The 72,089-nt window shown below is 48.8% G+C and overlaps 1 protein-coding gene across 1 annotated transcript; it reads right to left on the reverse strand.

The window, feature by feature from the left end:
• Nucleotides 1–6,891: 6,891 nt before the first annotated feature.
• Nucleotides 6,892–54,519, reverse strand: LOC141240621 (beta-2-glycoprotein 1-like; the record flags this gene model as incomplete). The annotated part of the gene is made up of 7 exons (XM_073668687.1): nt 6,892–7,253; nt 7,589–7,786; nt 7,861–8,040; nt 8,150–8,338; nt 8,454–8,530; nt 51,816–51,912; nt 54,246–54,519. Coding segments are annotated over 7 exons (1,098 nt in total), but the record flags the coding sequence as incomplete, so codon positions are not given.
• Between the last annotated feature and the right edge of the window lie 17,570 nt (nt 54,520–72,089).

Below are 72,089 nucleotides of genomic sequence, written 5' to 3' on the forward strand. Positions count from 1 at the left end.
TGTACAGGAGGATTCTGGAGTGACTTATTCACTATCGGTGTACATGAGGACTCTGGAGTGACATATTCACTATCGGTGTACAGGAGGATTCTGGAGTGACTTATTCACTATCGGTGTACAGGAGGATTCTGGAGTGACTTATTCACTATCGGTGTACAGGTGGAATCTGCAGTGACTTATTCACTATCGGTGTACAGGAGGATTCTGGAGTGACTTATTCACTATCGGTGTACAGGAGGATACTGGAGTGACTTATTCACTATCGGTGTACATGAGGATTCTGGAGTGACATATTCACTATCGGTGTACAGGAGGTTTCTGGAGTGACTTATTCACTATCGGTGTACAGGAGGATTCTGGAGTGACTTATTAACTATCGGTGTACAGGTGGATTCTGGAGTGACTTATTCACTGTCGGCGTACAGGTGGATTCAGGAGTGACTTATTCACTATCGGTGTACAGGTGGAATCTGGAGTGACTTATTCACTATCGGTGTACAGGTGGATTCTGGAGTGACTTATTCACTATCGGTGTACAGGGGGATTCTGGAGTGACTTATTCACTATCGGTGTATAGGAGGATTCTGGAGTGACTTATTCACTATCGGTGTACAGGAGGATTCTGAAGTGACTTATTCACTATCGGTGTACAGGAGGATCCTAGAGTTACTTATTCACTATCGGGGTATAGGTGGATTCTGGAGTGACTTATTCACTATCGGTGTACAGGAGGATTCTGGAGTGACTTATTCACTATCGGTGTACAGGAGGATTCTGGAGTGACTTATTCACTATCGGTGTGCAGGAGGATTCTGCAGTGACTTATTCACTATGGGTGTACAGGAGGATTCTGGAGTGACTTATTCACTATCGGGGTACAGGTGGATTCTGGAGTGACTTATTCACTATCGGTGTACAGGAGGATTCTGCAGTGACTTATTCACTATCGGGGTACAGGTGGATTCTGGAGTGACTTATTCACTATCGGTGTACAGGAGGATTCTGAAGTGACTTATTCACTATCGGTGTACAGGAGGATTCTGGAGTGACTTATTCACTATCGGTGTACAGGTGGATTCTGGAGTGACTTATGCACTATTGGTGTACAGGTGGATTCTGGAGTGACTTATTCACTATCGGTGTTCAGGAGGATTCTGGAGTGACTTATTCACTATCGGTGTACAGGAGGATTCTGGAGTGACTTATTCACTATCGGTGTTCAGGAGGATTCTGGAGAGACTTATTCACTATCGGTGTACAGGAGGATTCTGGAGTGACTTATTCACTATCGGTGTACAGGAGGATTCTGGAGTGACTTATTCACTATCGGTGTACAGGTGGATTCTGGAGTGACTTTTTTAGTATCGGTGTACAGGAGGATTCTGGAGTGACTTATTCACTATCGGTGTAAAGGAGGATTCTGGAGTGACTTATTCGCTATCGGTGTACAGGTGGATTCTGGAGTGACTTATTCACTATCGGTGTACAGGTGGATTCTGGAGTGACTTATTCACTATCGGTGTTCAGGAGGATTCTGGAGAGACTTATTCACTATCGGTGTACAGGTAGATTCTGGAGTGACTTATTCACTATTGGTGTACAGGTGGATTCTGGAGTGACTTATTCACTATCGGTGTACAGGAGGATTCTGGAGTGACTTATTCACTATCGGTGTACATGAGGATTCTGGAGTGACATATTCACTATCGGTGTACAGGAGGATTCTGGAGTGACTTATTCACTATCGGTGTACAGGTGGATTCTGCAGTGTCTTATTCACTATCGGTGTACAGGTGGATTCTTCAGTGACTTATTCACTATCGGTGTACAGGAGGATTCTGGAGTGACTTATTCACTATCGGTGTACAGGAGGATTCTGGAGTGACTTATTCGCTATCAGTGTACAGGTCTATTCTGGAGTGACTTATTCACTATCGGTGTACAGGTGAATTCTGGAGTGACTTATTCACTATCGGTGTTCAGGAGGATTCTGGAGAGACTTATTCACTATCGGTGTACAGGTAGATTCTGGAGTGACTTATTCACTATCGGTGTACAGGTGGATTCTGGAGTGACTTATTCACTATCGGTGAACAGGAGGATTCTGGAGTGACTTATTCACTATCGGTGTACATGAGGACTCTGGAGTGACATATTCACTATCGGTGTACAGGAGGATTCTGGAGTGACTTATTCACTATCGGTGTACAGGAGGATTCTGGAGTGACTTATTCACTATCGGTGTACAGGTGAAATCTGCAGTGACTTATTCACTATCGGTGTACAGGAGGATTCTGGAGTGACTTATTCACTATCGGTGTACAGGTGGATTCTGGAGTGACTTATTCACTATCGGCGTACAGGTGGATTCAGGAGTGACTTATTCACTATCGGTGTACAGGTGGATTCTGGAGTGACTTATTCACTATCGGTGTACAGGTGGAATCTGGAGTGACTTATTCACTATCGGTGTACAGGTGGATTCTGGAGTGACTTATTCACTATCGGTGTACAGGGGGATTCTGGAGTGACTTATTCACTATCGGTGTATAGGAGGATTCTGGAGTGACTTATTCACTATCGGTGTGCAGGAGGATTCTGCAGTGACTTATTCACTATCGGTGTACAGGAGGATTCTGAAGTGACTTATTCACTATCGGTGTACAGGAGGATTCTGGAGTGACTTATTCACTATCGGGGTATAGGTGGATTCTGGAGTGACTTATTCACTATCGGTGTACATGAGGATTCTGGAGTGACTTATTCACTATCGGTGTACAGGAGGATTCTGGAGTGACTTATTCACTATCGGTGTGCAGGAGGATTCTGCAGTGACTTATTCACTATCGGTGTACAGGAGGATTCTGGAGTGACTTATTCACTATCGGGGTACAGGTGGATTCTGGAGTGACTTATTCACTATCGGTGTACAGGAGGATTCTGCAGTGACTTATTCACTATCGGGGTACAGGTGGATTCTGGAGTGACTTATTCACTATCGGTGTACAGGAGGATTCTGAAGTGACTTATTCACTATCGGTGTACAGGAGGATTCTGAAGTGACTTATTCACTATCGGTGTACAGGAGGATTCTGGAGTGACTTATTCACTATCGGTGTACAGGTGGATTCTGGAGTGACTTATTCACTATCGGTGTACAGGAGGATTCTGGAGTGACTTATTCACTATCGGTGTTCAGGAGGATTCTGGAGTGACTTATTCACTATCGGTGTACAGGAGGATTCTGGAGTGACTTATTCACTATCGGTGTACAGGAGGATTCTGGAGTGACTTATTCACTATCGGTGTTCAGGAGGATTCTGGAGTGACTTATTCACTATCGGTGTACAGGAGGATTCTGGAGTGACTTATTCACTATCGGTGTACAGGAGGATTCTGGAGTGACTTATTCACTATCGGTGTACAGGTGGATTCTGGAGTGACTTATTTAGTATCGGTGTACAGGAGGATTCTGGAGTGACTTATTCACTATCGGTGTACAGGAGGATTCTGGAGTGACTTATTCGCTATCGGTGTACAGGTGGATTTTGGAGTGACTTATTCACTATCGGTGTACAGGTGGATTCTGGAGTGACTTATTCACTATCGGTGTTCAGGAGGATTCTGGAGAGACTTATTCACTATCGGTGTACAGGTAGATTCTGGAGTGACTTATTCACTATCGGTGTACAGGTGGATTCTGGAGTGACTTATTCACTATCGGTGTACAGGAGGATTCTGGAGTGACTTATTCACTATCGGTGTACATGAGGATTCTGGAGTGACATATTCACTATCGGTGTACAGGAGGATTCTGGAGTGACTTATTCACTATCGGTGTACAGGAGGATTCTGGAGTGACTTATTCACTGTCGGTGTACAGGTGGAATCTGCAGTGACTTATTCACTATCGGTGTACAGGTGGATTCTGGAGTGACTTATTCACTATCGGTGTACAGGAGGATTCTGGAGTGACTTATTCACTATCGGTGTACAGGAGGATTCTGGAGTGACTTATTCACTATCGGTGTACATGAGGATTCTGGAGTGACATATTCACTATCGGTGTACATGAGGATTCTGGAGTGACTTATTCACTATCGGTGTACAGGAGGATTCTGGAGTGACTTATTCACTATCGGTGTACAGGTGGATTCTGGAGTGACTTATTCACTATCGGTGTACAGGTGGATTCTGAAGTGACTTATTCACTATCGGTGTACAGGTGGATTCTGGAGTGGCTTATTCACTATCGGTGTACAGGTGGATTCAGGAGTGACTTATTCACTATCGGTGTACAGGTGGATTCTGGAGTGACTTATTCACTATCGGTGTACAGGTGGATTCTGGAGTGACGTATTCACTATCGGTGTACAGGAGGATTCTGGAGTGACTTATTCACTATCGGTGTACAGGAGGATTCTGGAGTGACTTATTCACTATCGGTGTACAGGTAGATTCTGGAGTGACTTATTCACTATCGGTGTACAGGTGGATTCTGGAGTGACTTATTCACTATTGGTGTACAGGTGGATTCTGGAGTGACTTATTCACTATCGGTGTACAGGAGGATTCTGGAGTGACTTATTCACTATCGGTGTACAGGTGGATTCTGGAGTGACTTATTCACTATTGGTGTACAGGTGGATTCTGGAGTGACTTATTCACTATCGGTGTACAGGAGGATTCTGGAGTGACTTATTCACTATCGGTGTACAGGTGGATTCTGAAGTGACTTATTCACTATCGGTGTACAGGTGGATTCTGGAGTGGCTTATTCATATCGGTGTACAGGTGGATTCTGGAGTGACTTATTCACTATCGGTGTACAGGTGGATTCTGGAGTGACTTATTCACTATCGGTGTACAGGTGGATTCTGGAGTGACTTATTCACTATCGGTGTTCAGGAGGATTCTGGAGTGACTTATTCACTATCGGTGTACAGGAGGATTCTGGAGTGACTTATTCACTATCGGTGTACAGGAGGATTCTGGAGTGACTTATTCACTATCGGTGTACAGGAGGATTCTGGAGTGACTTATTCACTATCGGTGTACAGGAGGATTCTGGAGTGACTTATTCACTATCGGTGTACATGAGGATTCTGGAGTGACATATTCACTATCGGTGTACAGGAGGATTCTGGAGTGACTTATTCACTATCGGTGTACAGGTGGATTCTGGAGTGACTTATTCACTATTGGTGTACAGGTGGATTCTGGAGTGACTTATTCACTATCGGTGTACAGGAGGATTCTGGAGTGACTTATTCACTATCGGTGTACAGGTGGATTCTGAAGTGACTTATTCACTATCGGTGTACAGGTGGATTCTGGAGTGGCTTATTCACTATCGGTGTACAGGTGGATTCTGGAGTGACTTATTCACTATCGGTGTACAGGTGGATTCTGGAGTGACTTATTCACTATCGGTGTTCAGGAGGATTCTGGAGTGACTTATTCACTATCGGTGTACAGGAGGATTCTGGAGTGACTTATTCACTATCGGTGTACAGGAGGATTCTGGAGTGACTTATTCACTATCGGTGTACAGGAGGATTCTGGAGTGACTTATTCACTATCGGTGTACAGGAGGATTCTGGAGTGACTTATTCACTATCGGTGTACAGGAGGATTCTGGAGTGACTTATTCACTATCGGTGTACAGGAGGATTCTGGAGTGACTTATTCACTATCGGTGTACAGGAGGATTCTGGAGTGACTTATTCACTATCGGTGTACAGGAGGATTCTGGAGTGACTTATTCACTATCGGTGTACAGGAGGATTCTGGAGAGACTTATTCACTATCGGTGTACAGGAGGATTCTGGAGTGACTTATTCACTATCGGTGTACAGGAGGATTCTGGAGTGACTTATTCGCTTTCGGTGTACAGGTGGATTCTGGAGTGACTTATTCACTATCGGTGTACAGGTGGATTCTGGAGTGACTTATTCACTATCGGTGTTCAGGAGGATTCTGGAGAGACTTATTCACTATCGGTGTACAGGTGGATTCTGGAGTGACTTATTCACTATCGGTGTACAGGAGGATTCTGGAGTGACTTATTCACTATCGGTGTACATGAGGATTCTGGAGTGACATATTCACTATCGGTGTACAGGAGGATTCTGGAGTGACTTATTCACTATCGGTGTACAGGTGGATTCTGGAGTGACTTATTCACTATCGGTGTACAGGTGGATTCTGGAGTGACTTATTCACTATCGGGGTACAGGTGGATTCTGGAGTGACTTATTCACTATCGGTGTACAGGTGGATTCTGGAGTGACTTATTCACTATCGGTGTACAGGAGGATTCTGGAGTGACATATTCACTATCGGTGTACAGGAGGATTCTGGAGTGACTTATTCACTATCGGTGTACAGGTGGATTCTGGAGTGACTTATTCACTATCGGTGTACAGGAGGATTCTGGAGTGACTTATTCACTATCAGTGTACAGGTGGATTCTGGAGTGACTTATTCACTATCGGTGTACAGGTGGATTCTGGAGTGACTTATTCACTATCGGTGTACAGGTGGATTCTGAAGTGACTTATTCACTATCGGTGTACAGGTGGATTCTGGAGTGGCTTATTCACTATCGGTGTACAGGTGGATTCAGGAGTGACTTATTCACTGTCGGTGTACAGGTGGATTCTGGAGTGACTTATTCACTATCGGTGTACAGGTGGATTCTGGAGTGACTTATTCACTATCGGTGTACAGGAGGATTCTGGAGTGACTTGTTCACTATCGGTGTACAGGAGGATTCTGGAGTGACTTATTCACTATCGGTGTACAGGTGGATTCTGGAGTGACTTATTCACTATCGGTAACACATGAAGCACGGTTGTGATCGATATCTATTAATAAGGAAGCTAATCATTTCCTCCAGAATATTTATTTCCTTTGCTCCTCGTCTTATCTGTGATGTTGGTCAGTGGATCAGTTTTTTATCATTCGAATGTTTCTACTTCAGACTTCTGTGATCCGATTTCTCGCACATAATCGCCTTCATCCATGACGATCCATTCTCCTTTATCATCTGTTTCTTTACTAGATCATTTAGAATTATAGAATTTGGAGCTTTTCTATCCTCTGTTATGATGGAGAGGTGCGGAGCCTTTGGTTTATTACTCCGCTCGGTGGCGCTCCGCCGTCTCGCTATACTCCACGCTGCTGCGTTTCCTGGGGGCACGGCGTCATCGTTGAGGGGTCACTAGAGAGTAAGTGGAGAAGTCCTGGTTCTGGAGAAAAAAAAAACAGAAAAGTGGAGTCTGAGTCCATTATCTGTGCTGCGATATAGCCGTGGACGGCGCTGTAGTGATGGCGTCCATTACCGCCGGATGCAGGAGGATAGGGGTGGTTGTCTTCTACATTCACTATTCATACACCTGCGGTGTCATTGCTTCATACTCTTCCCAAAAGTGAGTGCACCCCAGCCTGGCAGCGGATTGTCTGCCACCGGAGCCAGACAGGAGCCGGGTGACAACCTCTGCGGTAGCTTTACGCTGCCATGTTGGTCGTCACCCAGCTTTTCCAGTAACAGAGGAGTCAGCACGGGAGAACAGGGGGCACTTACTTTTGTAGCAGGCGGGTACGGTGAAGTTGCCGTTGTGGCACCGGCTCGGCACGCTGTGGGCGCACTTCTCCGTCTTGTTCTTGCAGTAATAGGTGATGACGTCTCCATGTTGGATCTGCTGCCGGGAGATCTCGTCCACTCGTGTCTTCCGCCCATTGTGCAGGACGTTGGCCTTCGGTGTGGGCACGTGGCACGGGGCTGTAATAATGGCGACACCGTGAAGTGAGCGCTCCACGATGGCGGAGGTGCCGCAGAGCGACGGCGGATCTTACCCTGGCAGAGAGGCTTCGGGGTCCAGTCTCCATCTTTATCGCAGTAGGAGGAGCGGGAGCCGACCAGGGCGTACGGCGGGTTACACCCGTACGTGACCACCTCTTTGTAGTTGTACTTGCGGTACGGGGCGAAGCTCATGTACCCGTTGGCGATCTCCGCCGGCCGCTGACATTTCACATCTACAAGGAATAATCAGGATGATATCTGTCCCTGGGACGCGCTCCGGGAGCTGCACGGGGCCATAGTGGTTGTCACCCGGCTCCCCAGACTCCTGGCGGCTGATCTTACCCCGACATTCTGGAACGTGGCTCCAGGTGCCGTTGGCGCGGCACGTAGCCGTCTCGTTTCCGATCAGGGCGTAGTTGAGGTTGCAGCCGTAGCGCACCACGTCCCGGTAGGTGGAGACGTTCCCTTCCCGGGGCTGATAAAAGTCCAGTCGCCCCAATCTTGGGATCTCGGGATAAGGGCACGTCACATCTTAAAGGGGAAAGAACCATTTTTACAACCTATGGAACAAGGATCTCAGTGCTGCCGAGCTCCACCATGTACCCCAGTATCTCCAGGTGCCCCTAAATTGACTATGTGGACTTACTCTCACAGACTGGTAAAGGGGCGCTCCAGGCTCCGCTCGCCAAACACTCACTTTCATTGGCGCCATGTAATCGATGCCTGGAAGAGGACACAGCTGAGGGTTTGTTACAATGTATCAGAGATTAGGAAGTTCTTTCCTGTTTATTGTATAGCGGTGGATTTATGTGAGCCCCGTCCTTGCTACCCCCTGCGATGTGGGGGGCTCTAATTACAGCTTCTTACACCATTTACAGTAATGGCTTCTCAGCACACGGAGCGTCCGAAAGAAGTGGAAGACGCCGCTCCCTCATTACCGTAATCTCATGTGACAGCTGAAATCACCGCTCATCATTCAGGGAAAGGGAGGACGACGGTTCTGTGGGGTCTGTCGTCAGGAATGATTGCCGGGGGCAGGACCGGCCTGACCGCTGCTGCTGGTCACACGGGACCAGGGAAATAAACTGTACAAAATTCTGATCCCCCGGAGCGGACGCTCTGCCTCTCCCGGAGGTCTCAGATACTTCCCTGCAACAGTCAATGGTGGATGATTCTGACATGACAGGCAGCAGACCAGCGAGACCAGGGATTGCCTGCAGTGGTCACATGAGTAGAGGAGGGAGCGTAGGAGCGAGAGTTCTTTTGTTTTCTATGCAGTTTACTTTTTACCATATAATTTATTCATAAAAACACAAGTAAGGTCGTCATACATTATAACACTTGTTGGGCAAAAATTATTACTTTGATAACTTTTTATTTTCCCTCCAGACTCCATTGTTCTCCTGCTTCTCCTCTCTCCAGAATTCACTGTCCTGCTCCTCCCTCCAGACTTTTATTTCTTCCTCCTTTGTGCGCCTCCTCTGTCCTCTTTTTTCTCCTACCTTCAGACACTTCTGTCCTCCTCCCCCTCCCTCCATACTCCCCTGTCCTCCTTCTCCTCCCTCCAGACTCCTCTGTCCTCTTCCTCCCTCCAGATTCCTGTGTCCTCCACCTTCCTCCACACATCTCTGTCCTCCTCCCTCCAGACTCCTGTCCACCTCCTCCCTCCAGACCCCTCTGTCCTCCTCTTCCCTCCAGACTCCACTGTCCACCTCCTCCCTCCAAAAACCTCTTTCCTCTTCCTCCCTCCATACATCTCAGTCCTCCTCCTTTAAGACTTCTTTGTCCTCCTCCTCCTTCTTCTGTCCTCCTGTTTCTTCCAGACTCCTCTGTCCTCCTCCATCCAGACTCCTCTGTCCTCCTCCTCCATCCAGACTCCTATGTCCTTCTCCTCCTCCCTCCAGACTTTTATGTCTTCCTCCAGACTCCATTGTTATCCTCCTCCTCCTCCCTCCAGGAATTCACTGTCCTCCACTACCCTCCAGACTCCTCTGTCCTCCGTTTTCTCCTACCTTCAGACACCTCTGTCCTTCTCCTCCCTCCAGACTCCTCTGTCTCCACTGTCCTCCTCTCTCCTGTCCTCCTCCCTCCAGACTCCTCTGTCCTCCTCCTCCCTCCAGACTCCTCTGTCCTCCTCCTCCCTCCAGACTCCTCTGTCCTCTTCTACCTCCCCTCCAGACTCCACTGTCCATCTACTTCTCCTTCCTCCAGACGCCCCTGTCTTCCTCCATTGTTTTCCTCCTTCTTCTCTGTCCAGAATTCACTGTCCTCCTCTACCCTCCAGACTCCTCTGTCCTCCGTTTTCTCCTACCTTCAGACACCTCTGTCCTTCTCCTCCCTCCAGACTCCTCTGTCTCCACTGTCCTCCTCTCTCCTGTCCTCCTCCTCCCTCCAGACTCCTCTGTCCTCCTCCTCCCTCCAGACTCCTCTGTCCTCCTCCTCCCTCCAGACTCCTCTGTCCTCTTCTACCTCCCCTCCAGACTCCACTGTCCATCTACTTCTCCTTCCTCCAGACGCCCCTGTCTTCCTCCATTGTTTTCCTCCTTCTTCTCTGTCCAGAATTCACTGTCCTCCTCTACCCTCCAGACTCCTCTGTCCTCCGTTTTCTCCTACCTTCAGACACCTCTGTCCTTCTCCTCCCTCCAGACTCCTCTGTCTCCACTGTCCTCCTCTCTCCTGTCCTCCTCCTCCCTCCAGACTCCTCTGTCCTCCTCCTCCCTCCAGACTCCTCTGTCCTCTTCTACCTCCCCTCCAGACTCCACTGTCCATCTACTTCTCCTTCCTCCAGACGCCCCTGTCTTTCTCCATTGTTTTCCTCCTTCTTCTCTGTCCAGAATTCACTGTCCTCCTCCTCCCTCCAGACTCCTCTGTCCTCCTCCTCCCTACAGACTTCCATGTCTTCCTCCTTCCTCCAGACTCCATTGTTCTCCTCTCTCCAGAATGGGCAGCACGGTGGTTCAGTGGTTAGCACTGTAGCCTTGCAGCACTGGGGTCCTGGGTTCAAATCCCACCAAGGACATCTGCAAGGTGTTTGTATGTTTTTCCAGTATTTGCAGGGGTTTCTTCCAGGGTCTCTGGTTTCCTTCCACACTCCAAAGACTGATAGGGAGCGTAGATTGTGAGCCCCAATGGGGACAGCGCCGATATTGTCTGAATTGTAAAGCGCTGCAGAATATGTTGGTGCTATATAAATAAAAATATTATTATTAATTCACTGTCCTACTCCCCCTCCTGACTCATCTGTCCTATTTTTACTCCTACCTCCAGACTCCTCCGTCCTCCTCCTCCTCCCTCCAGACTCCTGTGTCCTCCTCCTTCTTCCACACATGTCAGTCCTCCTCCCTCCAGACTCCTCTGTCCACCTCCTCCCTCCAGACCCCTCTGTCCTCCTCTTCCCTCCAGACTCCACTGTCCACCTCCTCCGTCCAGACACCTCTTTCCTCTTCCTCCCTCCATACATCTCAGTCCTGCTCCTTTCAGACTCCTCTGTCCTCCTCCCTCCAGACTCCTCTGTCCTCCTCCCTCCAGACTCCTATGTCCTTCTCCTCCTCTCTCCACACTCCTATGTCCTTCTCCTCCTCCCTCCCGACTTTTATGTCTTCCTCCAGACTCCATTGTTCTCCTCTTCCTCCTCCCTCCAGGAATTCACTGTCCTCCTCCACCCTCCAGACTCCTCTGTCCTCCTTTTTCTCCTACCTTCAGACACCTCTGTCCTTCTCCTCCCTCCAGACTCCTCTGTCTCCACTGTCCTCCTCCTCTCTCCGAACTCCTCTGTCCTCCTCTTCCCTCCAGACTCCTCTGTCCTCCTCTACCTCCCCTCCAGACTCCACTGTCCTTCTACTTCTCCTCCCTCCAGACTCCTCTGTTCTCCTCCTCCTCCCAGACTCCTCCATGCTCCTCCCACTAGACTCATTAGACTCCTCTATCCTCCTTCTCTTTCCTCCAGACTCCTCTGTCCTCCTCTTCTTACTTTCAAACTCCTCTTTCCTTCTCATCCTTCCTCCAGACTCCTCTGTCATCCTCCTCCATCCAGACTCTTCTGTCCTCCTCCTCCCTCCAGACTCCTCTGTCCTCCTCCCTCCAAACTCATTTGTCCTCCTCGCTCCAAACTCCTTTGTCCTCCTCCTCCCTCCATACATCTGTCCTCTTCTTCTTCCTCTGTCCTCCTCCTCCCTCCAGACTCCTCTGTCCTCCTCCTCCTCCCTCCAGACTCTGTCCTCCTGCTCCTCCCTCCAGACTCTGTCCTCCTGCTCCTCCCATCACACTTCTCTGTCCTTTTCCTCCCTCCAGACTCCTGTGTCCTCCTTCTTCCACACATGTCAGTCCTCCTCCCTCCAGACTCCTCTGTCCACCTCCTCCCACCAGACCCCTCTGTCCTCCTCTTCCCTCCAGACTCCACTGTCCACCTCCTCCTTCCACACACCTCTTTCCTCTTCCTCCCTCCATACATCTCAGTCCTCCTCCCTCCAGACTCCTCTGTCCTCCTCCCTCCACACTCCTATGTCCTTCTCCTCCTCCCTCCCGACTTTTATGTCTTCCTCCAGACTCCATTGTTCTCCTCTTCCTCCTCCCTCCAGGAATTCACTGTCCTCCTCCACCCTCCAGACTCCTCTGTCCTCCTTTTTCTCCTACCTTCAGACACCTCTGTCCTTCTCCTCCCTCCAGACTCCTCTGTCTCCACTGTCCTCCTCCTCTCTCCGAACTCCTCTGTCCTCCTCTTCCCTCCAGACTCCTCTGTCCTCCTCTACCTCCCCTCCAGACTCCACTGTCCTTCTACTTCTCCTCCCTCCAGACTCCTCTGTTCTCCTCCTCCTCCCAGACTCCTCCATGCTCCTCCCACTAGACTCATTAGACTCCTCTATCCTCCTTCTCTTTCCTCCAGACTCCTCTGTCCTCCTCTTCTTACTTTCAAACTCCTCTTTCCTTCTCATCCTTCCTCCAGACTCCTCTGTCATCCTCCTCCATCCAGACTCTTCTGTCCTCCTCCTCCCTCCAGACTCCTCTGTCCTCCTCCCTCCAAACTCATTTGTCCTCCTCGCTCCAAACTCCTTTGTCCTCCTCCTCCCTCCATACATCTGTCCTCTTCTTCTTCCTCTGTCCTCCTCCTCCTCCCTCCAGACTCTGTCCTCCTGCTCCTCCCTCCAGACTCTGTCCTCCTGCTCCTCCCATCACACTTCTCTGTCCTTTTCCTCCCTCCAGACTCCTGTGTCCTCCTTCTTCCACACATGTCAGTCCTCCTCCCTCCAGACTCCTCTGTCCACCTCCTCCCACCAGACCCCTCTGTCCTCCTCTTCCCTCCAGACTCCACTGTCCACCTCCTCCTTCCACACACCTCTTTCCTCTTCCTCCCTCCATACATCTCAGTCCTCCTCCCTCCAGACTCCTCTGTCCTCCTCCCTCCACACTCCTATGTACTTCTCCTCCTCCCTCCCGACTTTTATGTCTTCCTCCAGACTCCATTGTTCTCCTCTTCCTTCTCCCTCCAGGAATTCACTGTCCTCCTCCACCCTCCAGACTCCTCTGTCCTCCTTTTTCTCCTACCTTCAGACACCTGTCCTTCTCCTCCCTCCAGACTCCTCTGTCTCCACTGTCCTCCTCCTCTCTCCGAACTCCTCTGTCCTCCTCTTCCCTCCAGACTCCTCTACCTCCCCTCCAGACTCCACTGTCCTTCTACTTCTCCTCCCTCCAGACTCCTCTGTCCTCCTCCTCCTCCCAGACTCCTCCATGCTCCTCCCACTAGACTCCTCTATCCTCCTCCTCTTTCCTCCAGACTCCTCTGTCATCCTCTTCTTACTTTCAAACTGCTCTTTCCTTCTCATCCTTCCTCCAGACTCCTCTGTCATCCTCCTCCATCCAGACTCTTCTGTCCTCCTCCTCACTCCAAACTCCTTTGTCCTCCTCCTCCCTCCATACATCTGTCCTCTTCTTCTTCCTGTCCTTCCCATCCTCCCTCCAGACTCCATAGTCACTCTCCTCCACCCAGACTTTTCTGTCCTCCTCCTCCATGCTCCTCCCACTAGACTCCTCTATCCTCCTCCTCCCTCCACACTCCTCTTTCCTCCTCTTCTTTCCTCCAGACTCATGTGTCTTCCTCCCTCCATACCCCTCTGTTCTCTTCTTCCTTTCAAACTCCTCTTTCCTTCTCATCCTTCCTCCAGACTCCTCTGTAATCCTCCTCCATCCAGACTGTAATCCTCCTCCCTCCAAATTCCTTTGTCTTCCTCCTCCCTCCATACATCTGTCCTCCTCTTCTTCCTTTCAAATGCCTCTGTCCTTCTCCTCCTCCATCCAGACACCTCTGTCCTCCTCCTCCCCCCTCCAAACTCCTCTGCTCCTCCTCCTCCCTCCAGACTCCTCTGTCCTCTTCCTCCCTCCAGACTCCACTGTCCTCCTCCTTCTCCTCACTCCAGATTCCTCCATCCTCTAGACTCCTCTGACCTCCTCATCCTTCCAGACTCCTCTGTTCCTCCTCCACCTTCCAGACTTCTCTGTCCTCCTCCTCCTTCCAGACCCCACTGTCCTCCTCCTTCTCTTCCCTCCCAACTCCTTTGTTCTCCTCTTCCCTCCAGACTCCTCTGTCCTCCTCCTTCCTCCAGACTCCTCTGTCCTCCTCTTTCCTCCAGACTCCTCTGTCCTCCTCTTCCCTCCAGACTCCTCTGTCCTTCTCTTCCCTCCAGACTCCTCTATCCTCCTCTTCCCTCCAGTGTCAGGACTCAAACCCAGAAGCTCTCGTGCGCCAGGCGGCAGCTCTTGTGCACCAGGCGGCCAGCTCTCGTGCACCAGGCGGCCAGCTCTTGTGCACCAGGCGGCCAGCTCTTGTGCACCAGGCGGCAGCTCTCGTGCACCAGGCAGCAGCTCTTCCCTCTGAGCTATTCAGCTCGCTGGACAGTTCCTGGCTAACCCAGATTCTAGTACCTGTGTTGTTCCTGAGCGGCTCCACCCTGTGATTTCCTGATTGAACACCCTATATAAACCTGGCCGGGCACCTCTTTCCTTGCAAGATTATTGAGCTCCCAGCCTCCAGTCTAGTCTAGTCTCCCTTCACCAGCTGCCTCATACAAGACTATACCGCTGTTCCTGAGTACCGATTCCTGACTTTTCCTGACTACGCTACCTACAGGAGAAGTCCCAGAAGACTGGAGAAGAGCAAATGTTGTTCCTATCTTCAAAAAGGGGAAGAAGGTGGACCCAGGGAACTATAGGCCGGTGAGTCTGACTTCTATACCAGGAAAGATCTTTGAACAAATTATTAAACAACATGTATGTAAGTACCTGGATAAGAATGAAGTGATTAACCAGAGTCAGCATGGGTTTTTAACTAACAAGTCATGTCAGACTAACTTAATTTCCTTCTATGACAGAATCACTGACTGGGTGGATCAGGGAAATGCTGTAGATATAGTATATCTTGACTTCAGCAAAGCATTTGACAAAGTACCTCACACCATCCTTATTGAAAAAATGACCAAGTATGCAATGGACCAGGCAACTGTTAGGTGGATTCATAACTGGCTTAGTGATCGGACTCAAAGGGTGGTTGTAAATGGCTTCACATCCAGCTGGATGAATGTCTCAAGTGGGGTACCACAGGGCTCCGTCCTGGGACCTGTATTGTTCAACATCTTTATCAATGATTTAGATGAAGGAATTGAGGGTAAACTGATTAAATTTGCTGATGACACAAAGCTAGGAGGGATAGCTAATACTAGAGAAGAGAGAGAGGATTCAAAAAGACCTAAATAAACTGGAGCAGTGGGCAGCAACCAACAGAATGGTTTTTAACAGGGAAAAATGCAAAGTACTACATCTGGGCAATAAAAATGAAAAAAGCATATACAGAATGGGAGGAATAGAGCTAAGCAACAGTACATGTGAAAAAGACTTAGGTATACTAATAGATCATAGACTGAACATGAGTCAACAGGGTGATGCAGCAGCAAAAAAGGCAAATACAATTCTGGGATGTATTAACAGAAGCATACAGTCTAGATCACGTGAAGTCATTATCGGTCTTTACTCCTCTTTGGTCAGACCTCATCTGGAATACTGTGTACAGTTTTGGGCACCACATTTTAAAAAAGACATAGACAAACTGGAGCAAGTTCAGAGAAGAGCGACCAGAATGGTGACTGGTCTGCAAACCATGTCCTATGAGGAACGGTTGCAGGATTTGGGAATGTTTAGCTTGCAAAAAAGAAGACTGAGAGGAGACTTAATAGCTGTCTACAAATATGTCAAGGGCTGTCACATTGTAGAAGGATCATCTTTATTCTCATTTGCACAAGGAAAGACTAGAAGCAATGGGATGAAACTAAATGGGAGGAGACACAGATTAGATATTAGAAAAAACTTTTTGACAGTTAGGGTGATTAATGAGTGGAACAGGCGGCCACGAGAGGTGGTGAGTTCCCCTTCAATGGACGTCTTCAAACAGAGGCCGGACAAACATCTGTCTGAGATGATCTAGTGAATCCTGCTTTGAGCAGGGGGTTGGACCAGATGACCCAGGAGGTCCCTTCCAACTCTACCATTCTATGATTCTATGATTCTATGACCTGCCGATGCTGCCCCTAGTGGTTGTAATATCACTACTCCAACCCAGGTCAGTTCCTATCAGAATAATCTCCTGCACAATATGGAGTCTGTGCAGCCACCGTGAGACAACAAGTTGCTGATCTTCAGGATTTTGGTGCCACAAACCAAGAAAACTTTTCTAAGTTGCAAACTCAGAAATTATTGAGTTGCAGAAGCAACTTCTGGATTAGTGCAACTCAGGCCCAGAATCCAACGCATGCATGCCGCTGCCCGCAAAGCTCAGTGGGGATCGCCATCATTACCGTGGATTCCTTAACCAATGTCACATCTACCTCCAGATGCAACCTTCTCCGTTTACCAGCGACAGGAAGAAGGTTCATCACTAATCTCCTGACCGTCGCCTGGGCCTCACCTTACGTGGAAAAGAATTGTGACCTCCTAAATGACCTCGTTTCCTTCATCACAGCTATGGATCAAGGGTCTGATGACCTGAATCGTTGTGCTACCGCTGAAATCAAGTTGCATAGTCTACCTCAAGGGCGGCGCTCTGGAGCTGAATACACCTCACAATGCCGCCGCTGGGTGGCAGACACCACATGGTATTTAGCTGCCCAGAGGAGTCAATATCGACGAGGATTATCAGAGCTAATAAAGGATGAACTAGTAAGGGTCAATGTGGCACCCTGCTGTTCACAGGTACCACAGGACCCAGGGTGCATGGATGGACTTCTCCACAAGAGGCCCTCACTATATACAAACACCTCCACCCTTCCACCTCATACCAGCAGAGGGAGCCCGTTAGGGATATATATATATATATATAGAGGGTGGAGCTAGGCAGGTCAGTTCAGACAGAGAGTTGAGTCTGAGAGCGTGCTGACGCTGAGAGCAGCGAAGACGCAGCGCGTCTGCTGCAGTTCTGAGGGCCCTGAGTGAGGCCGAAGGCAAGAGGAGAAAGGAGAGAGGAGTTTAGGGGGCAGAGGAGCATCATAGGCTAACCCCGAATATACAAACCGGACCCCGGGTCCGCGCCTACAGGGTCCTTTATACCAAGTAGGGACCACCGGCATTCCAGGAGGACTACAAGTCCCCGGCAGACCTGAAGCTAGACCCATTACAGGACCAGGAACCACGAAGGCCCCGGCGACCAGGGAGAGTGGTTACCAGCAGAAGGTCCTACTACCGAGCGACAGGTGAAGGAACAGCACGACACAGAAGCTAGGCCCAGTTGCAGGCTGGCCAGGAGCATACAGAGAGGGAGACATGGACCAGGAGGCCTTATACCCGCTCACTGGGGAGAAGTCCTGAAGTGCACCCATCCTACTAAGTACCCTGGACCGTACCTGCCGTCTACACCAGTAAAGGTATTGAAGTGAATCCCCTGTCTCTGTCAGTTACTCCTGCTGCGCCATCCCGCCAGCATCACCACCCAGCAAACTCCACACTGCCCCGGGGGCCTGCTCCACCTGTGGGGAGCAAAAACACCTCAGCTGCCATCCCATCACCCCCCGGAGGTCTGCAGCAGCGCTGGTAATCCTTACCAGGTACCACAGGTGGCGTCACAAACTATTTACTTTGTTTTTATCTCTATCCAAGTTACAATCCCCTTTTTGGTTGACCGCCCTGGGCCACGGACCAGGCCAGCCACTGTGACATATCCCCCCAGCATGCATAGGCCCGGGCACCGAGTACCCCACTGCCCTGGGGGCGCGTCATCAAGACCCCTGATAATTTAGGGGACTTTATTCAATTGTGCATCGGAATTGATCAGAGACTCACTGAACGAAGAAAGGAAAGACGGCGAGTATTTGGAAACAACTCTAACTACTCCTTTACTCAATCAGCATTAAAAAAACACTGTCCTAATAAAAGGACTATGGCGTTCACCAGTGCCAAAACTGCACCAATCTGGACCTTTCTGAACGGCTAGATCCGGTTATGCCGACCATCTCACCTGTAATGCAGGATAAAGGCAAAGAGCAATCACCATCGTCTCATTTTGTCGTTCCCATACAGGTCATAATCGGGAGCCAAGAAGCACAATATTCTGCCATTTTAGATTCTCGAGCAGGAGGGAATTTCATGGACTTACAAGTAGGACTAAATCCAGGCCAAGCGATATGGAAACTGTGGATGGATCACCTTTATCTTCTGGACCTTTTACTCACGAGACAATTGAACTTGAAATCAGTTGTGACAAAAGTCACTGGTAAAGTACTAGAGGGGAGATATGTAGCACTGAGATTATTAGCTCCAGTAATTCTACATAGGAAAAATGTTCCGGCACATAAAGGAATGAGGGGTTAATCAGCCATCTTTAGTGCTTGGATTATTAAACACCTGTAGAGAGGGAGGAATTCAGAGGATAAATGTCAAGGGTGTGTCAGGTGTAATAGACAGTCGCTCTGAATCTGGCTGTAGAAGGTCACTGAGCTTGACATTACAGATGCCTTCTTAATCCTTCTTCCTTTAGGACCCAGTGGTGACACACCCTTGCCTGGGAGTTAAAAACACTCAGTTTGCTCCAGGGAATCGCTGGTGATACTTCTATGTACCTTTGTGCAGGCTTGGAGCACTAGCAGTCAGCTAGCTTCTTCTCTGGTGCCCTTGGAGGACAGTTGGTGTTACTCCTCTGGTATCTGCTCAAGCTAAGTTTATCCCCTTTGTTTGTCTACCTTGTTGTCTTTAGTTTGTAGTGGGGCCTGACCAGTGCTTACCCCTCCCCCCCCTATCTAGGGCCAAGCTCTAGAGACATCCAGGGCTTAGGGTCCTGCTCGGCGATAGGTGTGGAAATTATATAGGGACGGTAGGGAAGACAGGGTGATATTAGATCTGCTTAGGGGTCTCCACTCCCTCTTTTCCTAATGTTTGGGCTTCCTCCCCCTCTTCCCTTCGTGTTGCACTTAGTCTTTCCCACACCTTGCGTGACAATAAATTCCCAGCCTTTTAGAGCAATTGGTGTGGGGAGAGCCTGGAGTGAAAGCTCTGAGCTGTATTGCCATGTGAACATAAGCTAAACCTTGTGTTGTTTGTTCCTGAAGCGGGCGGTTACCTGTAGAAACAAGGACTGTGACATGCGTTATGTTTTGTTTTTCCTGTTAGGCCAGGAAGGCCGTGTTTGTTTTGCTAACATTACCATGGTTTATGCAGTGCTCTTAATAAACCGCAGAAGATTTAAAGAGACAGTACTCCTGTGTCTACCTCTATGTGCAACCAAGTGAGCCGATCTACCACAGTTGGTGGAGAATGCGGGCAAGATCCCCAGGAAGCAAGTGTGATGGCTGGGAACAAACTGCATGTCCTGGGTGAAGGCGGCTGTGAGGATAGAACAGCGGTCAGACAAAATGGAGGAGCTGATCAAGCACCTGGTCCAAAGCCAGCACCAGCAACAGCTGCAGCAGCACCAGGAGCAGCACCAGCAGCAGCTACAGCATCGGGAGCAGCTTCTACAACAGCAGCAGCAGATTGAATTACTCAGGCGATTTATGGCACGGCAGCAGCTCTGACCCCAATGTCAGCTCATTATTTCTCTCTCCGGAAGGCAGTGAGGAGAGTCTTGCAGAAGATCACCCCAGGTGATGACATAGAGGCCTTTTTAACCATTTTTGAAAGGGTCGCCAATAGAGAAACTCCCGCCAGAGCAGTGGGCAGAAGTCCTGGCACCATGCTTAATGAGGAATCCACAAAAGGCCTACTATGATTTGGCTTTACAGGACACCAAAGAATATGAAAAATTGGAAACAGAACTTTTAGCGCTCTCGGGGGTGACAATGTCTGTCAGGGCACAACGGGTCCACCGCTGGGCATATCACCGTGACAAACCCACTCACTACCAAGTGTTTGATCTGCTGCACCTCATCCAAAAGTGGTTACAACCAGAGTCCTCTACCCCAGAGCAGATGGTGGAGTGAGTAGTATTGGACTGGTTCGGGTACTCCCTTTCGAGCCCGATTTAGACTTGGGTTTCTCAGGGAGATCCCCGGAACGCTGATGACTTGGTTGGACTGGTTGAAAGGTATCAGGGGGTCAACGGTTCTTGGGGAGGCAACCCACTCCATACTGGGGGGTGTAGGTTAAAAAGCGGGCGGGGTGTCTAAAGTCCAAGGGAGCATCAAAGATCACGCCAAGGCCCTCATTGGGGGATGTAATTTGCTGGAGATGTCACGGCCCAGGTCATATAGCTACCCATTATCCCCTCACCACCGAGCAAATGGACTGTAGCATGGGACGCTGATGTTCATTCTACACATATCCAGCTTGCAGGGTGGGCTGTCCACCCAGAAAAGGGCCCCAAGCTTGTCCTGTAAAGGTGAATGGCCTGCAAAAGACTGGACTACTAGACTCAGTAAGTTTGGTAACCCTCGTGAGGGCCACACTCCCTCTCCAATTAATCCCTGGGAAGAAAGTTGGTGTCCACTGCATTCACGGGGATGCTAAAGACTATCCGGTGGCCAGAGTGGTAATTGAGATGGCCCGAGGTACCGAGTCTCATGAGGTCGGTGTGGTCCCATATTTGTTGCACCCAATGATCATAGGCCAGGACTTTGTGTTCTTTTGGGACTTCTGGGGGAGGGGCAGAGACATAGATTACTCAGGTAAGAAACGTGGGTTGACCCTAAAAAAGTCTCATCAACCTCAGAGTCTGACGGGTTTTCCTTCTGTGTATTGGGAGAAGGTAGTATTTCCTGAGGCAGACATTCCTAAGATAGGGGTGACCAGAGAAAATTTGGGATTCACCCAACATAGGGACCTATCACTAAAAGAAGCGTTCAATAATGTAACTGTCATAAACGGCATAGCACGGGAGTCGGGGGCTGACATCAGGTTTCCCTATTTTATGTTGAGTGGGTTCTTATTGCACCAAGTTAATAAGGTGAGGGAGGAGATAGTGGAGCAGCTGGTCGTACGAAGACAAAGACCTATAGACAAAGGGTGTTGGACAGAGCCCATTCACATGTCTTGGGTGGCCATCTAGGGGTGGACAAAACTCAAGAACGGGTCATGCAGAGGTTCTATTGGCCCAGAAGTCACCAGGTAATCCTAAGATATTGAAAGTCCACCTGCCAATTAACTGCTACCACCTCTCTCTTCCAAAATCCTCTCATGCCAATATCCATCAAGGCAGCGCAACAGAGGGATCCCGTTGAACCTCTATGCGGGCTGGACAAGGCAGAAGGGGACACTGAGGATGGCAGAGACACTGTCACCGGCCCAGAAACAACAGGGCCGAGGACAGCTTCAGCGGAACCAGGACCTGTTCTCAGAGTTGCTAGAACGTACGTAGGTGGTTAAACATGAAATCCTGATGGAATCACATGTGCGGATGACTGCGGGAGAGTCGTGTTTCTGCAACAACCACAGGAAACTAAATGTGATGTCGAAATGTGATGCGTATCCGATGACCTGCATTGATGATCTTGTAGAGAAGCTAAGGTCAGCCAGATACATCACCACCCTGGACGTAACGAAAGGTTACTCCCAAATCCTTCTTTCTCAAAGTGCCAAGAAGAAAGACGGCCTCTTCTACACCTGACGGTTGCTTCCAGCATACCAGAATTCTGTTCGGTCTGCCTGGAGCCCCAGCTACCTTCTGGAGGGCCATGGACCAGACCTTAGTCCCTCACAAAAAGTATGCCTCAGCTTACCTCGACCATATTGTGATATTCAGCCCGGATTGGGGAATCATCTGCAGAAGGTCCAAGCCGTGCTGGATGTGCTGAGGAAAGTGAGGTTTACCATAAACCCCAAAAAGTGTGCCATCGGGAAAATACCTGGGCTACATCATCGGAAGAAACAAAGTAAAGCTGCAAGTGTATAAGGTGGAGGCAAACTTTGCTGAAACAGCTCTCCAAGGAACAGTTCCAGGCATTTCTGGGAATGGTGGGATACAATGAGCGGTGTAGCCCGAATTTTGACATGATTGCCGCATCCCTGACCAACCTTCTTAAGGGTACGAAGACAGTGTTGACCAAATGGCGTCTTGAAGCAGAGATGGCGTTCCAAGAGTTTAACTCAGGGCTACAGGACTTCAACTTTCATGTGGAATACAGGCCTGGGAAGCTACTTGGTAACTCAGGTGCCCTGTTTAGACTTCCCTGTTTGGTGACTGAAGGTACCAAAACCTACAGCTTTGGGCAGAGGGGGGGGATATGTGACAAAGTCACTGGCAAAGGACCGGAGGGGAGATATGTAGCACTGATATTGTTAGCTGCAGTAATTTAAACATAGAAAAAGTGTTCCAGCACACAAAGTATAAAGGGGTTAATCAGCCATTTTTAGAGTTAGTGTGATTAAACACCTGTAGAGAGGGAGGAGGTCAGAGGATAAATTCCCAGCCTTTTAGAGCATTTGTCATGTGAAGGCAAGCTAAACATTGAGTTGTTTGTTCCTGAAGTGGGCGGTTAGCCATAGCAACAAGAACTGAGCAATACGTTATGTTTTATTTTTCCTGTTAGACCGGGAAGTCCGTGTTTGTTTGGCTAACATTGCCGTGATGTCAGGGAAATATTGAGGAATATTGAAAGTCTGTCATATATATTGACCATTTCTCCCAAGCCTCTCTTCACCCCCTCCCTTATCCCCCTCACCACTGGTCAGTACAAAGCTGTCTCCATAAAAAATCTCAGCACAAAGCCCCAATTAACACAGTCATGAGTAAGGCCTTAAACAAACTGCCGGCAGCCAAGACGTGGTATAACTTAGTTAAGATGTGAGCATCTTGTCCCTGGAAGATGCAGGGGGTGATTAAAACACAGGATTGCAATAATTTGCGTGTAACTGTTGGAGCTTGCTTCCCGAGCTTCAAAAAGAAATCTCCAGACGCTTCAACTCCGAAATGAAATATGAGATATTGTAAGTTTCATGCGTCCGACAATAACGGGACCTATATTTTTAGTGGCAGAATCAGCCAAGGAGCAATATGCATATTCCCTGTCACTGTAAGTGTCTGCGTAGAGCTGTAGCGCAAAAACACCAGGATAGCAGACTGCAACTATACGATGTGTGGTCTCTACATGAAGGTAAAATCATAATAGAAAATATGGTATCACTTTTGGGAGTATATGTCTATCACAGCGGAAGACCCTGTTTGATAACAGTTTAAACGGAACGTCTCCCTCCATCTATATTGATTCATCACAGCGGTCTTTATAGTGTAAGTTTCTCTTTTTTTATCTTGTTTTATTTGTGTAACTGCTTATGTATTTTAATGTCTCCTTTGTAACATCCTTGTATATATTGTTCCTAAACACTGCCTCCATTTTGGATTAAATATAAAATGTAATAGTTATACTTCTTTTGTCCTGTAATCGTTCCCTCCCCCAAAGCCATACATGCTACCAAAACGCAGGTGTCCAGCAAGGCCTGTATTATATTTCAAACTCGGCCGGTGGTGGCAGCGAATAATATTAATAATCGGGCTATTGTGAAGCTGACAGAGACCGTACAGAGGGCATAAACACATATTCCATGCGTTGGAATCCCGAGTTGTGACGCCATACGCTCACAGGTCGCTTGCCGATACCTAAGGAGTGAGTAGTCTGGATCGCGTGCTCGCGATTCCAGACGAAATACTGACAGCGTGACGGTACGGTAAGATATTGCGTGATCTCCTGGGTGTCGTCGCTGTGGGAATTCCATAAACACGTGGTTTATGCAGTACTCTTAATAAACCACATTAGATTTATAGAGACAGTGTCCCTGTGTCTACCTCTGTGTGCAACCAAGTGAGCCGATTTACAACAGTGTATTGAACCAAATCATCATGAAGCTGTTAGTTTTCATCTTATTTCCTTGCCAAAATTTCCAGTTATTCTAGGAATTCCCTGGTTTTCAACCCATAACCCTTCCATCAACTGGGCATCGATGACCATTACCTTTCCTTCTGAGTACTGTAAGAACAATTGCCTTGCTAATTTATCTGTTCTCAAACAAATTCAAGTATCTGAGATTTCCCATCAGAATTATGATAAACTACCACCTGAGTACCAGCAGTTCAGTGAGGTCTGCCGTAAGAAGAAAGCCGGTCAGCTGCCTCCTCATCGTTCTTATGACTGTTCCATTGAATTGCTTCCTGGGCATCCATTCCGTTTGGGCGAATTTACAATCTCTCTTAACCAGAATTGAAATATCACCCTGTCTCCCCTACCATCCCTATATTGGTTCCTCACCAATCGCCAAACAGGAAACCTAAGCCCTATATATCCCTAGAGCTAAGCCCTGGATAGGGAATGGGGGAGGATGAGCACTGATCAGTCCCCACTATAAACTAAAGATAACAAGGGAGACAAACACAGGGGGGAGAAACTTAGCTTGAGCAGACTTCAGAGAGATTACACCAAACGTTCTCCAGAACACCAGAGAGGAAGTAAGCAGACTGCAATAGCTCCAAGCCTTCACAAGGGAACATGTGAATATCACCGGCACCTCCCTGCAGCAAACTGAAAGTATTTAATCACCCAGGCAAGGGTGTCAATCAAAGCAGGAGGGAGGTAGCTGCTGGGTCCTAAAGTAGGAAGATTTAAGAAGGCGTCTGTAATGCCAAACTAGGTGACCTTCTGCAACCAGCTGCAGAACAACTGTCTGCTACATCTGACACACCAGTGACAGTTCTGCCAAGATTTTCACCAAACTCGATCTAAAAGGGGCTTATAATCTCATATGAATTCGCTGGGAAGATGAGTGGAAAACCGCCTTTAGAACTAAATATGGACATTGTGAATACCTGATTATGGCTTTCGACCTTAGTAACGCCCCTGCCACCGGTCAGCACTTCATTAATGATGTTTTTTGAGATTTCTTGGATTGATTTGTTGTTGTTTATCTCGATGACATTCTTATATTTTCAGACACCTCGGAGGACCATCGCAGGAATGTCCAGTTAGTCCTGGAACGTCTACAGGAGAATCATCTCTATATCAAACTCGAAAAATGTGAATTTGAACAAGCCAGTACTCAATTTCTGGGATATATCATCTCTCCAGAAGGTCTGAGCATGGATCCCAGTAATATCAGAGCGGTAGATGACCGGCCTACCCCAAGAAATTTAAAAGACATCCAGCGCTTTACAGGAATTTGCAAATTTCTATAGAAAATTCATTAGAAACTTTTTAAAAGTCATTTTGCCAATTACTTCACTCATAAAGAAAACTAAAGTGTATTTCTGGTCTCCAGAGGCACAAGAGGCTTTTGACAAACTAAAGACTAATTTTACTTCGGCACCATTGCTAGTTCACCCAAATCCTGAACTTCTGTTTGTTATTGAAGTAGACGCCTCGGACTCTGCGGTGGGAGCCGTTTTGTCACAGCGTGTTGGAGACAATATACATCTTCATCCATGTGCATTCCTTTCTCATACCTTGTCATCTTCAGGAAAGAACTATGATATTGGAAATAAAGTACTGTTAGCTATTAAAGTCGTCTTCCCCGAATGGAGACATCTTTTGGAAGGGGCTGATCATCTGGTGACTGTCCTTACTGACCCCAAAAATATAGAATTCATCCGTACAGCTAAAGAGGTTGTCTGCAAGACCAAGACAAGAACGCTGGGCCTTATTTTACTCCAAGGTTTAATTTTGTAATTTCAAGAAACGGCAAGGCTGACGCTCCGTCCAGGACACCCCAGGAGAGGTCTAACACTGACTATACTATTCTTCATCCAAAAATTTTTGGGGAATACTGGACACTAAAGAATTTTTTACGAAGATTAAAGATGGACTTTTTTCTTAACCATCCTTCTAAAGTCATTGATTTTTCTTCAAGGAGGAGTTTTGGATGCAGAAGCACCAGATATATGTTCCTGAATCTGCTCGACTTGAAGTCCTCAGACTTGGTAGGACACCCTGGAGTCATGAAAACTGAAGAGCTACTGCTCCATTTTGTTGGTGGCCTAATTGTAGGAGGGATGTGAGAAAATCTGTTTCCTCCTGAGAAACATGTGCACGGTACAAGGCACCACGATCTTCTCCTTTAGGACTTCTTCAGCCTCTTCCAGTTCCATCCAAGCCTTGGGGATCAATCTCAATGGATTTTATGGTGGACCTACCTCCATCTGACTGTTCTCCTTGTTGTGGTGGATGGGCTCACAGCGATGGCCCATTTTATTCCACCTAAAGGGATTCCTACCGTTGAATTAATGGTCGGAGAGATAGTCAGGCTGCGTGGAATTCCTGACAAGGTCATTCCTGATAGACGTCTTCAGTTTACATCACAGTTTTGGAAAAGCTTCTCTACAGAAATTCATAGGAACGTTTCAAATTTCTGCACAAATTAACCAAGTTGCTTTCCTCTTAAAACTTCCTAACAGCCTGAAAATTCACCCTGCGCTCCATGTATCCTGGCTGAAAGCTTTCAGTGAGAACCTGTTTCCAGGAAGAACTCGGCCACCTCCTCCACCAGAAATAGTCCATGGTGGATAAAATTCTGGACTCCAGAAGATTTGGTGAATGGAAGGGTTACGGACCGGAAGATAATTCTTGGGAGTCGGAGTGCAATGTCCATGCACCCAAGCTTATGAGTAGAGATGAGCGTTGTTCGACTCGAACTGTTCGCCAATCTCAAATTCGAGCTGTTTTGGGCGGTGTTCGAGCCGTTCGACGAACCCGAACGATTTGCAAAAAATTCGGCTGTTCGAGGTTATGTTCGATAACTGTTCGTGCACCAAAATCATAACCGGATTTTTTTCTCAGTAATGATGAAAATTAATGTTAATCCGCAGTTTGAGTGTACAGCGGGGCGGGGGGAGGGGCAGGGGATGGATCTCTGCAGGAACAATGAAGATCTCCATTTTTTTTTCTCTTTCCCGCATTTGCAGTGGGGAGGTGCAATCTGTCAGCCTATCAGCAGCGCACACACGGAGCGAAGTGCTTTTTTCACACAAGCAAGGGCATGTGTCATTGGCTGTGTATGTCACATGTCCTTGCCCTATAAGACCAAGCCATTTTCCCCGTCGCCACCATTTTCTCACTGCTGCAGCTGCGTGTTAGACGGCACCGCTGCTGCTGTGGGCGCTATACTTTGTAACTGTGTGAATTGCAAGCGAATTTGCTCTTAATTAGACAGATAGGTTTAGGGAGTAGGGATTAATTGTAATTGCAGTCCTTTTCAGGACTAGGTTACATCAGTTCCTATCAGTTTTTGCCAGGCAGGTCTGTGCCAGTGCTGTGCAAGTTTTTTTCACAGCATTTGGCTGAATCTAGCTAAGCCAATCCTTTTTGGCCTATTGCAGTGTGTGTTAGTCAATGGAGTAGCCTATCTGTGTTGCAAGCTATACCACCTGTGTATCTAATACCAATTTTTTACTGCATCTAGCCAAGTAAAACCATTTGGGCCTGTAGCAGTGTCTGTTACTCATTGTAGTAGCCCATCTGTACCAAGCTACACCACCTGTGTATCTAATAAAATTGTTTTACTGCAGCTAACCCAGCCAATCCTTTTGGGCTAGTACCACAGTTTGGCCACTCAGCTCTGCTCGGTTCCCATCCATTGTTTTTTTGTGCAAACAACTCCAGAGTTGTGAATTAGTTAACCACCAAAATGAGTGGAAAAAGGCCTGCTGCTGGTGGAAAGGGGAAAAAAGGTTGTGTCCGTGGGGTAGGTGTTAAAGCAACAGTAACATCTGCAGAAGAAAGACCATCTTCCAGCCAAACTAAGATGTCTACTTCTTTTCGTGGACAATGTGATAAGATCCCTTTCTTACGGCCACGCCAATCGCTACAAATTCCAGATGAGGCTCAAAAACAGCAGGTGCTTCAACGGATATCAAGTGCTCCTTCAAGTGGGCTCTCCTCCACATCAACTTCAACATCACAAATACTCCAGTCCTCAGAGGTGTCACCCCAATCGCACTTGGTTCCTCACAGCTCCCAAGTCTCCAGCTGCCCGTCTGAGTATGGGGTAGAACAGATGGTTGAGTCTGCAGAGCTGTTTACTCATACTATAGCCTGGGAATCAGAGGTCTGCTCCAAAGCTTCAGTGTCTGCTAGTCAGCGGAGTAGCCACCGCCTGTAGATCTAATTACAAATTTTTAACTGCATCTAGCCCAGGCAATACTTTGGGCCTAGTAGCAGTGTCTGCTAGTCAGTGGAGTATCCCAGCTGTTAAGCAAGCTACACCACCTGTTGTTTGGACACTTAATTTTTTTCAAAGGAAACGCTTCGGACCCCCGGGACACTCAGTGAAGAGCATCGGGGAGGCGCCCCAAGGCAAAGGGCCTGGGACTGGTGGAAGCACGCCTTGCGGTGGACCGCCAAGCTCGATCCTTATAAAAGCTTTTTAACTGCAGCAGCTTTAGTGGACGCTACTGGAGCTGGAAGTGTATTCATTCAAATTACAGAGCCAATTTAAATTACAGAGCTTAGACCTGCCTCCACCGCGGGGGGGCTCGACCCACCAGCGGACAGGCACCACTATTGGGAGAGGGGGGGCTGGCCGTCAGGGTCCACCGCTGCTCTGGCACAAACCCGGCGGAGGTCGCACAGGCAGGAACGGACTGGCGTGTAGGCTTCGCACTCCAGCGTAGTCCCTTTGCCCGCTCGCGCTCGTAACCTCAAAGGGATGCGCAAGCGGCTTCTCTTCCCAGGGCTGTTCCCCGCCCAGCAGGAACATGGGGGAGCTCAGGTCGGCCTTCCACTGTACTCCCTTACCTCCCTCGCCCTCTTTCCTTCTTCCGTTCTCCATCAAACCCCTCGGCTCTGTGGTGTCCGCTCTCCCTCCAGCTCTCTCCTTCTCACAGGTGGACTACCGCGTGTATTCACACTGTGGCGAATCTTTTGGGCCCAGGCATAAGAAATTGGCGAGGTAATGGATAATATGTGCCCCCTTAGAAACGTCCATTACAACCCATTCGAGGAAGCAACTAAACGCCTCAAATAGTGAGCAGGATCTGGAGCACCCCATGGGCAAACAGCGATCTATATAGTATGCTCCTTCCCAGAAGCAGCCCAATAGGTGGACACTATTCGGAGGCACAGGTAGTAAGTAACCGGAACGCCGCATCAATGTCTGTTTTGGCCATTAGGGTGACCCTTCCCAACTTCTTGATCCGCCTGATTGCCTGATGTACAGTATATACTACTGTACTTGGTTCCGCGTCGATGTTGTCGTTTACTGACCTGCTCCTTGGATATGACAAATGGCGGATTAGTCCGAATGTATTGGGTTCCGTTTTTGGCACAACTCACAACGGGGATACCACTACGTTTTCTAAGGAAAGTGTTCTGAATGGAACCGCCATTCTACCTAAAGATATTTCTTTTTTTAATTTTCTTGTCACGACGTCTGGGTGTTGGTAGGCTGATTTTAGATTTTTACTCCAGCCTTTCTTGATTTTAGAAGGGCATGACATGCCTATATCTGTGTCTCCCCCTCCTTTTACTCCTCCACCTCTTTTCTTTTCGCATGACTATATGTACTTGTCACTTTTCCATGTGTTAGTTGTGTCTTCTGAGCAGTTTGTCAGCTTTTGGACACCTTTGAAGGTGTTTTCTATGTGTTTCTATGTGTTTTTATTTGCCCTGCCATTGGTTTTAACGGTGTTCACCGAACCGAACCCAAACACTACGGGGGTGGCTCAACTCTACTTATGAGAGACATTCATCAGAGACATCCAGAGAGGCCAGCACCTGAGATGTCCAGAGGCCATCCTTGAAGGAGGGGACTACCGTCAAGACTCAAACCCAGCAGCGCTTGTGCGCCAGGCGGCAACTCTTCCCGCTGAGCTATTCAGCTCACTGGACAGTTGCTGCCAACCTAGATTCTAGTACCTGTGTTGTTCCTGAGAGGCTCCACCCTGTGTTGTTCCTGAGTGGCTCCACCCTGTGTTACTCCTGAATGGCTCCACCCTGTGTTACTCCTGAATGGCTCCACCCTGTGTTACTCCTAAGCGGCTCCACCCTGTGTTATTCCTGAGCGGCTCCACCCTGTGTTACTCCAGAGCGGCTCCACCCTGTGTTACTCCTGAGCGGCTCCACCCTGTGTTGTTCCTGAGTGGCTCCACCCTGTGTTACTCCTGAGTGGCTCCACCCTGTGTTGTTCCTGAGAGGCTCCACCCTGTGTTGTTCCTGAGTGGCTCTGTGGCACCCCAGGGGTCTGGTTTCCACAGTAATAGCAGTATTACGTCTGTGAGCAGGTGGGAGGTCTCCTGGTCAGGAATCCTAAGCATGCCACACCTCCTGCTCAGTCCTGGGAGGGGAAGAACTTCCCCTACATAAACTGGGGCTGAGGCAGGGTTAGAGAGAGGAGTTCCAGACAGAGACGGAGTCTGGTCTGGACATGCAGAAACAGGGACAGAGAGATATCAGGAGCTCTGTAGGAGCCTAGGAGAAGCGCCAGGGGCTGGAGCTGTGCAGAGCTCGCCCTGGGAGAAGGTACTAAAACCGGACACAGGAGTCCGAGGCTGTGGGGACTAAGATATACCCAGCAGCAGAATCCATCCGGCAGGGGATTCCAGGTCCTCTGGCCATAAAAGCCCGGAGGCTCAGTCACAACGAAGGGACCAGCACCGCCATCCCGGAGCGGAGGCTAACAGGAGGCCCCAGGTCACCAGCCATACGGATGAGCACCACACGGTATACCCAGGGACGTGGGCTACTTGTAACCGCCGAAAGCAGGGTAGCCAGGAAGGGTACAGACTAACGGGAAGGCCTACAACTCCACCTGGCCAGGGGAACTCCGGCTTACTCGCAGACTAACCAGGCCCCAACTACTAGCCAGTACTCCCGGGGGAATTTGCCTTGTACCATCAGTAAAGGCCCTGAACTGTACCCAAATCCGCTGCCCTGAGGCCATACCTCTCCCGTTGGGGGTTATATTAACATTGCTGCACACCTATACCACCGGCCTCAGCGGTCTGCCCTGCAGCGGCGGTTTCATAACCGCATTCAACGGGTGGCGTAGTCGGACACTAATACCATCATACCAATAACTGCCACTTAGTTTGACCACCCTGGGCGCGGACCGGGTCACCGCCACACGAAGACTACTACCCCCATCGGATCCGGCTCCGGGTATCCCCCGCGCGCACGCGCGCCGTACTACAGCACTGGCCCAGGGGGTGAGTCAACTTTGGCGTAGTTGGCAGGATTACGTGCCCGCAACCACCGGGTACCGCGTGCCTGAAAAAAAGAGACTTTTATACTTACCTGTGGTGAAGATTCCCGCCATCCGACGCCATCTTCTGCCTTCTTGCCGCCATCCGTGGAGTTTTCCCGCCATTGGACGCCATCCTGAGGGCATCGCGCGGGAAGAAGAGGGGCGTGGACTCCGAAAGCGCGCGAGAACTGAAGCCCCGCCTCACGTCCGGACGTTGCGTAAGGTCCTGGAAGGGGCCCAGCGGACGCCGACGTCACAGGAGCACGACGGAAGGTCCTCAACCCTGACGATCGACTGCGGAGCCGCGGCCTACGGAAGAGGATCATCGCAAGGTAGGCCACGGTCCACTAGGGGGGAGGAGGATGTCGGATACGGAGGAGAGTTTCACCGCCACAGCCGCCGCCAGCGCCACCGCTGCTGCGGTCATGCCTTTCACCATGCCCTATATCCCGGGGGCAGCCTGGCTACCCCAGTACTCAGGGGAGTCACATACCCTAAATGACTTCAGAGAAAGGCTGGATAGCCTCTTCCAGGTGTACCCCCTCACAGAAGAGCAAAAGGTGAGCATCCTGGTGGCCCAATTAATCGGGGCAGCCCAAAGGGAGGTAAAGTCCTGGCCACCTGGGAGGAGGACTGTCAGAGACATACTAACCCGGCTGAGGGACACATTTGACACCCGCACCTCAGCCGAAATAAAACTAAGATTTTATGGGTGCAAACAACGGGCACATAAGAGTATAAGAGACTATGCTCTAAACCTACAAGAGGCCCTGAGAGCCATTAAGCAGGCAGACCCTGACAGCGTGGGAAATGAAGATAAGCTGTTGACTGAACAATTCATTGAGGGTCTACTGTGCAATGCCCACCGAACCCAGTTGCGGGCAATGGCCTTACAGGACCCTGACCTGGACTTTGCACAGTTCAAGGACAGAGCCATCCGGGTGCTCCGAGAACCGGCACCAGGTGGCGCTGTGACCCACAGGCGCCCTGCTATCACTTATCACCAGGAGGCGGCGCCCTTGTCTGCAGGGCCTGTGGGAGCTGATGCGCAGGCTTTAAACAGTGACCCGGCTACAGACCTGCACCATCAGGTCCAAGAGCTAACTAAAAGCGTTGCCGCGCTAACCCGAACTGTGCAGTCTTTACAGGTTTCTACTGCAGGGAAGATCGAGCTGGCATCCGGACCGGAGGACATCCCGTGGCGCCGACCAAGGAGGACCCCACCGGCCAGAGGAAGACCCAGCGACCGATACAACGAGGACGGACGACCTATTTGCCGCCGCTGCAATCAACCCGGACATGTGGCAAGGTACTGTCATTTAAACGGGCACAACCTGGGGTAGAGGGCCAACCCCCAGGCATAAGACCATCAGGCCCATCAAACTGGCGTGATAAATACGTAGGGGGACGTCCAATCTTGCCTGTGGTACTGGATGGCATTCCTATGAGTGCCCTACTAGACACTGGGTCACAGGTCACCACCATCCCGTACGTGCTCTTCAAGCAGTACTGGAATGATTCGGACATAACCCGCTACCCAGACGACGACCTGAGTATCATCGCCAGCAATGGTCAGCCCGTGCCGCAGGTGGGATTCAAGGAGGTGACCATTAAAATCGGTAAAGTCGAACTGGCGGCACAAGGACTGATTATAGTGGACATAGACCGTCATGAGAGTCACCCTAGAATCACCCTGGGAACCAATGTAATTGAAAATTGTCTTGCAGAGGTGATTTTCCTTTTACAGCAGGTTGCCAAGAACGCCAGCTCCGGCCAGCAGCGTGTGCTCCAAAAAGAGATCCGGGCACTGATGAAGCGGCAACAGGTGGAACTATCTGGTGGTGAGATAGGTAGCGTGAGAATGTGTGACCCGTTCCCTATTGCCATGCCCCCAAAAAGTGAGATGATGATTTGGTGCCGGGCAGCTATTGGTCTAAGAGGTAGAGACTACCAAGCAATGGTAGAACCCGTCTACTCAGACAGTAGGCCCACCATTTTGACAGCACGGGGGGTGGTCGATGTACGCCATGGGAGGGTGCCCGTTCGCATCATAAATATCGGTGAGATAGAAGTACACCTGCCCCGGTATGCCACGCTAGCTAAATTGTTCACCATAAACCAGAATTCTGTACAGGCCGTAGAACCCTTGCCTCCATCTCAACCAGAGGAAGGTAACGGCTCTAAGAAACCAGTGGAGGACTGGTGTCAGCAACTACATCTGGGTACTGACTCCACTCCCTCACACCAGAAACAAGGAGTCTATCGGGTGGTTCAAGAGTATGAGAGAGTGTTTAGTAAACACCCGTTAGACTTCGGGCGAGTCAAGGGGGTAGAACACCGCATCCCCACGGGAGATCATCCTCCCATAAAGGAGAGATACCGACCCGTACCCCCTGCACACTACCAACACGCCAAGGGGATGCTTAGAGACATGAAGGAGGCTGGGGTAATCAGGGACAGCTGTAGCCCCTGGGCAGCTCCACTAGTCTTAGTGAAAAAGAAGGACAACACTATGAGAATGTGTGTAGATTACCGGAAAATCAACCGTATCACACACAAAGATGCGTACCCGTTACCAAGGATAGAAGAGTCCTTAGCTGCATTAAAATCTGCTAATTTCTTCTCTACTTTGGATCTCACTAGCGGGTACTGGCAGGTTCCTGTAGCAGAGGCGGACCGAGAGAAGACCGCATTCACCACCCCGATGGGTCTCAGCGAATTTAACTGTATGCCGTTCGGGCTCTGCAACGCACCAGGAACCTTCCAACGGTTGATGGAGTGCTGTCTGGGACACCGGAACTTCGAGACGGTCCTGTTATACCTGGACGATGTCATCGTCTATTCCAAGACCTACGAGGACCACCTGAAACACCTGGCAGAAGTGTTCGAAGCTCTGGCAAACTACGGCCTAAAGGTGAAACCCTCCAAGTGTCACCTCCTGAAACCAAAGGTGCAATACCTGGGACACGTGGTGAGTGCTGACGGAGTGGCTCCTGACCCTGATAAGATCACCGTGATTAAGGACTGGCCAAGACCCTCCAGCATAAAGGAAGTGCGGCAGTTCCTCGGGTTGGTAGGCTACTACCGAAGATTCATTCCCGGTTTCACCAAAATGGCAGCCCCTATGCAGGACCTCCTGATAGGTCAATCTCGAAAAGCCAAAAACCAGAAGCCGCCCTTCAGGTGGGAAAAGCTGGAAGAGGAGTCCTTTTGCCAGCTGAAGATGGCCCTCACGGGGGATGAAATCCTGGCATATCCAGACTACAGCCAGCCCTTTATCCTCCACACGGATGCAAGTAACATCGGGCTAGGAGCCGTGCTGTCCCAGATCCAGCAAGGAAAAGAACGGGTAATCGCTTACGCTAGCCGAAAGCTACGACCCACCGAGAGGAACCCTGAGAATTATAGCTCATTCAAACTGGAGTTCCTGGCAGTAGTGTGGGCAGTGACCGAACGTTTCAAGCATTACCTTGCCTCCTCCAAATTCATCGTGTACACGGATAACAACCCGTTGACACACCTGGACACTGCAAGGCTCGGTGCTCTGGAACAGAGATGGATGGCTCGCCTGTCCAACTTTGAATTCACCATCAAATACCGGGCAGGACGCTCAAATGCCAACGCGGATGCCCTGTCTAGAATGCCGAACTTACCGGACGTAGGGGAAGATCCAGAAGATCTGGAAGAAGTTGAGCTCCCTGCGTTCCACCGTCATGGGATTACCCTGTATTCCCACCGTGTGAAGGACAGGTGCTCCGCGACGTTCAATCCCTTGCCCCACTACAACTGGGCGGAGACGCAAGACAGTGATCCTGCAGTCCGTCTGGTGAAGGAAATGCTGACCCAAGCTGATGCCAGTCTGGACCCAGACGCCCCAGAGGAGACTAAGCAACTGTGGAAGGAGAAAAGTAGGCTGTTCCTCTACAGGGAGAAGTTGTGCCGGAGAATGGTTAACTCTCGAACACATGAGTTGACCTGGCAGGTAGTGGTCCCCAGACGAGACGCGGCTATGATTCTGGAGGCGTACCACAACGGAGCAGGACATTTCGGGTGGAAGAAGCTGGAGTTCTTGTTGCGTGAACGGTTCTACTGGGTAGGCATGAGAGGAGCCATCGAGAGGTGGTGCAGAGACTGTGGACCGTGCCACCTAAGAAGGAAGGACCGTGCCAGCCAGAAGACTCCCTTGCAGCCCATCATCACCCGACAGCCACTGGAACTGGTAGCCCTGGACCATGTGAAACTGGCTCCAAGCAGATCTGGGTATGTCTACGCCCTCACAATCGTAGATCATTTCTCCCGGTTCCTGGTGGTGGTTCCGGTCAAAGACTTAACGGCTCAAACAGCAGCTAGAGCCTTCCAGCAGCACTTCTGCCGTCCACACGGGTACCCGGACCAAGTGCTGACAGACCAAGGGCCAGCCTTCGAAGTGGAAGTCTTCCAGGAGTTCTGCAACCTGTATGGCTGCACGAAGATAAGAACAACGCCCTATCACCCACAAACTAATGGACTCTGCGAGAAGATGAACCAGGTGGTGATAGACCTCCTGAAAACATTGCCCCTGGAAGAACGCAGTCTGTGGCCTGAGAAGCTGCCTGATCTGGTGGACCTATACAACCACATCCCTGTAGGTTCTACCAACTGTACCCCGGCTTACCTAATGAGAGCGAGACCTGGTAAGCTGCCTATCGACCTGGATATGGGAGTCCTGACGCCCGAGGACACCTCGCCAGAGGCAGACTGGGATACAGGACGGCAGCAGCAGTATCGGAAAGTGCAGGAGAGCGTGGAGCGAAGTCTGTCTCAAGCTAGAGAAAGGCAAGAGAGGGCTTATAATCAGTATGCTCCCGCTGTTCCCCTGGTACCTGGAGAGCAGGTCTTGAAGAGGAAAAGACGGCTCCACAAGTTGGACGACCAGTGGGAGAAGGACCCGTACACCGTACTGCCATCAAGCCATGAGAACCCAAAGATTTGCGTGATCAGTAAGGATGGGGGAGAAACCACAGCCGTTGTCTCCAGAGACCACCTGAAGAAGTGTCCCGAGCAGCTGCAAAGCCCTGAAGAAGAAGATCAAGAAAACCCTCGACCCGCAGAGGAAAGGGAAGAAATGATCAGGACTGTACTCGGAGACTTCCCCCGGTCTTGGACACAAGTAAACGGTGCTGTCGTGGTACCCGTCCTCACCTTTCTCCAGCCAGCCCCGCAAGTGCCTACAGAGGAACCAGTAGAGCTGGAAGAGCAGCCGGCCCAAGAGGCAGAAGAGTCCACACCAGCAGTACAGGAGGATCAACCCTCTGCTAGTAGTGAGCCTGCCGTGCCCCTAGTGAGCCAAAGAGTGCGCAGAAAGCTGCCCAGCCTGCCCATAACACCTCCTACACCCTGTAGTGCAGGACCAGTTAGTGAGCTCCGTAGGTCCACTAGGGTTACCAGAGGCCAGTTGCCCGTACGTTGGAGAATCTAAGTTGGCTAGTTGCTTTAACTATTTTATGTTTACCTGTTTTGTTGTAGCCGTTGCTAATTATGTTTTTCAGTTACAGATTTCTTTATATGGACTGACAGGTTATGGACAGTGAGTAACCGGAACTCTGTTGTAAATATGTTTGGAGCGTAACCCAGGAATGGACTAAAGACTGTTGAAGACTCGGGGCAGGACAGACCCCTACCTGGTTACGGCTCCCTGTTCTTTGGTGAAATGGGCACCCTTATTGCCTCCCGGTTACGGACACGCCGTGACCATCTCATGTATTTAATTGTTATTGTTTATACCCTGTTATGTTTTGGAAAAAAAAATTTATGTTTAGTCCGGGAGTACTAAATTTCACTAGGGGGGAATGTGGCACCCCAGGGGTCTGGTTTCCACAGTAATAGCAGTATTACGTCTGAGAGCAGGTGGGAGGTCTCCTGGGCAGGAATCCTAAGCATGCCACACCTCCTGCTCAGTCCTGGGAGGGGAAGAACTTCCCCTACATAAACTGGGGCTGAGGCAGGGTTAGAGAGAGGAGTTCCAGACAGAGACGGAGTCTGGTCTGGACACGCAGAAACAGGGACAGAGAGACATCAGGAGCTCTGTAGGAGCCAAGGAGAAGCGCCAGGGGCTGGAGCTGTGCAGAGCTCGCCCTGGGAGAAGGTACTAAAACCGGACACAGGAGTCTGAGGCTGTGGGGACTAAGATATACCCAGCAGCAGAATCCATCCGGCAGGGGATTCCAGGTCCTCTGGCCATAAAAGCCCGGAGGCTCAGTCACAACGAAGGGACCAGCACCGCCATCCCGGAGCGGAGGCTAACAGGAGGCCCCAGGTCACCAGCCATACGGGTGAGCACCACACGGTATACCCAGGGACGTGGGCTACTTGTAACCGCCGAAAGCAGGGTAGCCAGGAAGGGTACAGACTAACGGGAAGGCCTACAACTCCACCTGGCCAGGGGAACTCCGGCTTACTCGCAGACTAACCAGGCCCCAACTACTAGCCAGTACTCCCGGGGGAATTTGCCTTGTACCATCAGTAAAGGCCCTGAACTGTACCCTCGCGTCTCCGTGCTTCCTTGTCGCACCGTTAGTGCTGGGACATCCACACCATCACTCCCAACATCACCCACATCTGCTGCCCTCAGGCCATACCTCTCCCGTTGGGGGTTATATTAACATTGCTGCACACCTATACCACCGGCCTCAGCGGTCTGCCCTGCAGCGGCGGTTTCATAACCGCATTCAACGGGTGGCGTAGTCGGACACTAATACCATCATACCAATAACTACCACTTAGTTTGACCACCCTGGGCGCGGACCGGGTCACCGCCACACGAAGACTACTACCCCCATCGGATCCGGCTCCGGGTATCCCCCGCGCGCACGCGCGCCGCACTACAGCACTGGCCCAGGGGGTGAGTCAGCTCCACCCTGTGTTACTCCTGAGCGGCTCCACCCTGTGTTGTTCCTGAGAGGCTCCACCCTGTGTTGTTCCTGAGTGGCTCCACCCTGTGTTACTCCTGAGTGGCTCCACCCTGTGTTGTTCCTGAGAGGCTCCACCCTGTGTTGTTCCTGAGTGGCTCCACCCTGTGTTACTCCTGAGCGGCTCCACCCTGTGTTGTTCCTGAGAGGCTCCACCCTGTGTTGTTCCTGAGTGGCTCCACCCTGTGTTACTCCTGAGCGGCTCCACCCTGTGTTACTCCAGAGTGGCTCCACCCTGTGTTGTTCCTGAGTGGCTCCACCCTGTGTTACTCCTGAGCGGCTCCACCCTGTGTTATTCCTGAGCGGCTCCACCCTGTGTTACTCCAGAGTGGCTCCACCCTGTGTTATTCCTGAGCGGCTCCACCCTGTGTTACTCCTGAGCGGCTCCACCCTGTGTTGTTCCTGAGAGGCTCCACCCTGTGTTACTCCTGAGCGGCTCCACCCTGTGTTATTCCTGAGCGGCTCCACCCTGTGATACTCCAGAGCGGCTCCACCCTGTGTTACTCCAGAGCGGCTCCACCCTGTGTTACTCCTGAGCGGCTCCACCCTGTGTTACTCCTGAGTGGCTCCACCCTGTGTTACTCCTGAATGGCTCCACCCTGTGTTACTCCTGAGCGGCTCCACCCTGTGTTACTCCAGAGTGGCTCCACCCTGTGTTACTCCTGAATGGCTCCACCCTGTGTTATTCCTGAGCGGCTCCACCCTGTGTTACTCCTGAGTGGCTCCACCCTGTGTTACTCCTGAATGGCTCCACCCTGTGTTATTCCTGAGCGGCTCCACCCTGTGTTACTCCAGAGCGGCTCCACCCTGTGTTACTCCAGAGTGGCTCCACCCTGTGTTGTTCCTGAGCGGCTCCACCCTGTGTTGTTCCTGAGCGGCTCCACCCTGTGTTATTTCTGAGCGGCTCCACCCTGTGTTACTCCTGAATGGCTCCACCCTGTGTTACTCCAGAGTGGCTCCACTCTGTGTTATTCCTGAGCGGCTCCACCCTGTGTTACTCCAGAGTGGCTCCACCCTGTGTTATTCCTGAGCGGCTCCACCCTGTGTTACTCCTGAGCGGCTCCACCCTGTGTTACTCCTGAGCGGCTCCACCCTGTGTTATTCCAGAGTGGCTCCACCCTGTGTTATTCCTGAGCGGCTCCACCCTGTGTTACTCCAGAGCGGCTCCACCCTGTGTTACTCCTGAGCGGCTCCACCCTGTGTTACTCCTGAGTGGCTCCACCCTGTGTTACTCCTGAATGGCTCCACACTGTGTTACTCCTGAGCGGCTCCACCCTGTGTTACTCCAGAGCGGCTCCACCCTGTGTTACTCCTGAATGGCTCCACCCTGTGTTATTCCTGAGCGGCTCCACCCTGTGTTACTCCTGAGTGGCTCCACCCTGTGTTATTCCTGAGCGGCTCCACCCTGTGTTATTCCTGAGCGGCTCCACCCTGTGTTACTCCAGAGCGGCTCCACCCTGTGTTACTCCTGAGCGGCTCCACCCTGTGTTACTCCTGAGTGGCTCCACCCTGTGTTACTCCTGAATGGCTCCACCCTGTGTTACTCCTGAGCGGCTCCATCCTGTGTTACTCCAGAGTGGCTCCACCCTGTGTTACTCCTGAATGGCTCCACCCTGTGTTATTCCTGAGCGGCTCCACCCTGTGTTACTCCTGAATGGCTCCACCCTGTGTTACTCCAGAGTGGCTCCACCCTGTGTTATTCCTGAGCGGCTCCACCCTGTGTTACTCCTGAGCGGCTCCACCCTGTGTTATTCCTGAGCGGCTCCACCCTGTGTTACTCCTGAGCGGCTCCACCCTGTGTTACTCCTGAATGGCTACACCCTGTGTTACTCCAGAGTGGCTCCACCCTGTGTTACTCCTGAATGGCTACACCCTGTGTTACTCCTGAATGGCTCCACCCTGTGTTACTCCTGAGCGGCTCCACCCTGTGTTATTCCTGAGCGGCTCCACCCTGTGTTACTCCTGAGCGGCTCCACCCTGTGTTACTCCTGAGCGGCTCCACCCTGTGTTACTCCAGAGTGGCTCCACCCTGTGTTACTCCTGAGCGGCTCCACCCTGTGTTACTCCTGAATGGCTCCACCCTGTGTTACTCCTGAGCGGCTCCACCCTGTGTTACTCCTGAGCGGCTCCACCCTGTGTTGTTCCTGAGCGGCTCCACCCTGTGTTGTTCCTGAGCGGCTCCACCCTGTGTTGTTCCTGAGTGGCTCCACCCTGTGTTACTCCAGAGTGGCTCCACCCTGTGTTATTCCTGAGCGGCTCCACCCTGTGTTACTCCTGAGTGGCTCCACCCTGTGTTACTCCTGAGTGGCTCCACCCTGTGTTACTCCTGAGTGGCTCCACCCTGTGTTGTTCCTGAGCGGCTCCACCCTGTGTTGTTCCTGAGCGGCTCCACCCTGTGTTGTTCCTGAGCGGCTCCACCCTGTGTTGTTCCTGAGTGGCTCCACCCTGTGTTACTCCAGAGTGGCTCCACCCTGTGTTATTCCTGAGCGGCTCCACCCTGTGTTACTCCTGAGTGGCTCCACCCTGTGTTACTCCTGAGTGGCTCCACCCTGTGTTACTCCTGAGTGGCTCCACCCTGTGTTACTCCTGAGTGGCTCCACCCTGTGTTACTTCTGAATGGCTCCACCCTGTGTTACTCCTGAATGGCTCCACCCTGTGTTACTCCTGAGCGTCTCCACCCTGTGTTAAATCCTGAATGGCTCCACCCTGTGTTACTCCTGAGTGGCTCCACCCTGTGTTGTTCCTGAATGTCTCCATCCTGTGTTGTTCCTGATCGAACACCCTACATAAACCTGGCCTGGCACCTCCTTCCTTGCGAGATTATTGAGCTCCCAGCCTTTAGTCAAGCGCTCCCTTCACCTGCTGTCTCATACAAGACTATACTGCTGCTCCCGTGTACCAACCTCTGGCTATTGCTGACTACACTACCTTCCGGTGCTGCCCCTAGTGGTTGCAATACCACTAATCCAACCCAGGTCAGTTCCTATGGATGATACCATTAGTTATAGGTCGGGGGGGACGGGACACTATCGCCTCCTGTGGATTATACCATTAGTTGTCGAGGAGGATACCATTAGTTCATTAGTTATCAGCCGGGGGGCACTATCGCCTTTTGTGAATGATACCATTAGTTGTAGGGGGGGACACTATCGTCTCCTGCGGATGATACCATTAGTTATCAGTCGGGGGGGGCGCTATCGCCTTCTGTGGATGATACCATTAGTTGTCGAGGAGGAGGGACACTATCGCCTCCTGTGGATGATACCATTAGTTATCAGTCGGGGGGGAAAACTAACGCCTCTTGTGGATGATACCATTACTTGTCGGGGGGGACGACACTATCATCTCCTGTGGATGATACCATCATTAGTTATCAGCCAGGGTGGCGGGTGGCGCTATCGCCTTCTGTGGATGATACCATTAGTTTCGGGGGGGCACTATCGCCTCCTGTGGAAGATACCATTAGTTGTTGGGGAGATACTATCGCCTCCTGTGGATGATCCCATTAGTTATCAGTCGGGGGGCACTATCGTCTTCTGTGGATGATACCATTAGTTGTTGGGAGGGCACTATCGCCTCCTAAATATGATCCCATTAGTTATCAGTCGGGGGGACACTATCGCCTTCTGTGGATGATCCCATTAGTTATCAGTCCGGAGTACACTATCGCCTCCTGTGGATGATACCATTAGTTGTTGGGAGGGCACTATCGCCTCCTAAATATGATCCCGTTAGGTATCAGTCGGGGGGACACTATCACCTCCTCTGGATGATACCATTAGTTATCAGTCGGGGGGACACTATCGACTTCTGTGGATGATCTCATTAGTTATCAGTCCGGAGTACACTATCGCCTCCTGTGGATGATACCATTAGTTGTCGAGGAGGGGGGATTCTAACGCCTCCTGTGGATGATACCATTAGTTGTCGAGGAGGTGGGACACTATCGCCTCCTGTGGATGATACCATTAGTTATCAGTCTGGGGTGGAAACTAACGCCTCTTATGGATGATACAATTAGTTATCAGTCGGGGGGGGGGGCAATATCACCTTCTGTAGATGATACCATTAGTTGTAGGGGGGGACGCTATTGCCTCCTGTGGATGATACCAGTTATCAGTCGGGGGGGAAACTAATGCCTCTTGTGGATGATACCATTAGTTGTCGGGGGGGTGGGGACACTTTCGTCTCCTGTGGATGATACCATTAGTTGTCAGGGGGGGACACTATCGCTTCCTATGAATGATTCCATTAGTTATCAGTCAGGGGGGCACTATCACCTTCTGTGGATGATACCATTAGTTGTTGGGGGGGCACTATCGCCTCCTGTATATGATCCCATTAGTTATCAGTCGGGGGGACACTATCGCCTTCTGTGGATGATGCCATTAGTTATCAGTCGGGGGGACACTATCACCTCCTGTGGATGATCCCATTAGTTATCAGTCAGGGGGGCACTATCGCCTTCTGTGGATGATACCATTAGTTGTTGGGGGGGCACTATCGCCTCCTTTATATGATCCCATTAGTTATCAGTCGGGGGGACACTATCGCCTTCTGTGGATGATGCCATTAGTTATCAGTATGGTCACTGTCAGCTTCACGATAGCCCAATTAATATTATTTTTCGCTGCCACCACCGTCCAGATATGAAATATAATACAGGCCTGGGTGGACGCCTGCGTTCTGGTAGCGTATATGGCTTTGGGGGAGGGAACGATTACAGGACAAAAGAAACAGAACTATTACATTTTATATTTAATCCAAAAGGGAGTCAGTGTTTAGGAAAAATATATACAAGGATTTTACAAAGGAGACATTAAAATACATAAGCAGTTACACAAAATAATAAGGATTAAGGAAGAAACTTACTATACGATCGCTGAGTCGATTCAATATAGGTGGAGGAGGGGCTTCCCGATTTGATTAGACTGTTATCGAACAGGTTCCGTTGCTTATAGTCCTTATACCCCTCTGGCAATGAATGAATGAATCTCCAACCTCAGCAAACTATTTTATGCTTAAGGGAGAGACCTGTCCACACCCCGTTGTGTTGACATCACATGGGCTGGGGCTCCACCCTTCATGTTTGAATTAAAAATATGTTTTTGGGGATAACTTATCGCTGGTTGATCCCAGAAGCCCAAAAATGATACCATATTTTCTATTATGATTTTACCTTCATTTAGAGACCACACATGATATAGTTGCAGTTTGCTATTTTGCCACTTTTGCGCCACAGCTCCCTGGTTTGGCTTGCAGCAATGAGAAAATATGCATACGTTCCTTGGCTTTCCCTGCCACTAAAAATATAGGTTCCGTTATTATCGGACGTATGGAACTTACAATATTCCATATATTGTATCGGTGCAGAAAATCCTGCAGTCTGGGGAATTGTTAAACTCTCATGGAGACTAAACGAGCCATTTCCTCCTTCCTTTCATCTCTGCCCCTATACTGGAAGGTGTCAATCTATCCCAGGTCTGTGATAAGAGTTAAGAGGAAATGCATTAGTATGCTATGTGGGTCCTGTAGCCTTCTCTTTATGCCAGCATCTGGCTAATTGGCTGTTTTTCCTGTGTGCTGGGACTTGCACACAGACAGCTGCGTGGAGTGTCAGCTCTGGTCTCGTGACAAATGATGGATAAGGGAGAAGTGAGGGGGGCTTCAAGGAGGGAGAAATGGTTAATATTTTCTTAATATTTCCCTGACATTAATATCTACCTGACCCCATTAGTTATTATCAGTTGGGAGGACACTATCGCCTCCTGTGGATGATACCACTAGTTATCAGTCGGTGGGGGGGCACTATCGCCTCCTGTGGATGATATCATTAGTTATCAGTCGGGGGGACACTATCACCTCCTGTGGATGATACCATTAGTTATCAGTCGGGCGGACACTATCGCCTCCTGTGGATGATACCACTAGTTATCAGTCGGTGAGGGGGCACTATCGCCTCCTGTGGATGATACCATTAGTTATCAATCGGGGGGACACTATCACCTCCTGTGGATGATACCATTAGTTATCAGTCGGTGGGGGGCACTTTCACCTCCTGTGGATGATACCATTAGTTATCAGTCGGGGGGACACTATCACCTCCTGTGGATGATACCATTAGTTATCAGTCGGGCGGACACTATCGCCTCCTGTGGATGATACCATTAGTTATCAGTCGGGGGGGGGGCACTATCGCCTCCTGTGGATGATACCATTAGTTATCAGTCGGGGGGGGGGCACTATCACCTCCTGTGGATGATACCATTAGTTGTCGAGGAGGGGGGATTCTAACGCCTCCTGTGGATGATACCATTAGTTGTCGAGGAGGTGGGACACTATCGCCTCCTGTGGATGATACCATTAGTTATCATTCTGGGGTGGAAACTAACGCCTCTTATGGATGATACAATTAGTTATCAGCCGGGAAGGGGGGGCAATATCACCTTCTGTAGATGATACCATTAGTTGTAGGGGGGGACGCTATTGCCTCCTGTGGATGATACCAGTTATCAGTCGGGGGGGAAACTAATGCCTCTTGTGGATGATACCATTAGTTGTCGGGGGGGTGGGGACACTTTCGTCTCCTGTGGATGATACCATTAGTTGTCAGGGGGGGACACTATCGCTTCCTATGGATGATTCCATTAGTTATCAGTCAGGGGGGCACTATCACCTTCTGTGGATGATACCATTAGTTGTTGGGGGGGCACTATCGCCTCCTGTATATGATCCCATTAGTTATCAGTCGGGGGGACACTATCGCCTTCTGTGGATGATGCCATTAGTTATCAGTCGGGGGGACACTATCACCTCCTGTGGATGATCCCATTAGTTATCAGTCAGGGGGGCACTATCGCCTTCTGTGGATGATACCATTAGTTGTTGGGGGGGCACTATCGCCTCCTTTATATGATCCCATTAGTTATCAGTCGGGGGGACACTATCGCCTTCTGTGGATGATGCCATTAGTTATCAGTATGGTCACTGTCAGCTTCACGATAGCCCAATTAATATTATTTTTTCACTGCCACCACCGTCCAGATATGAAATATAATACAAGCCTGGGTGGACGCCTGCGTTCTGGTAGCGTATATGGCTTTGGGGGAGGGAACGATTACAGGACAAAAGAAACAGAACTATTACATTTTATGTTTAATCCAAAAGGGAGTCAGTGTTTAGGAAAAATATATACAAGGATTTTACAAAGGAGACATTAAAATACATAAGCAGTTACACAAAATAATAAGGATTAAGGAAGAAACTTACTATACGATCGCTGAGTCGATTCAATATAGGTGGAGGAGGGGCTTCCCGATTTGATTAGACTGTTATCGAACAGGTTCCGTTGCTTATAGTCCTTATACCCCTCTGGCAATGAATGAATGAATCTCCAACCTCAGCAAACTATTTTATGCTTAAGGGAGAGACCTGTCCACACCCCCTTGTGCTGACATCACATGGGCTGGGGCTCCACCCTTCATGTTTGAATTAAAAATATGTTTTTGGGGATAACTTATCGCTGGTTGATCCCAGAAGCCCAAAAATGATACCATATTTTCTATTATGATTTTACCTTCATTTAGAGACCACACATGATATAGTTGCAGTTTGCTATTTTGCCACTTTTGCGCCACAGCTCCCTGGTTTGGCTTGCAGCAATGAGAAAATATGCATACGTTCCTTGGCTTTCCCTGCCACTAAAAATATAGGTTCCGTTATTATCGGACGTATGGAACTTACAATATTCCATATATTGTATCGGTGCAGAAAATCCTGCAGTCTGGGGAATTGTTAAACTCTCATGGAGACTAAACGAGCCATTTCCTCCTTCCTTTCATCTCTGCCCCTATACTGGAAGGTGTCAATCTATCCCAGGTCTGTGATAAGAGTTAAGAGGAAATGCATTAGTATGCTATGTGGGTCCTGTAGCCTTCTCTTTATGCCAGCATCTGGCTAATTAGCTGTTTTTCCTGTGTGCTGGGACTTGCACACAGACAGCTGCGTGGAGTGTCAGCTCTGGTCTCGTGACAAATGATGGATAAGGGAGAAGTGAGGGGGGCTTCAAGGAGGGAGAAATGGTTAATATTTTCTTAATATTTCCCTGACATTAATATCTACCTGACCCCATTAGTTATTATCAGTTGGGAGGACACTATCGCCTCCTGTGAATGATACCACTAGTTATCAGTCGGTGGGGGGGCACTATCGCCTCCTGTGGATGATACCATTAGTTATCAGTCGGGGGGACACTATCACCTCCTGTGGATGATACCATTAGTTATCAGTCGGGCGGACACTATCGCCTCCTGTGGATGATACCACTAGTTATCAGTCGGTGAGGGGGCACTATCGCCTCCTGTGGATGATACCATTAGTTATCAATCGGGGGGACACTATCACCTCCTGTGGATGATACCATTAGTTATCAGTCGGTGGGGGGCACTTTCACCTCCTGTGGATGATACCATTAGTTATCAGTCGGGGGGACACTATCACCTCCTGTGGATGATACCATTAGTTATCAGTCGGGCGGACACTATCGCCTCCTGTGGATGATACCATTAGTTATCAGTCGGGGGGGGGCACTATCGCCTCCTGTGGATGATACCATTAGTTATCAGTCGGGGGGGGCACTATCACCTCCTGTGGATGATACCATTAGTTATCAGTCCGGGGGCACTATCGCCTCCTGTGGATGATACCATTAATTATCAGTCAGGAGGGGACACTATCACCTCCTGTGGATGATACCATTAGTTATCAGTCGGGGGGGACACTATTGCCTCCTCTGGATGATACCTTTAGTTATCAGTCGGGGGGGGACACTATCACCTCCTGTGGATTATACCATTAGTTATTAGTCGGGGGGGGACACTATCACCTCCTGTGGATGATACCATTAGTTGTCAGTTGGGGGGGACACTATCCCCTTCTGTAGATGATACCATTAGCTATCAGTCGCAGGGGATACTATCACCTCCTGTGGATGATACCATTAGTTATCAGTCGGGGGGGCACTAACACCTCCTGTGGATGATCCCATTAGTTATCAGTCTGGTGGGACACTATCACCTCCTGTGGATGATACCATTAGTTATCAGTCGGGGGGGACACTATCACCTCCTGTGGATGATACCATTACTTATCAGTCGGTGAAGGGGGCACTATCACCTCCTGTGGATGATACCATTAGTTATCAGTCGGGGGGTCACTATCACCTCCTGTGGATGATACCATTAGTTATTAGTCGGGGGGGGACACTATCACCTCCTGTGGATGATACCATTAGTTATCGGTCAGGGGGGGGACATTATCACCTCCTGTGGGTGATGCCATTAGTTATCAGTCGGGGGGGACACTTTCACCTCCTGTGGGTGATACCATTAATTATCAGTTGGGGGGGACACTATCCCCTTCTGTAGATGATACCATTAACTATCAGTAGCGGGGACACTATCGCCTCCTATGGATGATCCTATTAGTTATCAGTCGGGGGGGACACTATCGCCTCCTCTGGATGATCCCATTAGTTATCAGTCGGGGGGGGGACATTATCACCTCCTGTGGATGATACCATTAGTTATCGGTCAGGGGGGACACTATCACCTCCTGTGGATGATACCATTAGTTATCAGTTGGGGGTACACTATCACCTCCTGTGGATGATACCATTAGTTATCAGTCGGGGGGGACACTATAACCTCCTGTAGATGATACCATTAGTTATCAGTCGGGGGGGACACTATCACCTCCTGTGGATGATCCCATTAGTTATCAGTCGGGGGGGGACACTATCACCTCCTGTGGATGATCCCATTAGTTGTCAGGGGGGACACTATCACCTCCTGTGGATGATCCCATTAGTTGTCAGGGGGGACACTATCACCCCCTGTGGATGATCCCATTGGTTATCATTCGAGGGGACACTATCACCTCCTGTGGATGATGCCATTAGTTATCAGTCGGGGGGGACACTATCACCTCCTTGATGATACCATTAGTTGTCGGGGGGGACACTATCACCTCCTTGATGATACCATTAGTTGTCGGGGGGACACCATCACCTCCTTGATGATACCATTAGTTGTCGGGGGGGACACTATCACCTCCTTGATGATACCATTAGTTATCAGTCGGGGGGGACACTATCGCCTCCTGTGGATGATACCATTAGTTATCAGTCGGGGGGGACACTATCACTTCCTTGATGATACCATTAGTTGCCGGGGGGGACACTATTGCGTCCTGTCGATGATCCCATTAGTTATCAGTCGGGAGGACACTATCACCTCCTGTGGATGATCCCATTAGTTGTCAGGGGGGACACTATCACCTCCTGTGGATGATCCCATTAGTTGTCAGGGGGGACACTATCACCCCCTGTGGATGATCCCATTAGTTATCATTCGGGGGGACATTATCGCCTGCTGTGGATGATACCATTAGTTATCAGTCGGGGGGGACACTATCACCTCCTTGATGATACCATTAGTTGTCAGGGGGGACACTATTGCCTCCTGTGGATGATACCATTAGTTATCAGTCGGGGGGGACACTATCACCTCCTTGATGATACCATTAGTTGTCGGGGGGGGGACACTATCACCTCCTTGATGATACCATTAGTTATCAGTCTGGGGGGACACTATCACTTCCTTGATGATCCAATTAGTTGTCGGGTGGGACACTATCACCTCCTTGATGATACCATTAGTTGTCGGGGGGGACACTATCACCTCCTTGATGATACCATTAGTTGTCGGGGGGGACACTATCACTTCCTTGATGATACCATTAGTTATCAATCGGGGGGGACACTATCACCTCCTTGATGATACCATTAGTTGTCGGGGGGGACACTATCACCTACTTGATGATACCATTAGTTGTCGGGGGGACACTATCACTTCCTTGATGATACCATTAGTTGTCTGGGGGGGGACACTATCACCTCCTTGATGATACCATTATTTGTCGGGGGGGGGACACTATCACCTCCTTGATGATACCGTTAGTTGTCGGGGGGGTACACTATCACCTCCTTGATGATACCATTAGTTGTCGGGGGGGACACTATCACCTCCTTGATGATACCATTAGTTGTCGGGGGGGGACACTATCACCTCCTTGATGATACCATTAGTTGTCGGGGGGGGACACTATCACTTCCTTGATGATACCATTAGTTGTCGGGGGGGACACTATCACCTCCTTGATGATACCATTAGTTGTCGGGGGGTGACACTATCACCTCCTTGATGATACCATTAGTTGTCGGGGTGGGACACTATCACCTCCTTGATGATACCATTAGTTGTCGGGGGGGACACTATCACCTCCTTGATGATACCATTAGTTGTCGGGGGGGGACACTATCACTTCCTTGATGATACCATTAGTTATCAGTCGGGGGGGACACTATCACCTCCTTGATGATACCATTAGTTGTCGGGGGGGACACTATCACCTCCTTGATGATACCATTAGTTGTCGGGGGGGACACTATCACTTCCTTGATGATACCATTAGTTGTCGGGTGGGACATTATCACCTCCTTGATGATACCATTAGTTGTCGGGTGGGACACTATCACCTCCTTGATGATACCATTAGTTGTCGGGGGGGACACTATCACTTCCTTGATGATACCATTAGTTGTCGGGGGGGACACTATCACTTCCTTGATGATACCATTAGTTGTCGGGGGGGGACACTATCACTTCCTTGACGATACCATTAGTTGTCGGGGGGGACACTATCACTTCCTTGATGATACCATTAGTTGTCGGGTGGGACACTATCACCTCCTTGATGATACCATTAGTTGTCGGGGGGGGACACTATCACTTCCTTGACGATACCATTAGTTGTCGGGGGGGACACTATCACTTCCTTGATGATACCATTAGTTGTCGGGTGGGACACTATCACCTCCTTGATGATACCATTAGTTGTCGGGTGGGACACTATCACCTCCTTGATGATACCATTAGTTGTCGGGGGGGACACTATCACTTCCTTGATGATACCATTAGTTGTCGGGGGGGACACTATCACTTCCTTGATGATACCATTAGTTGTCGGGTGGGACACTATCACCTCCTTGATGATACCATTAGTTGTCGGGGGGGACACTATCACTTCCTTGATGATACCATTAGTTGTCGGGTGGGACACTATCACCTCCTTGATGATACCATTAGTTGTCGGGGGGGACACTATCACTTCCTTGATGATACCATTAGTTGTCGGGGGGGACACTATCACTTCCTTGATGATACCATTAGTTGTCGGGTGGGACACTATCACCTCCTTGATGATACCATTAGTTGTCGGGGGGGGACACTATCACTTCCTTGATGATACCATTAGTTGTCGGTGGGGGACACTATCACTTCCTTGATGATACCGTTAGTTGTCGGGGGGGGACACTATCACTTCCTTGATGATACCATTAGTTGTCGGGGTGGACACTATCACTTCCTTGATGATACCATTAGTTGTCGGGGGGGGACACTATCACTTCCTTGATGATACCGTTAGTTGTCGGGGGGGGACACTATCACTTCCTTGATGATACCATTAGTTGTCGGGGGGGGACACTATCACTTCCTTGATGATACCGTTAGTTGTCGGGGGGGACACTATCACTTCCTTGATGATACCATTAGTTGTCGGGTGGGACACTATCACCTCCTTGATGATACCGTTAGTTGTCGGGGGGGGACACTATCACTTCCTTGATGATACCATTAGTTGTCGGGGGGGACACTATCACTTCCTTGATGATACCATTAGTTTTCGGGGGGGACACTATCACTTCCTTGATGATACCATTAGTTGTCGGGGGGGGACACTATCACTTCCTTGATGATACCATTAGTTGTCGGTGGGGGACACTATCACTTCCTTGATGATACCATTAGTTGTCGGGGGGGACACTATCACTTCCTTGATGATACCATTAGTTTTCGGGGGGGACACTATCACTTCCTTGATGATACCATTAGTTGTCGGGGGGGGACACTATCACTTCCTTGATGATACCATTAGTTGTCGGTGGGGGACACTATCACTTCCTTGATGATACCGTTAGTTGTCGGGGGGGGACACTATCACTTCCTTGATGATACCGTTAGTTGTCGGTGGGGGACACTATCACTTCCTTGATGATACCGTTAGTTGTCGGGGGGGGACACTATCACTTCCTTGATGATACCATTAGTTGTCGGTGGGGGACACTATCACTTCCTTGATGATACCGTTAGTTGTCGGGGGGGGACACTATCACTTCCTTGATGATACCATTAGTTGTCGGGGGGGACACTATCGCCTCCTGTGGACGTTTTTCTCCTCATTGATGTGACATTGATGAGACTGGGGCTCCCACAATGCACTGCGGCGGACGCTCTCTATCGCGCTCTCTGTCCTCTCACCCTTCATCACACGAGAAGCGGGCGACGCTCTGATACGTCACCTCCGTATAGCGCACGCTGCCATCCTGCGGGGCGCCGGGGGCGGGGCACTGCTGTCCTGGAGGAGAAACACAGGGGTAATGAGGGGAGGAGCCAGGTGTGGGGCGTGTGATATATGTAAATTAGGGGAGGAGCCAGATGTGATATATGTAAATGAGGGGAGGAGCCAGATGTGTGGGCGTGTGATATATGTAAATGAGGGGAGGGGCCAGATGTGTGGGGCGTGTGATATATGTAAATGAGGGGAGGAGCCAGGCGTGGGGGGGCATGTAATATATGTAAATGAGAGGAGGAGCCAGGCGTGGGCGTGCAATATATGTAAATGAAGGGAGGAGCCAGGTGTGGGCGGGTAATATATATCAATGAGAGGAGGAGCCAGGTGTGGGGCGTGTGATATATGTAAATGAGGGGAGGAGCCAGGCGTGTGGGGTGTGTGATGTATGTAAATGAGTTGAGGAGCCAGGCGTGGGGGGATGTAATATATGTAAATGAGAGGAGAAGCCAGGCGTGGGCATGTAATATATGTAAATGAAGGGAGGAGCCAGGTGTGGGCGTGTAATATATCTAAATGAGAGGAGGAGACAAGTGTGGGGGTGTACTATATGCAAATGAGGGGAGGAGCCATGTTCAGGGTGTGTTCTGTATGGAAATAGTGGGAGGAGCCCGGTGCAAGGCCTGTTCCATATGTAAATGAGGTGAGGAGCCAGGTGCAGATCGTGTTCTGTATGTAAATTATGGGTGGAGCCATATCTGGGCATAAGTTGTATATAAATGATGGGCGGAGCCATGTTCGGGGGCGTGTTCTGTGTGTAAATGATGGGCGGAGCCATGTCTGGGGCATAAGCTGTATATAAATGATGGGCGGAGCCATGTTCAGGGCGTGTTCTGTATGTAAATGATGGGCGAAGCCATGTTCAGGGCGTGTTCTGTATGTAAATGATGGGCGGAGCAATGTTTGGGTTGTGTTCTGTATGCAAATGATGGGTGTAGCCATGTTCAGGGCGTGTTCTGTATGTAAATGATGGGTGGAGCCATGTTTGGGTTGTGTTCTGTATGTAAATGATGGGTGTAGCCATGTTCGGAGTGTGTCCTGTATGTAAATGATGGGTGGAGCCTTGTTCTGGGCGTGTTCTGCATGCAAATGATGGGTGTAGCTATGTTCGGGGCGTGTCCTGTATGTAAATGATGGGTGGAGCCATGTTCGGGGCGTGTCCTGTATGTAAATGATGGGTGGAGCCATGTTCAGGGCATGTTCTGTATGTAAATTATGGGTGGAGCCGTGTTCTGGGCGTGTTCTGTATGTAAATGATGGGTGGAGCCATGTTCAGGGTGTGTTCTGTATGTAAATGATGGGTGGAGCCATGTTCGGGTCGTATTCTGTGTGTAAATGATGGGTGGAGCCCTGTTTGGGGCGTGTCCTGTATTTAAATGATGGGTGGAGCCATGTTCGATTCGTGTTCTGTATGTAAATGATGGGTGGAGCCATGTTTGGGGCGTGTCCTGTATTTAAATGATGGGTGGAGCCATGTTCGGTTCGTGTTCTGTATGTAAATGATGGGTGGAGCCATGTTTGGGGCGTGTCCTGTATTTAAATGATGGGTGGAGCCATGTTCGGTTCGTGCTCTGTATGTAAATGATGGGTGGAGCCATGTTTGGGGCGTGTCCTGTATGTAAATGATGGGTGGAGCCATGTTCGGATCGTATTCTGTATGTAAATGGTGGGTGGAGCCATGTTTGGGGCGTTCCTGTATTTAAATGATGGATGGAGCCATGTTCGGTTCGTGTTCTGTATGTAAATGATGGGTGGAGCCATGTTTGGGGCATGTTCTGTATGTAAATGATGGGTGGAGCCATGTTTTGGGCGTGTCCTGTATTTAAATGATGGGTGAAGCCATGTTCGGTTCGTGCTCTGTATGTAAATGATGGGTGGAGCCATGTTTGGGGCGTGTCCTGTATGTAAATGATGGGTGGAGCCATGTTCGGGTCGTATTCTGTATGTAAATGGTGGGTGGAGCCATGTTTGGGGCATGTCCTGTATGTAAATGATGGGTGGAGCCATGTTCGGTTCGTGCTCTGTATGTAAATGATGGGTGGAGCCATGTTTGGGGCATGTCCTGTATGTAAATGATGGGTGGAGCCATGTTCTGGGCATGTTCTGTATGTAAATGATGGGTGGAGCCATGTTCGGGGCGTGTCCTGTATGTAAATGATGGGTGGAGCCATGTTCGGTTCGTGTTCTGTATGTAAATGATGGGTGGAGCCATGTTTGGGGCATGTCCTGTATGTAAATGATGGGTGGAGCCATGTTCTGGGCATGTTCTGTATTTAAATGATGGGTGGAGCCATGTTCGGGGCATGTCCTGTATGAGAATGGTGGGTCCCAGTACTTACTCTTGCACCGCAGGCTGGCGTGCTCCCAGTGTCCCAGCGTCTGGCACACCGCCCGATCATTCCCAGAATCCTTCACAAATCCCGGGACACAGAGGTAAGTGACAACATCCAGCGGAATATAGACGATCCGACCCGGGCGGAAGAAAGCGTTCAGCACCTCCGGGGGCCGGGAGCAGACTACAGGCGGGGGAGGGGAGCCGAGTACATGAAATAGAAGAAGAAACCTGCCATATGAGATCACCGGAAAATATAACACAAGGTCGCCACAGAACATCTGAAAACATGTAAGAAGCCTTAAAATGTAAAAAACACAGCAACCTACAATATGTAACTGATCAGAATAGATATGGGGGATATGGGTCTATATGGAGATATGTGGTGATATATGAGGATATATGGGGATATATGGGGATATATGGTGATATATGGGGATATATGGAGATATATGGGGATATATGGTGATATATGGAGATATATGGTGATATATGGAGATATATGGGGATATATGGGGATATATGGGTCTATATGGGGATATATGGGGATATATGGTGATATATGGAGATATATGGTGATATATGGAGATATATGGAGATATATGGGGATATATGGGGATATATGGGGATATATGGGGATATATGGGGATATATGGGGATATATGGAGATATTTGGTGATATATGGTGATATGTGGTGATATATGGGTCTATATGGAGATATATGGGGATATATGGAGATATATGGGGATATATGGAGATATTTGGTGATATATGGTGATATGTGCTGATATATGGGTCTATATGGAGATATGTGGTGATATATGGTGATATGTGGTGATATATGGAGATATATGGGGATATATGGTGATATATGGTGATATATGGTGATATGTGGTGATATATGGGGATATATGGGGATATATGGGGATATATGGAGATATATGGGGATATATGGGGATATATGGTGATATATGGGTCTATATGGAGATATGTGGTGATATATGGTGATATGTGGTGATATATAGAGATATATGGGGATATATGGGGATATATGGAGATATATGGAGATATATGGGGATATATGGGGATATATGGGGATATATGGAGATATGTGGAGGTATGTGGTGATATATGGGGATATATGGGGATATATGGTGATATATGGGGATATATGGGGATATATGGAGATATATGGGGATATATGGAGATATGTGGTGATATATGGGGATATATGGGGATATATGGAGATATATGGGGATATATGGGGATATATGGAGATATATGGGGATATATGGTGATATATGGAGATATATGGTGATATGTGGTGATATATGGAGATATATGGGGATATATGGTGATATATGGGGATATATGGTGATATATGGTGATATATGGTGATATGTGGTGATATATGGGGATATATGGGGATATATGGGGATATATGGAGATATATGGGGATATATGGGGATATATGGTGATATATGGGTCTATATGGAGATATGTGGTGATATATGGTGATATGTGGTGATATATGGAGATATATGGGGATATATGGGGATATATGGAGATATATGGAGATATATGGGGATATATGGGGATATATGGGGATATATGAAGATATGTGGTGATATATGGGGATATATGGGGATATATGGTGATATATGGGGATATATGGGGATATATGGAGATATATGGGGATATATGGAGATATGTGGTGATATATGGGGATATATGGGGATATATGGAGATATATGGAGATATATGGGGATATATGGGGATATATGGAGATATATGGGGATATATGGGGATATATGGAGATATGTGGATATATATGATATATGGGGATATATGGAGATATATAGAGGTATATGGAGATATATGGGGATATATGGGGATATATGGAAATATATGGGGATATATGGAGATATATGGAAATATATGGTGATATGTGGTGATATATGGGGATATATGGAGATATATGGGGATATATGGAGCTATATGGTGATATATGGAGATATGTGGAGGTATGTAGTGATATATGGGGATATATGGTGATAAGTGGTGATATATGGGGATATATGGAGATATATGGAGATATATGGAGATATATGGTGATATATGGAGATATATGAAGATATATGGGGATATATGGAGATATATGGGGATATATGGAGATATGTGGAGGTATGTGGTGATATATGGGGATATATGGAGATATATGGGGATATATGGCGATATATGGAGATATATGGGGATATATGGGGATATATGGGGATATATGGAGATATGTGGTGATATATGGAGATATATGGTGATATATGGGGATATATGGTGATATATGGTGATATGTGGTGATATATGGAGATATATGGTGATATATGGTGATATATGGGGATATATGGTGATATGTGGTGATATATGGAGATATATGGTGATATATGGGGATATATGGAGATATATGGGGATATATGGAGATATATGGAGATATGTGGAGGTATGTGGAGGTATGTGGAGATATATGGGGATATATGGAGATATATGGTGATATATGGGGATATATGGTGATATATGGGGATATATGGGGATATGTGGTGATATATGGAGATATATGGTGATATATGGAGATGTATGGGGATATATGGAGATATATGGAGATATATGGAGATATGTGGAGGTATGTGGAGATATATGGGGATATATGGAGATATGTGGAGGTATGTGGTGATATATGGTGATATATGGTGATATGTGGTGATATATGGAGATATATTGTGATATATGGTAATATATGGGGATATATGGTGATATGTGGTGATATATGGAGATATATGGTGATATATGGAGATATATGGAGATATATGGAGATATATGGAGATATATGGAGATATGTGGAGGTATGTGGAGATATATGGGGATATATGGAGATATATGGTGATATATGGGGATATATGGTGATATATGGGGATATATGGTGATATATGGGGATATATGGGGATATATGGGGATATATGGAGATATATGGGGATATATGGTGATATATGGGGATATATGGGGATATATGGTGATATATGGGGATATATGGTGATATATGGGGATATATGGTGATATATGGAGATATATGGTGATATATGGGGATATACGTTTTTTTCGAGCAGTTATGAGAGATGCGGGATTGGCTGCTCACCCCCAGGACGTGTGTATAAAATGGAGACCAAGTGTCGCATTCAGTGTCTGTGGCTGGAGGTGTGGAGACCCCCAGCGTGTCTGTGCTACAGGACACTGATCGTGAGCGGGCGAGCCCGCCATATTGTATGGACTGTTTCTGTTTTGTTACACTGTGTTATATGACCACTAATCAGGAGGTGAAGAGCAAACAGTAGAGTATAAGATACCAGGGGAGCAGAGGATTAGATACACGGCTCAGCAGTCAGTATCACACAGGATAGGATTAGATACACAGCTCAGCAGACAGTATCACACAGGAGAGGATTAGATACACGGCTCAACAGACAGTATCACACAGGAGAGGATTAGATACACGGCTCAGCAGTCAGTATCACACAGGATAGGATTAGATACACGGCTCAGCAGACAGTATCACACAGGATAGGATTAGATACACGGCTCAGCAGTCAGTATCACACAGCAGAGGATTAGATACACGGCTCAACAGACAGTATCACACAGGAGAGGATTAGATACACGGCTCAGCAGTCAGTATCACACAGGAGAGGATTAGATACACGGCACAGCAGACAGTATCACACAGGAGAGGATTAGATACACGGCTCAGCAGTCAGTATCACACAGGATAGGTTTAGATACACGGCTCAGCAGTCAGTATCACACAGGATAGGATTAGATACACGGCTCAGCAGACAGTATCACACAGGAGAGGATTAGATACACGGTTCAGCAGTCAGTATCACACAGGATAGGATTAGATACACGGCTCAGCAGTCAGTATCACACAGGAGAGGATTAGATACACGGCTCAGCAGACAGTATCACACAGGATAGGATTAGATACACAGCTCAGCAGTCAGTATCACACAGGAGAGGAGTAGATACACGGCTCAGCAGTCAGTATCACACAGGATAGGATTAGATACACGGCTCAGCAGACAGTATCACACAGGAGAGGATTAGATACACGGCTCAGCAGTCAGTATCACACCGGAGAGGATTAGATACACAGCTCAGCTGACAGTATCACACAGGAGAGGATTAGATACACGGCTCAGCAGACAGTATCACACAGGATAGGATTAGATACACGGCTCAGCAGTCAGTATCACACAGGATAGGATTAGATACACGGCTCAGCAGACAGTATCACACAGGAGAGGATTAGATACACGGCTCAGCAGTCAGTATCACACAGGATAGGATTAGATACACGGCTCAGCAGACAGTATCACACAGGAGAGGATTAGATACACGGCTCAGCAGACAGTATCACACAGGAGAGGATTAGATACACGGCTCAGCAGTCAGTATCACACAGGAGAGGATTAGATACACGGCTCAGCAGACAGTATCACAGAGGAGAGGATTAGATACACGGCTCAGCAGACAGTATCACACAGGAGAGGATTAGATACACGGCTCAGCAGACAGTATCACACAGGAGAGGATTAGATACACGGCTCAGCAGACAGTATCACAGAGGAGAGGATTAGATACACGGCTCAGCAGTCAGTATCACACAGGATAGGATTAGATACACGGCTCAGCAGACAGTATCACACAGGAGAGGATTAGATACACGGCTCAGCAGACAGTATCACACAGGAGAGGATTAGATACACGGCTCAGCAGTCAGTATCACACCGGAGAGGATTAGATACACAGCTCAGCAGACAGTATCACACAGGAGAGGATTAGATATACCGCTCAGCAGACAGTATCACACAGGAGAGGATTAGATACACGGCTCAGCAGTCAGTATCACACAGGATAGGATTAGATACACCGCTCAGCAGACAGTATCACACAGGAGAGGATTAGATACACGGCTCAGCAGTCAGTATCACACAGGATAGGATTAGATACACGGCTCAGCAGACAGTATCACACAGGAGAGGATTAGATACACGGCTCAGCAGACAGTATCACACAGGAGAGGATTAGATACACGGCTCAGCAGACAGTATCACACAGGAGAGGATTAGATACACGGCTCAGCAGTCAGTATCACACCGGAGAGGATTAGATACACAGCTCAGCTGACAGTATCACACAGGAGAGGATTAGATACACAGCTCAGCAGACAGTATCACACAGGATAGGATTAGATACACGGCTCAGCAGTCAGTATCACACAGGAGAGGATTAGATACACGGCTCAGCAGACAGTATCACACAGGAGAGGATTAGATACACGGCTCAGCAGACAGTATCACACAGGAGAGGATTAGATACACGGCTCAGCAGTCAGTATCACACCGGAGAGGATTAGATACACAGCTCAGCTGACAGTATCACACAGGAGAGGATTAGATACACAGCTCAGCAGACAGTATCACACAGGATAGGATTAGATACACGGCTCAGCAGACAGTATCACACAGGAAAGGATTAGATACACGGCTCAGCAGACAGTATCACACAGGAGAGGATTAGATACACGGCTCAGCAGTCAGTATCACACAGGAGAGGATTAGATACACGGCTCAGCAGTCAGTATCACACAGGATAGGATTAGATACACGGCTCAGCAGTCAGTATCACACAGGAGAGGATTAGATACACGGCTCAGCAGACAGTATCACACAGGATAGGATTAGATACACGGCTCAGCAGACAGTATCACACAGGAGAGGATTAGATACACGGCTCAGCAGACAGTATCACACAGGAGAGGATTAGATACACGGCTCAGCAGTCAGTATCACACAGGAGAGGATTAGATACACGGCTCAACAGACAGTATCACACAGGATAGGATTAGATACACGGCTCAGCAGACAATATCACACAGGATAGGATTAGATACACGGCTCAGCAGACAGTATCACACAGGAGAGGATTAGATACACGGCTCAGCAGACAGTATCACACAGGATAGGATTAGATACACGGCTCAGCAGACAGTATCACACAGGATAGGATTAGATACACGGCTCAGCAGACAGTATCACACAGGAGAGGATTAGATACACGGCTCAGCAGACAGTATCACACAGGAGAGGATTAGATACACGGCTCAGCAGTCAGTATCACACAGGAGAGGATTAGATACACGGCTCAGCAGTCAGTATCACACAGGAGAGGATTAGATACACGGCTCAGCAGACAGTATCACACAGGATAGGATTAGATACACGGCTCAGCAGACAGTATCACACAGGATAGGATTAGATACACGGCTCAGCAGACAGTATCACACAGGATAGGATTAGATACACGGCTCAGCAGACAGTATCACACAGGAGAGGATTAGATACACGGCTCAGCAGACAGTATCACACAGGAGAGGATTAGATACACGGCTCAGCAGTCAGTATCACACAGGAGAGGATTAGATACACGGCTCAGCAGACAGTATCACACAGGATAGGATTAGATACACGGCTCAGCAGACAGTATCACACAGGAGAGGATTAGATACACGGCTCAGCAGACAGTATCACACAGGAGAGGATTAGATACACGGCTCAGCAGACAGTATCACACAGGAGAGGATTAGATACACGGCTCAGCAGTCAGTATCACACAGGAGAGGATTAGATACACAGCTCAGCAGACAGTATCACACAGGAGAGGATTAGATACACGGCTCAGCAGTCAGTATCACACAGGAGAGGATTAGATACACAGCTCAGCAGACAGTATCACACAGGAGAGGATTAGATACACGGCTCAGCAGACAGTATCACACAGGAGAGGATTAGATACACGGCTCAGCAGTCAGTATCACACAGGAGAGGATTAGATACACGGCTCAGCAGACAGTATCACACAGGATAGGATTAGATACACGGCTCAGCAGACAGTATCACACAGGAGAGGATTAGATACACGGCTCAGCAGACAGTATCACACAGGAGAGGATTAGATACACGGCTCAGCAGTCAGTATCACACAGGAGAGGATTAGATACACGGCTCAGCAGACAGTATCACACAGGATAGGATTAGATACACGGCTCAGCAGACAATATCACACATGATAGGATTAGATACACGGCTCAGCAGACAGTATCACACAGGAGAGGATTAGATACACGGCTCAGCAGACAGTATCACACAGGATAGGATTAGATACACGGCTCAGCAGACAGTATCACACAGGAGAGGATTAGATACACAGCTCAGCAGACAGTATCACACAGGAGAGGATTAGATACACGGCTCAGCAGACAGTATCACACAGGAGAGGATTAGATACACCGCTCAGCAGTCAGTATCACACAGGATAGGATTAGATACACGGCTCAGCAGTCAGTATCACACAGGAGAGGATTAGATACACGGCTCAGCAGACAGTATCACACAGGATAGGATTAGATACATGGCTCAGCAGACAGTATCACACAGGAGAGGATTAGATACACGGCTCAGCAGACAGTATCACACAGGAGAGGATTAGATACACCGCTCAGCAGACAGTATCACACAGGAGAGGATTAGATACACGGCTCAGCAGACAGTATCACACAGGATAGGATTAGATACACGGCTCAGCAGACAGTATCACACAGGAGAGGATTAGATACACGGCTCAGCAGACAGTATCACACAGGATAGGATTAGATACACGGCTCAGCAGTCAGTATCACACAGGAGAGGATTAGATACACGGCTCAGCAGACAGTATCACACAGGATAGGATTAGATACACGGCTCAGCAGACAGTATCACACAGGAGAGGATTAGATACACTGCTCAGCAGACAGTATCACACAGGATAGGATTAGATACATGGCTCAGCAGACAGTATCACACAGGAGAGGATTAGATACACGGCTCAGCAGACAGTATCACACAGGAGAGGATTAGATACACGGTTCAGCAGACAGTATCACACAGGAGAGGATTAGATACACGGCTCAGCAGTCAGTATCACACAGGAGAGGATTAGATACAAGGCTCAGCAGTCAGTATCACACAGGATAGGATTAGATACACAGCTCAGCAGACAGTATCACACAGGATAGGATTAGATACATGGCTCAGCAGACAGTATCACACAGGAGAGGATTAGATACACGGCTCAGCAGACAGTATCACACAGGAGAGGATTAGATACAAGGCTCAGCAGACAGTATCACACAGGAGAGGATTAGATACACGGCTCAGCAGACAGTATCACACAGGAGAGGATTAGATACACAGCTCAGCAGACAGTATCACACAGGAGAGGATTAGATACACGGCTCAGCAGACAGTATCACACAGGAGAGGATTAGATACACGGCTCAGCAGACAGTATCACACAGGAGAGGATTAGATACACGGTTCAGCAGACAGTATCACACAGGAGAGGATTAGATACACGGCTCAGCAGTCAGTATCACACAGGAGAGGATTAGATACAAGGCTCAGCAGTCAGTATCACACAGGATAGGATTAGATACACAGCTCAGCAGACAGTATCACACAGGAGAGGATTAGATACACGGCTCAGCAGACAGTATCACACAGGAGAGGATTAGATACACGGCTCAGCAGTCAGTATCACACAGGAGAGGATTAGATACAAGGCTCAGCAGACAGTATCACACAGGATAGGATTAGATACACAGCTCAGCAGACAGTATCACACAGGAGAGGATTAGATACACGGCTCAGCAGACAGTATCACACAGGAGAGGATTAGATACACGGCTCAGCAGACAGTATCACACAGGAGAGGATTAGATACAAGGCTCAGCAGTCAGTATCACACAGGATAGGATTAGATACACAGCTCAGCAGACAGTATCACACAGGAGAGGATTAGATACACGGCTCAGCAGACAGTATCACACAGGAGAGGATTAGATACACAGCTCAGCAGACAGTATCACACAGGAGAGGATTAGATACACGGCTCAGCAGTCAGTATCACACAGGAGAGGATTAGATACGCGGCTCAGGAGACAGTATCACACAGGAGAGGATTAGATACACGGATCAGCAGACAGTATCACACAGGAGAGGATTAGATACACGGCTCAGGAGACAGTATCACACAGGATAGGATTAGATACACGGCTCAGCAGACAGTATCACACAGGAGAGGATTAGATACACGGCTCAGGAGACAGTATCACACAGGATAGGATTAGATACATGGCTCAGCAGACAGTATCACACAGGATAGGATTAGATACACGGCTCAGCAGACAGTATCACACAGGAGAGGATTAGATACACGGCTCAGCAGACAGTATCACACAGGAGAGGATTAGATACAAGACTCAGCAGACAGTATCACACAGGAGAGGATTAGATACACGGCTCAGCAGACAGTATCACACAGGAGAGGATTAGATACACGGCTCAGCAGACAGTATCACACAGGAGAGGATTAGATACACGGCTCAGCAGACAGTATCACACAGGAGAGGATTAGATACACGGCTCAGCAGACAGTATCACACAGGAGAGGATTAGATACACAGCTCAGCAGTCAGTATCACACAGGAGAGGATTAGATACACGGCTCAGCAGTCAGTATCACACAGGAGAGGATTAGATACACGGCTCAGCAGACAGTATCACACAGGAGAGGATTAGATACACGGCTCAGCAGACAGTATCACACAGGATAGGATTAGATACACGGCTCAGCAGTCAGTATCACACAGGAGAGGATTAGATACACGGCTCAGCAGACAGTATCACACAGGATAGGATTAGATACACAGCTCAGCAGTCAGTATCACACAGGAGAGGATTAGATACACGGCTCAGCAGTCAGTATCACACAGGAGAGGATTAGATACACGGCTCAGCAGACAGTATCACACAGGATAGGATTAGATACACAGCTCAGCAGTCAGTATCACACAGGAGAGGATTAGATACACGGCTCAGCAGACAGTATCACACAGGATAGGATTAGATACACGGCTCAGCAGACAGTATCACACAGGAGAGGATTAGATACACAGCTCAGCAGTCAGTATCACACAGGATAGGATTAGATACACGGCTCAGCAGACAGTATCACACAGGAGAGGATTAGATACACAGCTCAGCAGACAGTATCACACAGGAGAGGATTAGATACACGGCTCAGCAGACAGTATCACACAGGAGAGGATTAGATACACGGCTCAGCAGACAGTATCACACAGGAGAGGATTAGATACACGACTCAGCAGTCAGTATCACACAGGAGAGGATTAGATACACGGCTCAGCAGACAGTATCACACAGGAGAGGATTAGATACACGACTCAGCAGTCAGTATCACACAGGAGAGGATTAGATACACGGCTCAGCAGACAGTATCACACAGGAGAGGATTAGATACACAGTTCAGCAGTCAGTATCACACAGGATAGGATTAGATACACGGCTCAGCATACAGTATCACACAGGAGAGGATTAGATACACGGCTCAGCAGACAGTATCACACAGGAGAGGATTAGATACACGGCTCAGCAGACAGTATCACACAGGAGAGGATTAGATACACGGCTCAGCATACAGTATCACACAGGAGAGGATTAGATACACGGCTCAGCAGACAGTATCACACAGGAGAGGATTAGATACACGGCTCAGCAGTCAGTATCACACAGGAGAGGATTAGATACACGGCTCAGCAGACAGTATCACACAGGAGAGGATTAGATACACGGCTCAGCAGTCAGTATCACACAGGAGAGGATTAGATACACGACTCAGCAGACAGTATCACACAGGAGAGGATTAGATACACGTCTCAGCAGACAGTATCACACAGGAGAGGATTAGATACACTGCTCAGCAGACAGTATCACACAGGAGAGGATTAGATACACAGCTCAGCAGTCAGTATCACACAGGAGAGGATTAGATACACGACTCAGCAGACAGTATCACACAGGAGAGGATTAGATACACTGCTCAGCAGTCAGTATCACACAGGAGAGGATTAGATACACGACTCAGCAGTCAGTATCACACAGGAGAGGATTAGATACACGACTCAGCAGACAGTATCACACAGGAGAGGATTAGATACACTGCTCAGCAGACAGTATCACACAGGAGAGGATTAGATACACAGCTCAGCAGTCAGTATCACACAGGAGAGGATTAGATACACAGCTCAGCAGACAGTATCACACAGGATAGGATTAGATACACGGCTCAGCAGTCAGTATCACACAGGATAGGATTAGATACACGGCTCAGCAGACAGTATCACATAGGGAAGGATTAGATACACGGCTCAGCAGTCAGTATCACACAGGAGAGGATTAGATACACAGCTCAGCAGACAGTATCACACAGGATAGGATGAGATACACGGCTCAGCAGACAGTATCACACAGGATAGGATTAGATACACGTCTCAGCAGACAGTATCACATAGGGAAGGATTAGATACACGGCTCAGCAGTCAGTATCACACAGGAGAGGATTAGATACACGGCTCAGCAGACAGTATCACACAGGAGAGGATTAGATACACGGCTCAGCAGACAGTATCACACAGGAGAGGATTAGATACACGGCTCAGCAGACAGTATCACACAGGAGAGGATTAGATACACAGCTCAGCAGACAGTATCACACAGGAGAGGATTAGATACACGGCTCAGCAGACAGTATCACACAGGAGAGGATTAGATACACGGCTCAGCAGTCAGTATCACACAGGAGAGGATTAGATACATGGCTCAGGAGACAGTATCACATAGGGAAGGATTAGATACACGGCTCAGCAGTCAGTATCACACAGGAGAGGATTAGATACATGGCTCAGCAGACAGTATCACTCAGGAGAGGATTAGATACATGGCTCAGCAGTCAGTATCACACAGGAGAGGATTAGATACACGGCTCAGCAGAGAGTATCACACAGGAGAGGATTAGATACACGGCTCAGCAGACAGTATCACACAGGATAGGATTAGATACACGGCTCAGCAGACAGTATCACACAGGAGAGGATTAGATACACGGCTCAGGAGACAGTATCACATAGGGAAGGATTAGATACACGGCTCAGCAGTCAGTATCACACAGGAGAGGATTAGATACATGGCTCAGCAGACAGTATCACACAGGAGAGGATTAGATACATGGCTCAGCAGACAGTATCACTCAGGAGAGGATTAGATACACGGCTCAGCAGTCAGTATCACACAGGAGAGGATTAGATACATGGCTCAGCAGACAGTATCACACAGGAGAGGATTAGATACATGGCTCAGCAGACAGTATCACACAGGATAGGATTAGATACACGGCTCAGCAGTCAGTATCACACAGGAGAGGATTAGATACATGGCTCAGCAGACAGTATCACACAGGAGAGGATTAGATACATGGCTCAGCAGACAGTATCACTCAGGAGAGGATTAGATACACAGCTCAGCAGACAGTATCACACAGGATGGGATTAGATACACAGCTCAGCAGTCAGTATCACACAGGATAGGATTAGATACACCGCTCAGCAGACAGTATCACACAGGAGAGGATTAGATACACGGCTCAGCAGACAGTATCACACAGGAGAGGATTAGATACACGGCTCAGCAGACAGTATCACACAGGATGGGATTAGATACACAGCTCAGCAGTCAGTATCACACAGGATAGGATTAGATACACCGCTCAGCAGTCAGTATCACACAGGAGAGGATTAGATACACAGCTCAGCAGACAGTATCACACAGGAGAGGATTAGATACACAGCTCAGCAGTCAGTATCACACAGGAGAGGATTAGATACACGGCTCAGCAGACAGTATCACACAGGAGAGGATTAGATACACGGCTCAGCAGACAGTATCACACAGGATAGGATTAGATACACAGCTCAGCAGTCAGTATCACACAGGAGAGGATTAGATACACGGCTCAGCAGTCAGTATCACACAGGAGAGGATTAGATACACGTCTCAGCAGACAGTATCACACAGGAGAGGATTAGATACACGGCTCAGCAGACAGTATCACACAGGAGAGGATTAGATACACGGCTCAGCAGACAGTATCACACAGGATAGGATTAGATACACGGCTCAGCAGACAGTATCACACAGGATAGGATTAGATACACAGCTCAGCAGTCAGTATCACACAGGATAGGATTAGATACACGGCTCAGCAGTCAGTATCACACAGGAGAGGATTAGATACACGGCTCAGCAGACAGTATCACACAGGAGAGGATTAGATACACGGCTCAGCAGTCAGTATCACACAGGAGAGGATTAGATACACGTCTCAGCAGACAGTATCACACAGGATAGGATTAGATACACGGCTCAGCAGTCAGTATCACACAGGAGGGGATGAGATACACAGCTCAGCAGTCAGTATCACACAGGATAGGATTAGATACACGGCTCAGCAGTCAGTATCACACAGGAGAGGATTAGATACACGGCTCAGCAGACAGTATCACACAGGAGAGGATTAGATACACGGCTCAGCAGTCAGTATCACACAGAAGAGGATTAGATACACGGCTCAGCAGACAGTATCACACAGGATAGGATTAGATACACGGCTCAGCAGTCAGTATCACACAGGAGGGGATGAGATACACAGCTCAGCAGTCAGTATCACACAGGATAGGATTAGATACACGGCTCAGCAGACAGTATCACACAGGAGAGGATTAGATACACGGCTCAGCAGACAGTATCACACAGGAGAGGATTAGATACACGGCTCAGCAGACAGTATCACACAGGAGAGGATTAGATACACGGCTCAGCAGACAGTATCACACAGGAGAGGATTAGATACACGGCTCAGCAGACAGTATCACACAGGATAGGATTAGATACACGGCTCAGCAGACAGTATCACACAGGAGAGGATTAGATACACGGCTCAGCAGACAGTATCACACAGGATAGGATTAGATACACGGCTCAGCAGACAGTATCACACAGGAGAGGATTAGATACACGGCTCAGCAGTCAGTATCACACAGGAGGGGATGAGATACACAGCTCAGCAGTCAGTATCACACAGGATAGGATTAGATACACGGCTCAGCAGACAGTATCACACAGGAGAGGATTAGATACACGGCTCAGCAGACAGTATCACACAGGAGAGGATTAGATACACAGCTCAGCAGACAGTATCACACAGGAGAGGATTAGATACACGGCTCAGCAGACAGTATCACACAGGAGAGGATTAGATACACAGCTCAGCAGACAGTATCACACAGGATAGGATTAGATACACGGCTCAGCAGACAGTATCACACAGGAGAGGATTAGATACACGGCTCAGCAGACAGTATCACACAGGAGATGATTAGATACACGGCTCAGCAGACAGTATCACACAGGAGAGGATTAGATACACAGCTCAGCAGACAGTATCACACAGGGTAGGATTAGATACACGGCTCAGCAGACAGTATCACACAGGATAGGATTAGATACACAGCTCAGCAGACAGTATCACACAGGATAGGATTAGATACACAGCTCAGCAGACAGTATCACACAGGAGAGGATTAGATACACGGCTCAGCAGACAGTATCACACAGGAGAGGATTAGATACACGGCTCAGCAGACAGTATCACACAGGAGAGGATTAGATACACGGCTCAGCAGACAGTATCACACAGGAGAGGATTAGATACACGGCTCAGCAGACAGTATCACACAGGAGAGGATTAGATACACGGCTCAGCAGACAGAATCACACAGGAGAGGATTAGATACACGGCTCAGCAGACAGAATCACACAGGAGAGGATTAGATACACGGCTCAGCAGACAGTATCACACAGGATAGGATTAGATACACGGCTCAGCAGACAGAATCACACAGGAGAGGATTAGATACACGGCTCAGCAGACAGTATCACACAGGATAGGATTAGATACACAGCTCAGCAGACAGTATCACACAGGAGAGGATTAGATACACGGCTCAGCAGACAGTATCACACAGGAGAGGATTAGATACACGGGTCAGCAGTCAGTATCACACAGGATAGGATTAGATACACGGCTCAGCAGACAGTATCACACAGGATAGGATTAGATACACGGCTCAGCAGACAGTATCACACAGGAGAGGATTAGATACACGGCTCAGCAGTCAGTATCACACAGGAGAGGATTAGATACACGGCTCAGCAGACAGTATCACACAGGAGAGGATTAGATACACGGCTCAGCAGACAGTATCACACAGGAGAGGATTAGATACACGGCTCAGCAGACAGTATCACACAGGAGAGGATTAGATACACGGCTCAGCAGACAGTATCACACAGGAGGGGATAAGATACACGGCTCAGCAGACAGTATCACACAGGAGAGGATTAGATACACGGCTCAGCAGACAGTATCACACAGGATAGGATTAGATACACGGCTCAGCAGTCAGTATCACACAGGATAGGATTAGATACAAGGCTCAGCAGTCAGTATCACACAGGATAGGATTAGATACACGGCTCAGCAGACAGTATCACACAGGATAGGATTAGATACAGGGCTCAGCAGACAGTATCACAAAGGATAGGATTAGATACACGGCTCAGCAGTCAGTATCACACAGGAGAGGATTAGATACACGGCTCAGCAGACAGTATCACACAGGAGAGGATTAGATACACGGCTCAGCAGACAGTATCACACAGGATAGGATTAGATACAGGGCTCAGCAGTCAGTATCACACAGGATAGGATTATATACACGGCTCAGCAGACAGTATCACACAGGATAGGATTAGATACACGGCTCAGCAGACAGTATCACACAGGAGAGGATTAGATACACGGCTCAGCAGTCAGTATCACACAGGATAGGATTAGATACACGGCTCAGCAGACAGTATCACACAGGATAGGATTAGATACACGGCTCAGCAGACAGTATCACACAGGAGAGGATTAGATACACGGCTCAGCAGTCAGTATCACACAGGATAGGATTAGATACACGGCTCAGCAGACAGTATCACACAGGATAGGATTAGATACACGGCTCAGCAGTCAGTATCACACAGGATAGGATTAGATACACGGCTCAGCAGACAGTATCACACAGGAGAGGATTAGATACACGGCTCAGCAGACAGTATCACACAGGAGAGGATTAGATACACGGCTCAGCAGACAGTATCACACAGGATAGGATTAGATACCCGGCTCAGCAGACAGTATCACACAGGATACAATTAGATACACGGCTCAGCAGTCAGTATCACACAGGATAGGATTAGATACATGGCTCAGCAGACAGTATCACACAGGATAGGATTAGATACACGGCTCAGCAGTCAGTATCACACAGGAGAGGATTAGATACATGGCTCAGCAGACAGTATCACACAGGATAGGATTAGATACACGGCTCAGCAGACAGTATCACACAGCATAGGATTAGATACACGGCTCAGCAGTCAGTATCACACAGGAGAGGATTAGATACACGGGTCAGCAGTCAGTATCACACAGGAGAGGATTAGATACACGGCTCAGCAGACAGTATCACACAGGATAGGATTAGATACACGGCTCAGCAGACAGTATCACACAGGATAGGATTAGATACACGGCTCAGCAGACAGTATCACACAGGATAGGATTAGATACACGGCTCAGCAGTCAGTATCACACAGGATAGGATTAGATACACGGCTCAGCAGTCAGTATCACACAGGAGAGGATTAGATACACGGCTCAGCAGACAGTATCACACAGGAGAGGATTAGATACACGGCTCAGCAGTCAGTATCACACAGGAGAGGATTAGATACACGGGTCAGCAGACAGTATCACACAGGATAGGATTAGATACACCGCTCAGCAGTCAGTATCACACAGGATAGGATTAGATACACGGCTCAGCAGTCAGTATCACACAGGAGAGGATTAGATACACGGCTCAGCAGACAGTATCACACAGGAGAGGATTAGATACACGGCTCAGCAGACAGTATCACACAGGAGAGGATTAGATACACGGGTCAGCAGACAGTATCACACAGGATAGGATTAGATACACCGCTCAGCAGTCAGTATCACACAGGAGAGGATTAGATACACGGCTCAGCAGACAGTATCACACAGGAGAGGATTAGATACGCGGCTCAGCAGACAGTATCACACAGGAGAGGATTAGATACACCGCTCAGCAGTCAGTATCACACAGGAGAGGATTAGATACACGGCTCAGCAGACAGTATCACACAGGAGAGGATTAGATACGCGGCTCAGCAGACAGTATCACACAGGAGAGGATTAGATACACGGCTCAGCAGACAGTATCACACAGGAGAGGATCAGATACACGGCTCAGCAGACAGTATCACACAGGAGAGGATTAGATACACAGCTCAGCAGACAGTATCACACAGGAGAGGATTAGATACACGGCTCAGCAGACAGTATCACACAGGAGAGGATTAGATACACGGCTCAGCAGACAGTATCACAAAGGATAGGATTAGATACACAGCTCAGCAGACAGTATCACACAGGAGAGGATTAGATACGCGGCTCAGCAGTCAGTATCACACAGGAGAGGATTAGATACGCGGCTCAGCAGTCAGTATCACACAGGATAGGATTAGATACACGGCTCAGCAGACAGTATCACACAGGATAGGATTAGATACACAGCTCAGCAGTCAGTATCACACAGGAGAGGATTAGATACACGGCTCAGCAGTCAGTATCACACAGGATAGGATTAGATACACG

Source organism: Phyllobates terribilis, unplaced genomic scaffold, assembly GCF_046119375.1.
Source record: "Phyllobates terribilis strain yellow unplaced genomic scaffold, ASM4611937v1 Scaffold_962__1_contigs__length_509556, whole genome shotgun sequence".
Taxonomy (NCBI): Eukaryota; Metazoa; Chordata; class Amphibia; order Anura; family Dendrobatidae; genus Phyllobates; species Phyllobates terribilis.